The sequence below is a fragment of the Drosophila guanche genome, unplaced genomic scaffold, assembly GCF_900245975.1.
Source record: "Drosophila guanche unplaced genomic scaffold, DGUA_6, whole genome shotgun sequence".
NCBI classification, from domain to species: Eukaryota; Metazoa; Arthropoda; class Insecta; order Diptera; family Drosophilidae; genus Drosophila; species Drosophila guanche.
In genome coordinates, this window is record NW_022995744.1 from 175,840 (window position 1) to 247,928 (window position 72,089).

The 72,089-nt window shown below is 41.6% G+C and overlaps 3 protein-coding genes across 7 annotated transcripts; 2 read left to right on the forward strand and 1 right to left on the reverse strand.

The window, feature by feature from the left end:
- Positions 1–20,261: 20,261 nt before the first annotated feature.
- On the reverse strand, positions 20,262–28,545 carry LOC117579521 (cationic amino acid transporter 2). Of its 3 annotated transcripts, none has more exons than XM_034265431.1 (7): positions 26,955–27,145; positions 25,529–25,817; positions 25,185–25,469; positions 25,024–25,128; positions 24,147–24,962; positions 23,816–24,091; positions 20,262–20,381 (listed from the first exon to the last, which is right to left on the reverse strand). In XM_034265431.1, the coding sequence occupies exons 2-7, from the start codon at positions 25,767–25,769 to the stop codon at positions 20,281–20,283; spliced, it is 1,824 nt and encodes a 607-aa protein (XP_034121322.1). In that variant the 5' UTR covers positions 25,770–25,817; positions 26,955–27,145; the 3' UTR covers positions 20,262–20,280. The 3 variants fall into 3 exon arrangements, with proteins under 3 accessions (XP_034121322.1, XP_034121321.1, XP_034121320.1); XM_034265430.1 differs by lacking the exons at positions 20,262–20,381; positions 26,955–27,145 and adding exons at positions 22,162–23,710; positions 28,492–28,545; XM_034265429.1 differs by lacking the exon at positions 20,262–20,381 and adding an exon at positions 22,162–23,710 and having other exon boundaries at positions 26,955–27,171.
- Positions 28,546–30,491: 1,946 nt separating this feature from the next.
- On the forward strand, positions 30,492–32,354 carry LOC117579238 (bestrophin-2). The gene is made up of 3 exons (XM_034265020.1): positions 30,492–30,705; positions 30,767–30,877; positions 30,934–32,354. Exons 1-3 carry the CDS (start codon positions 30,635–30,637, stop codon positions 32,324–32,326), a joined length of 1,575 nt encoding a protein of 524 aa, XP_034120911.1. The 5' UTR covers positions 30,492–30,634; the 3' UTR covers positions 32,327–32,354.
- Positions 32,355–32,637: 283 nt separating this feature from the next.
- On the forward strand, positions 32,638–34,747 carry LOC117579285 (bestrophin-2). Of its 3 annotated transcripts, none has more exons than XM_034265084.1 (6): positions 32,638–32,766; positions 32,826–32,936; positions 32,995–33,745; positions 33,805–34,014; positions 34,217–34,454; positions 34,509–34,747. In XM_034265084.1, exons 1-6 carry the CDS (start codon positions 32,696–32,698, stop codon positions 34,679–34,681), a joined length of 1,554 nt encoding a protein of 517 aa, XP_034120975.1. In that variant the 5' UTR covers positions 32,638–32,695; the 3' UTR covers positions 34,682–34,747. The 3 variants fall into 3 exon arrangements, with proteins under 3 accessions (XP_034120975.1, XP_034120976.1, XP_034120977.1); XM_034265085.1 differs by having other exon boundaries at positions 34,223–34,454; XM_034265086.1 differs by lacking the exon at positions 34,509–34,747 and having other exon boundaries at positions 34,261–34,371.
- The last annotated feature ends 37,342 nt before the right edge of the window (positions 34,748–72,089 follow it).

A 72,089-nucleotide genomic window follows, 5' to 3' on the forward strand; every position in this document is an offset into this window, starting at 1 on the left:
ATTGGCAGCAGTGAGACAAAAACCAAATTCAATTGGTATGGACTATCAAATTTTGATGTCCACAAAACGAGATGAGAAGGCAAAACCATAACCGAGCACAAAAAAACGCAAGGTTCTGTTATTTTTCCAATGGAAATTTGTGAAGCGAAAAGTTTTGAAATGTTTGATATGTGCTAAACGGATGTTTAAATAATGAGATGGATTGGGGAAGATCTGGACTCTACTTATCTTCTGAAAAATTAATACAGAAGCCAAACGAAATAATTTATGACATATTTTTAAATAATACATCCTTAAAAGTAATTTCTTACCAACTAAAATGATCTCATTATACCCGGTACTCGAAGAGTAAATAGGGTGTTTTGTATTTGTGAACAAAGTGAATGTATGTAACGCACAGAAGGAAACGTTTCGTACCCCATAAGGTATATATATTCTTGATCAGCATCAATAGCCAAGTCGATTTAGCCACGTTATGGGGTCGGAAACGATTCATTCTGTGCGTTACATGTGTATGTACATCAACTGCCCAAAGACAATATTCCCTATTTATTCTTCGAGTACCGGGTATAAAAAGTATGGATCGAAGCGCCAAAATCGTGTCGTGTAGTGTTTCTTGTTGTGTCAGCAACTGCCGGCCTGCAAAGGCCAACCTATGTATGAATTCAAGGGCCGCCCTTCCTCGAAAAGGTCACAGATCCTATTACATCATTTCATGCTTAAGGTTGCCTACTACCCCCTAAGAAATTGAAAAGAACGGAAATGATGCTGCTACATAATTGGCTTTGCATTAATAACCAACGCTGTCAACAAGTCTTCAGAGCGGCCAGCTAAAAATATTTTGAAGCAAGAATTTGTATCAACCATATTATTTCATAAAAGTCAACCTAAACTTTTCGATAAAATATGTAGATAGATGTGCTTAGCACGTAGAATACATTCTTAACATTCTAACAATTATCTTAGCTATCTTATCTTTTTAGGGTAGTCATTCGTGGATCGAACTAACAAGTTCTGGTCATTTAATTTCATGCGTAACCCATAAGTAAACCACCAGAAACCGATTTATCAATCTGGATGGCCAGCACAAAAAAGATCATGATAGATCCCAGAGTTAGTCAGCTGACGGAGTGACGTCTCAAGGATATGACTTGATATATATGTACATATGTACTCATACCGAAGAAAATACGAAGATTTATTTTTGCCTGCTGTTACTCTGAGAATTGGTTGTGTGACGGGACCTCTACTAGGCCATATGGCATTTCATGTTCAGATCTTCGGCACCGCCTCTGCCTGCAAGAACTCTGAGTTCCATCGCCCACCATATGTTTTTTTAGTATTTATCCTTTGCCTAAGGTTGTTGTTACGCCTGTTGTTGTCTCTTTCTCTCGAACGCTCTCTCTCTTTTGTTTCCAAATTAGGTATACCTTTTCGGGCTTGTATCGACTAAAGACTAAAATCGCCGCAGCACGGCGCTCTCGGTTTTGGGTGTCTCTGTATCTCATGGATGAGACCGCAGCTAATGTGTTTATGTACGCTCAATAAGATGCTGACAGCCTTGTGGGCTCTCCAAGTTGAAGCGCGTTCAAAGGTCTTCTGTGCTTCTGTGGTTACTATTGGGGAAAAAGGTTTTTCTTGTACTCGAAACCATCAGCAGATCCCCTACCCTTCCTCTACGACTGTTTAATCTTTGGAATGATCTGCATATGTATCAGAGCTCAGACACTAAATCTAACGCCCCCAAACGTTGAGCACTTATCGGCAGCTGATGTCACTTGAGAGTATATTTATTTTCCTCTTCGTTAGAGTAGTTCCCATTGTATTTTAATACTTTTGGTGTCATTTATCATGACCTTTACTAAAAATAGACCTTCTTTTATTGAAATAAAGAAACGAGGTTAAAGGGAAGGAGAGACACCCCAAGAGATAATGCGATCAGTGAAGACGTACATGAAGTACATATTTCGGAGAGTAATGTGTCACAGAAACAAGTAGCTGACAATTTCATGATACGTTTCTTATTTAAAACGCTAGTCTGATAGCTGCAACTTAAATTAATAATTAATAACAGACAAAAGTTAGTAATCCGAAATAGTAATAGGAGTATAAAATGTAAGTCTGAGTTGATGTTTATGTAGCTATGTATCTAGCCATACATTAACGTACATTATCCGTATTCAAAATATCTGTGCAAAATTCTCACGCCAAATTTAAATGTTTTATTGAAATTTCAATTTGTGTTCATTATTAGCTTAATTTCTTCCAATACATCACCACTCCCTCTCCTCTTATTAATTGTTATTCCAAAATCAACAAACTAATTTTGTTGTTTCACTCCCAAAAAAAGATAAAATATAGGATCTGAGAAATATTTGCACAGCACCAATCACCCGCTGCATTACTAACTTAACCAACAGAATTCCAGCTCCTCTCCCTTCTTAGAGCCACACAGCTTACTCCGCTCCCTTCCTCCATACTGCTCTGGACCAGCCCCTTACATTCCAAATTGGGCCAGACTTTTTACGTGCAAGTGAATTTTAATTTATTTTCCCTATAACTAGACTGTGAGCTAGACGTTAGAAAAGAACCCCTGTGGCCCCTATTCCTGACCCCCAACCACACCGAACTCGTCACCCTACCACCCACCGACCTATATAGGATAGACATACGTACATACATGGCTTCACTCTACTGTTGAGGCTTGCTAGATCCTGGGCGGTTTAATTGTGTATGGCATGACAACGCACAAAATGGCGTCGAGAGTTGCATGTCACCAGGCCGGGGCTGACACTTGCCATTGACACACTACGTACCGTATACCACCGACCGACCCGAACACCTAATTAACGCCCTCTCTGTTGTACTGTGTTTTGTATGCGATTTTCGTATTTAGTTAAACAAAATTAAAACGTGATTTGTTTTTTTGTTTTCGCCCGACACTTACCCCGCCCCGTCGACCGGCTCATCCACCTTACCACTCTACCTTCTTCTTATTCACTCACAGAAAGTGACATTCGGAAAATTTTTGAATTTTTTAAGTGAAGAACCCATTTTTTGGGGAGTTAACTTTATGAGATTTCAGGTTCTGGACTTAAAGTTGTTATACCCGGTACTCGAAGAGAAAATAGGGTATATTGTATTTGTGCACAAAGTGAATGTATATGATTTGCCTCGTCCTGTTGCGCCCCCATAAAGAGCCAAAATCTCCCAAAGCCACAAGATAAAAGAAAACGCCATTCCGTAGAGAAGGACAATATCTATCAGATCACCGAATTGGGATCAGATTGGATTCGGCGTGAGAATTTATGTAGATGTACATAAATGACAGATGTAGAAAAAATGTAAAATGTCAAAATAAAATTCGACTGAGTACCGGGTATAAATGTTATGACGCTTAATAAGCGTCTCACTCGTCCCTTCTCGTTTTAAATTCAATTCCTTTCCCTCTCTTCTGACAGAGAGGGCGACTCAATGGGAAATTTATTGCATTTACAAGCCGTTTTATTATGCAGCGTGTCTGAGTAGCAAAGACGATGGAAGGTCACGCCCACTGCTTCTCATCAAAACTGCCTGTCTCTGAGGCCTTGATTCTGGAGGAGCTGCTGTTACCGGTATTTTCCAATTTCCACTATCATATCAATGCTGCTGACAATTTCCAATTGGCGACTCATTCATATGCTTTTTCCTCTCCCTCTCTTACAGCGTCTAACCAACGGACAGTATGGATTTGATTAGAAATATTTAAATTACCAACATTATAAGTCTACATTCTAACTAGATCCCCTTTGTGTCTCGTATACTCGTATGTTATCTGTAATCTATGGATTTTAGCTTTGATGATTAGTTTTCACAATGATATCTAAACCAGTAAATAACTAACCTTTTCCTAACTTCAAGAAACATAGCAATTTTCCAGGAAAACTTTTAAGCCTAAGTCAAGTCGATATATTTCCCAAATCTCTTAACCGGGTGATTAATTAATTATAATGTATCAGATTCGTCGTGTACTTCATTCAGAACTTCATTAAAAGTCTACCCTGCCTTATGGCCGCCCTCTTTTCTAACCACCATCTACCAGGGAGTGCGGGCGTGGTTATGCTTAGCAATGGCCTTTCCATGGCCTAACTAACTAACCATGGCCTCTCCCATTCCTGTTCCCAATTATATTGCCAATGACAAACCACATGTTGAGTGCCGAAAAATTGCAGCTAATGAGCAATCAGGAATTTTAGACTTCACTCGTTCACGTCCTAGTTCCTATTCTTAAATAGCCCCCATCAACAGCTCTTGGCAACTTGTTAACAAACTGGAACCCGTAACAAGGAAAGGAGTGCCGCTGCCGCTGCTCCTACTTCGGGCTATGTGTTGACAATTAAACCAGTTAATATGATTGCCACTTGATGTGCTGAATGATGGCTTCTGGCTGATGATAACTCCTGCTGCGGATGATGATGATGATGAAGCTACTAATGCCGCTGGCACATAAGCGAGCGCAATGCGGACCTAAAATTAAAGCCCAATTTCTCCACGTTAAGGGTAGGAGTCGGTGGATTGTTTTTTAACAGTATCAAAACGCATACAAGGAAAAGTGGGAATAAAAATTAAGATTAAGGTGCATAGCCATATTTATGAAATAAAAGATACTCGTAATTTTATGATATATACATATGTATGTAAGTCTAGTTCCAGTAATGGAGTTCCATTATCAAAATAAGTAAGAATATATTTCAGCCTCCGATTAAATAGTCAAGTGGACTTTATAGAACTTAAACTAATATAGTTCGATAATACTGAAAATAATACATATTTAAAAATTAATTACTGATCTTTAAATGTACATATGTACTCTAAGTAACCCATAATTCTCCCATATTTTATGAAATTTGTAAGGCCATTCCTCACTAATTAAAAATTTCATTCAGCCGATTCTTGCACTTACTTACAACTGCACATCCTGTGGGCTATCCCTCAGCACCCAGCCCTCGCCCTGTTTTCTAATGCGAACTTTTATGCTCAATTTGTTGCCGCTGACGCTGACATCTGTGAGAAGGGAGAATTTTTTCCTGTTTCTATAACTGTTGGGCTGTTTGTATTCAGGACAGGCCTGACCAGGATGTCAACGGCAAATGCAACTGAAAATGCGAACATTCCCATTTTTCTGGAGAACTGGAAAGAAGAGTTGAGAATCCGATAGAGAGAGAAAAAGAGAAAAGATAGAGAGAGACAGAACGATAAATGTAACTGGAGAGTGAGTGCGTCAGAAAATGGTAACGACATTTTGTTATTTACTTATTGCATTCATTTAGCTTTAAGAGTGGTTTCGCCATCCTCCTATGTATCCTCCACGGGTGTCTTTTGCACATTTTTTAATCTGGCCGTCTATTGTATTGCACTTAGCTTGGCTTGCACTCTTGGCCTGGCTCTCTTTGAATGCCACTCAGCCCCGAAGAATTTAGCCAGGAACAATGGGCCTCACATAATAGGGCAAATTGAATTTGAATTGCTTGGTTGGCTTGGTTAACATTCTAAGCGCACTCACACTCAAAAGGTGGGTGGGGAAGATATCAGTGGTGGGACTCTGAGACTGTTTGTTTGCATCGGCCACATTTCAGATTCTCAATAATGCTTGTTGTCGGGGAATGGAATTCGAAAACAATACCCTAACCTAGAATCCTACTCTGTTCCGTCCTATTCTACTATGAGCGGCTATTGTGCGTGGCTTTGTAAATATTATTATTCTTTAAAAATGTTCGAATGCCCGAGGATTCAATGAACAAGGAAGGGACACATTTTAAGAAATTTATTTTCAGATGAAGAAGGCGGAGTAGGAAAGGCAATATCAAGCACTCACCCTTTGTCCCATACCAGATAAATGGGATAAAAACAGAAGAGACCTCGTTAAAATAATTAAAGTCGATTAGAAATCAACAGCGAACGCGTATTTTTATACCAGATACTTGAAAAGCAAATAGGTGGATATTGTATTTGTGTTTGGAAAATGTAACACACGAAAGGAAGCGTTTCCGACCCCACAAAGTATATACATATATATAGCGATAGTCGATAGCGCCACGTCTGTCCGTCCTTATGAGCTCCTAGGCTAAAGGAGCGTGTTGGTGTGAGAAGTGTTGTAGATGTAGATGACAGATGAAGAAAAAATTTAAAATTTGACAAAAAACCGCTAAAGTACAGATGTAGGTCTGAGTACCGGGTATACAAGTTGTGATGCGTAAGAACCGTCTCACACGTCCCTTTCTCATTTAAGTCTACATTTTGCTAAAAATACGAAACATTATTATTTCGCAGTCGAAACGGTAAATTCACAGTGTTATGATCCACTTGTTAGCTGCATCAATCAGATTTTCAGATAAATAGTTGAAGTTCTGTGAAAAAACAAACCGCTACCTCTGAACAACCGTTACAAAAAATAAACCAAATTTTAAAAATTCTTAAAAAAAAAAATCTGCCATAATAAAATTGTTATCAGACCATTTTAAAGCCCCATATCATTCATAAAAAGTTTGTATCGTTCCTTGAGGAAAAATCGTTTCGGGTAGTGTAATTTAGATATGTACAATTTGATACAATTATCTGATCTTACCTGACAATAATGCATTATATGTACATATGTTCATATATTGTCATATTGTCGGCAAACCCAAATTATGTTAGGCACCATGGGGAATCGAAAAAAAAACTAAGAAAAAATAGTTTGGTTGACTTCGTATTCTGCTCAGCTGCCGCAGCGGCAGAAAACAAAAATTCTAACTTACGCTAGTTGACATGTCATCGCTGTTTTCTGGTACTTCAGAGCGGCTCTGGTGACGACCATAAAGGGCAGGGCGTGTTGGTGTGAGAAGTGATGCAGATGAAGATGGAGATGACAGATGTATAACAAATTTAATATGTAAAATTCGAAAGAATCTAAAGGTTGCATATTTATTTATTTCAATTAACAATTATCTGCATATTATGGAATAGGAATAAACATAAACTAATTATATACATATGTACAAGAGAGAAAGGAAAGATACAATTTACACATTTTCTAAACTAAGGTAATGATAAATGTTATATACAATTTTTTTTTTTTGGTCTGGTCGTTAATATGCGTTAATATAAAATGACTTCACCCTCAAGTGGCCCATGCGACACCAAGCCAAAACCTGTTACGCGCGGAACACAGCAGAACGCAGCCCTCCTCCCGCCCAACCGACCGAGGGGCCATTAACCGAACCGGTCGCGAGCATGCAGGAAAGATAGAAGCTAGGCTAATATTCGAGGAAAATAAGAGCTAAACACAACTAGACTAGAGCTACTATAGCTAAGCAAGCAAAAATTACCAAAATCAGAAACAAGACAAAACTAAAATGAAACTAACTACGGGAGAGGTAGGCTAGTATAAGAGATTTAAGAAGAGGAAGGGAGTTTGTTGAGGATATAATGTGGTAGAGGGAATTATAATCCGAGCATAAAACCCTAAAGGGTTCGTGTGAGGCATAATTCTATCTACATAGTGGAAGGAACAAAGGAATAAAGTTTCTAGTGGGTCTAATGGGTATCGTAAAGTATATGCGGCTCAGCAAGTCAGGGCTGTCTACATCCCCCTTGATTAAGTTGTGCATAAAAATTAGCAAGCGAGATATAGAGAGTCTTCGTTATATAGGGGTCATAAAATTCCTTTGACCACCTCTTTATAAACCCAAGCACACCCATGGCTTTATTTACCATGGTATAAATGTGTTCAGAAAACTTTAACTTTGGGTCTAGTTTAACACCTAGATCGTCAACCAATGTAATTCTCTCAAGAGGAGTGTACGGAGAGGGTGTAAGGAGCCATGAAGGGGCTGGAGCGATGAAAAGTCATTACACTGCACTTCGAGGCATTCCGAGTTGTAACATATTTGCACAGCACCATGACTGAAAGCTATTGAGATCAGATTGCAAGCGAGAGTGAAATAATACAGAAGACAGGTCATTAATAAAGAGTGTGAAAAGTAAGGGGCCTAAAGGGCTACCCTGTGGTACTCCAGAAGTAACCATAACAGGTAAAGATAAGGAGGACCATAAGGACCCTTTGAGACCTAGAACACAGGTAGCTAGAAATCCATCTCAACAGATTGGGTAGCAACCCTAGACGGTCGAGCTTTTGTGCAAGAAGATAATGGTTTACAAAATAGAATGCCTTACTAAAGTCTGTGTAAATAACATCCGTCTGCAAGTTACCTTGGAATCCTTTAATTACAAAGGAGGTGAACTCTAAAAGATTAGTGGTTTTGATCGTCGCCGTATAAATCCGTGCTGAGCTGGAGATATAAGTGATTTGCAGAGATGCTGCAAGTTTCTCGAACATTTTAGGAATAGCGGATAACTTAGATATACCTCTATAGTTTTTAGCGTCAGACTTGCTACCTTTCTTATGGAGAGGAATTATAAAGGATTCCTTCCAGATGGGGGGAAAGCTAGAAGAATGGGTGGATAGAGTGAATAGTTTAAGCAAATGTCCGCACAGAGACTCGGCACAGTACCTGAGTACACAGCCGGGAACTCCGTCAGAGCCCGGTTTTGTGAAAAAAGTATCCTGCATCGAAGGAGGTAGTTCCTATAGCATTGAGCATTAAGAACAGTGAAATTTGATCGAGCTATTAAGTAATTAGAAAGAGAAGAGGGAAAACCAACTTCTTGAGATTTTTTAAATAGTCTTGATTTTAGGTTCTTTAGACTGGATAACTCTTTGGTGAACCAAGGAGGTTTTGCAGATCTAGTCGGACATGAATGTTTGTGCCTTCAATGACGTCAGTGCACGAGTACAGAGTGGACCAATCAAAATTTCTAATTAAGTTATTGAGCTTTGTAAACTCGGCTTTACGAAAGTAGCGGACTCGTTCAGATAGCCTACCCGCACGATCCGATACAGTAGGTCCAATATCTATTGACCCTTCGAAAGTAGGATCTATCGTCAGAAGTCCATATCACTCGCCCTCACGAGCACAATTGTTGCGATGCCAGCCTAGGCTCTGTTTCGTGTCTAGTTCGTTAGCTGGGTTCCTCAAAAAATGTACCAACTGAACTCTGTCCCTGTCCAGATTATTCGGTAGTTATTTGAGTACAGCACTGTACCCGTGTTCCAACAAACTCTCGTTAACCGAAGATCAGGCAGTTGGACCGTCCAACTTTAGGGGTTCTTGATAATTTACCAGAAATAGACTATCGCTCCTTCTTTGTCAAAAATTCCGTCTGTTTACGACGAGCATATAATCATGTAGGCTTCTGCCACCTTATATGCTCGTTCACTGTATTTATCTGACCGGCCCTTCTTAGTCTGATTGTGTCTCCTTAAGGTCCAGAACACTCTGCTGGACTATGAAAAGTTCCGACGTAAAGTTAGAGTTTACTGCCATCAGAACCCCTCCTCCACGTCGAGACGAACGATCATTTCTATAAGTTGTGTACCGATCTGCCAAAACTTCGGAACTAAGAATGTCCGGCTTTAACCAGGTTTCGATAAACACAATAACATGGGATGAAAATGTGAAACTATCCATAAAAAGAGTGCTCAGTTTACTACGTAAGCCGCGAGCATTTTGAAAGGCTACAAAGAGGGATGTTAGTTTTTTGACTGAAAGGAATTGCAGTGGGAAGAGGGGGATGGAGCAGAGGAGGAAGGACCACTGGCCTCACTACTAGGAAGAGTTACGGGGGCATATTTTTCTTCTTGGCCTTAAACTCTTTCCAACCAGGTGCTCTGGCCCAAATTTGGAAGAGCAAATGGAGAGCTTTACTCAACCTCTGTGCGATTAGAACTTTCTCCTATAGAGGGACCGTATTCTCTTTAATTTGAAGAGGTGGAAATTCGGTTGCCGAAAATAAAACGAAACATATTTTCGTCAATGTAGTAATCTACACTCCAGTCCCCGTTCGGCTCTCTGTTTTTGAACGGCGAAACCACCCACTCCCACCAGAGGTTTTGGGCTTTGGAACGGACTCGACAGACACGGGCGCTACAGTGCTAACTGGCTGCATGTTCTCCGAGATGATCCATTCGGTAGCCGAAACTTGATCACCAGCAGTTGTCGTTGCCCTTGGAGTAGCTAACGAAATTAGCTGCTGCACTATCGGAGTGAACGGAGACAGTTGATCAGCAGCGAGCGGTCGAGGGACAGGCACTTGCAGATCACGAGGAATGACTTTTTTGCGCCTAGGAGACTTATTCAGCACTTTAAAACTGCTGACGGGTTTGGGAGTCCACAATGGCAAGAATGAGCTTATGCATGAATACCCCATTGCAAATTCTGCGTTGGTGTGAATAGGGTAGGTCCAGGAATTGTAGCCTAGATAGGTATGGTGGAAGGAGTCTGTTAGAGTATGGATTCAATAATAATTTGTTGTATTGTGGACTCCACACACAAAAACAATACTCCAATATCGGGCGAACCAACGAGACGTACAGTATTTTAGTTTTATACGGATCGTCAAACTCTTTTTACCAACGCTTAATAAACGCAAGAACTCCCTTAGCTTTGTTAAGAGTTGAAGCAATAAGGCTAATAAAACATAGCTTGTGATCGAAAATTACTCCTAAGTCATTTGATGTGGAGATTCGATCCAGAACATGGTGTCCTAGAGAATAGGAGACAAAATGTGGTGCACGGCGGTGAAAAGTCATAAGTTTGCACTTGGAATGGTTCAAGAAAAGTAAGTTATTCGAACACCAAATGCTTAATTCATCAAGGTCAAGTTGTAGGAGAGTATGCAAGTACCAGTCGGAAAAGGAAAAACAAATTTTAACGTAATCAGCATACATTAAAGTAACTGAGTGCAAAATAACTTAAGGCAGGTCGTTCACAAACAAATTGAAAAGGAGCCGACTTAAATGACTTTCTTGGCGAACTCCAGACGGTACTTTCACAACATTCGACAAGACATTGTTAAACAAACCACTTTACATATCCAATTTAAAAGATTGGTGGAAAAACGTAATAAAGAGAGTTTATGGATCAGCAAATTATGGTTAACAGAGTCAAAAGCTTTGCTGAAGTCTGTAATAATGACGTCAGTCTGCAAGCCACTTTGAAATCGTCGGTTGATTAGAGACGAGAATTCTAAAAGGTCAGTAGATGTTGATCGATGTCTAAAAAAACCAAGTTGCGACGGGGATATAATATAGCGGATATATATAGCGTGTTGCAATTGACGAGTAACAAGGGATTCGAGCAACTTCGGAATGGCAGATAGTTTAGCAATACCGCGATAGTTTTCGATATTAGATCTAGACCCTTTCTTGTGAAGAGAAGTAAGGAAGGATTCATTACAGATCAAATGATGACATAGGGCTTGAGCGCCATATTTTAAAATACAGCTCGGAACTTTATCTGAACCCGCAGAGAAACAGATGTCAATTGATGACAACCCTTTGAAGACTGTACTTTCTTCAAGGAAGGGAAGAAACAAGTTATTAACATGAGGTAGAAGGTATGGATTAGGGGTGAAGGAGTCATAAGCATCCGAGGAGTACATCGATTGAAAGAATGTGGCAAATAAATTTGCAATTCCTTGATCTGAAGTTTCTGTTTTAGACTGTAACTGAAGGGAAGAAGGGATCGCGTTAGACTTGCGTTTTGAGTTGACGAACGAAACAATTTTTTTTGGAAATTGGGAAAGATATAGGTTATAACATTTCTTAGACAAAGACAGACAAGGAACCAGTTATCTGGTACTTTTTGTGGAGCCGGGATTTTTTATTTTTTAGGTAAGACATAAAACCACTAAGGCTTAGAGGAAACATATGCGGTGACTTCAGGGACGAAGGTATCGAGGGCAGAGTATAATGTTTCGTACAACAAATTGACAGTAGGCTCTATATGTGATGAGGTCTGAACAAAGGACCAATCAACTTGCGAGAGATGTAGACAAAGATCGATCAAATTAGTTTTGCAAAAATAATAGAGACCTCGAAAAATATAGATATAGTAGGGTGATGCGGATCTTCAGGAAAATATAACGGATTTCCTCTTAAAACCGTTGCACGAGAAGAATCGCTGACAAAGATGAAATCTAACAGTCTATCTCTATTATTTCTGACAGAGTTAATTTGGGCAAGCGAGACGTCAGTTACCGCTTCGACAAAATCAAGTTGACTTCCAGGTAGCTACATATTTGAATCATCCTGTTGCCAAGGTAGAGATGGGATGTTGAAGTCACCCATGACTAGTCTCTGATCAGCACAGCCTAAAGCAGAAACTACAGATCAAATTGCAGAAAGGTGGTTCAAATAAACAACGGCATCAGATCTGGGTGGGATATAAGAACAGGTGTTGTGGAATGGAAACAGCTCGGACGCAAATGCCGTGTTCACTGCAATAAGAACCCCACCAGCGAATGATGGACGATCCATTAAATAAGTGGAATTTCGTGATCGCAGACAAAGGATTTAAGCCAGGCTTCAGTTATGGCGATAGCGTCGAATTCAAAAGAGGAACTGTCCGTATATATTTTAGACAATTTACCTAAAAGACTGCGTACGTTCTGATATCGGATGGATAAATGGTTCCTTAGTTTTTTTAAATCTTAAGGAGGGTGACTCGAGGATTCTGGGTAGAGTCTCTAGGCAGAAATTCATGCATAATAGTGTGCTCAGGCCATGCAGACGGTTCCAAAGCTTAGGATACAATAGAATCGGGAAGAAGAATTTTGAAATATGAGATCTTACGCTTATATGTAAAATAAAATTTAATTACAATAAAGTCATCAGGCGGCGATTGGAGATAAGAGCTTTGATGTAGTTTGACATCATCCGGTGTGGCTTCTGGTATAAGACGCAAGACCAAGATTGCTTTACGGGGGACCGCCGCCCTGAGTGGAATTCCAGATAAGCGAGCTGGTGGAGATACTCCTAAAAGTCTCAGAGCGGTAGCTGAATAGCTAGAAGAGGCTGCCGATCCATCACCATTCAATGTAACAGAGACCGGAAAATCATTCGCAACTGGAAGCTGGTTGCTGTTGTGGATGCCATCACTGGCAACTGAGTCCGAAGTTAAATTGACAGGGGTATGGATTTTTGAGTCAACTACTATGTTGTTAGGCGTGAGAAAGGCTGGATCCTTCCATGGCAGATGGATATCCATCGGTGAAGGCGTTCCACTAGTTAAGACCAGCAGTAATTTGTTGTTCGGTATTTTCCTCCTTGGTGACTCGCTCAAGAGTTTGAGGCCCAGAAATTGCGATTCCAAAGTAAGGAACTTCTCATTGAGAGCATTGAATTGCTTCCGAACATCTTGGAAACCATTCCTCTTTTGTCTCATAAGGGTGCGCATTTCCGCCTCAATCTCCCTGCAGGCCAAACATGACCAAGCTTTCTTGGTCACGCGTTTCGATATTAAGTCATTTAGATGTCCAAAGATGCCACCTTCAGCACATTTTATATGAGCGTAATGATCGCAAAGCCAGCAGCTGAGGTAGGAATCACCGTTAATGGTGCCACCAAATTCGCATTTCTTTGCACTGCAGATAATAGCCATTTTCAACAACCGTAGGGTCACGGTGCACAGTGAGAAAAAAGACACACTGAGAGCACAAGCTAGATAAGAGACAAGGCAGCAGCAGCAGCAGAACGAGCGCGATGATCAGCGCGTACATGTACAGAGTACATATATACAGGGCAGACCATGGTGAAATTACTAATAAGTGACGGATTCACCACATCCTTCTCATTCAAAGAACAACAGCTCATGGTGAAATCATGGTGAAATTACTAATAAACGTTTGCTATTTCTCTCTAGCGCTTGCCTCTCTGAGAGCTGAGAGAGAGTGGTGAATAAGCTGGTGCTCCTTCACTCAGCTGACGGCGCAGCGAAGTGACAAAAGCTAACGGCGAACTCCAATAAAGCAAAACAGAGACGCCGAGATATTAGTCCATACATGGTGAAATTACTAATTACTAATTAGTAATTCTACAATGAGTCCATAAACGAAGAATGCAGGCGGCTTATGGTGAGAGTGAGAGCAAGAGTGCAGCTCTTGCGAAATCCAGAGAGTGAGTAGGCAGTGCCATGGTGAAATTAGTAATATATGGATGTAGAATATATGTATTATATGCACATACAAATGTATACCAGGGAACGCAAATAAGAGTTATGTAGGCTAAATTCAAGTAAATATATCAATGTGAAGAAACTATGTTACAGCAACATAAAATCAGACAAAAATGTATATTTGCAATATATCATTTATAAAAAAGTTTTAATTATTATTTTTAAATTTTTTAAACATAAATAAGATGTAAGATTTGATGTTTTTCCGACACTTTTATTTTAAAAGTTGAAAATAGAATTTAAATTGATTATCGTTTGAATTAAGTTGTGAGTTATACGGAATGTATGCATATTCCTGATCCTTGAGCGAAAACCTTTCATGTGATAGATTGCATGTCCTTCAAAGACAAATATTAAGGATTTTACTATTTTCCTTTATATTTAATTTTATATTTTCTTATTTCTATCAAACAAAATTTAAAATCAGTGTTATTCGTAACATTTATATAAGAAAGTTTAAAATAATTCACAGATTGTAGTTTTAAATAACAGATCATTTTCTGTTTAATGGTAAGGGAAAGTAGTTTAGAGTGCCCACAGAAAGAGTTAAAACATCAAGCGACATACCACCAATCCAATAATGTTGATTAACAATTTGCAAAGTGAAAGAGTTTAATGAAGGGACTTTTGTTTAAGAAGGTGTATACTGTCCATAACATTTACATATGTATGTATGTACATCAGTTCAATTGGAACAGGTAAGTCCTATTCATGATTGGAAAATAAAGAATAAGAACCTTAATTCGTACTTATGAAAGGTACGTAGAGATGTTTGGAAACGCGTTGTAAAGAAAATGGCAAATTGTAGGTATTAATGCATTCAGATGATGTAAGGGCTTTATTTTATATTAATTATCTTCAACCACTCAGAATTAGTGAATTCATTATTCAATCTGTTAGCTATTTAATATATAAATCTACTTAATAGATTAATTCCGGTCTACTTAAAGGAAAGGAAATTGGAAAAGGTACATACATATGTACATTTATCCGCGTATATAGTATGTTCATGTGTACATAATTAACATCTACATAAATATATAATTAAGAATAATATGTAACTGTACAAGACAAGTTAGAAGGAAGAAGCTTCCACAAACCCCAAAGAAAAAATTATTATTTGTACCAACCTTAGCGATAGTCTCCGTTAGTTTAATGGTTTTCTACTTGATTTAGTTGTTTAAGCTTCAGCCAAGTTTTCCAACCAAACCAGATCCACTCAGGGAAAGTATCAATGGGTTAATCTCCTGCGAACTCAATAGCAACCTTGTGTAGCATGTGTACATACTACATATGTATGCACAGAACTCAGGGACTCCACTTAAACCCCAAACCTTGACACAGACGATATACGTCTTTGGACCTGTTTTTGCTAATCCTTTTTTTTAAGGACTTCCGCTTTTGTTCTGCCTGCATCTGTTGGCTATTGTTGTTGTAACTTCTGACTATATCTGAATTGTTTCCGGACAAATCAATTGATCCACTTTGCATACAGTAGCAGCAGCGTCCTTGTTTTGACAAAATGTTTTTGTAGAGTGCCATTGTCTTTGGTCAGAGGCAGGCGAAGGGAAGCGAGCAGGAGCTGCAACTTCAGCACAGCATATTGAAGTATTTTTTCTACCTACCCTCCACAAAATTATGGTGACCACTCCGTTTTTGTCTAAGCCCAGTCCCTCTGTCCCATATTTTAATTTTCGAAACAATTCAGCAAAGAAAAATACATACATATGTACATACATACGTACGAGAAAATCAGGGAGATTGGACGAACATGGTCGAACGAATACGATGAGAGTTGTCCTGCAACGCTAAGAGGATTACTTGTTGTTGCAGGATGAATTTATGTGGACGAAGAATGAGAACGAGTCAAGGAATATATGTTTGAGGAAATGGTAAAACTCCCAATTTTTATGAATATGGGCTAAGCTGCTTTAGTTAGCAAAAAGAAAAATGAATGATGGAAAACTAACCAGCTTGAACCTTAAACATGTATTCCGTACTCCCTGTAAAACATGTACAAAACATACACACTTAAAGAGAGTATTTGATAGTCAAAGGGAGTAATTATGCTAGAATTATAAATGCTGACTTAAATATCTTCATTAAAAAGCATTTTGAAACCACAAAAACGCTTCGAACACAACTTTTATAACCGGTACTGCGTCAGTATATCTGTACCATTTTTTCTACATCTACATCTACATCACTTCTCCCGCCAACACGTGCTTTTAGCTTGCACAATGCATGAGGAAAAATTTTGAAACAATCTTGATTCAGTGTGACATCCATGAGGCTTTATACAAACTTTAGTGGCTCTAGCTCTAGTATCTAGTCTCTGAGAACGAGGCGTCAAACAAGACGGACAAACAGACAGACAGACGTACAGACGGACAGACAGACAAACATATCGACTCGGAAATTAGTCCTGATCAAGAATATATATACACTTTATGGGGTCGGAAACGTTTCCTTTTATGCGTTACATACATCAGCTTTCCACCGCAAATACAATACACACTATTTACTCTTCGAGTACCGGGTATATTATCATTTTTGTCATATTTTTGAAACGAAAATAATCCATATCTTAACTGTTCTATAGGTATCCATTCCATTTTCACTATTAAAGTGAAACTGGTATTTTGATTGCATACTCGAAATATAATGGTATATTATTTGCGGTCTCTTCTTCCCTGTCTTTCCCTTTATAATAATTATTTTCCCCGTTTTACCGAATTTTCGTTGAGTCCGATGTCAATACTTTTTGGGCCCATCCTTACCCTCACCGTCGCCTACAGCCTGAGCCCAAAACCAGCAAACTGACTGCCTTCAGTCTTAAAGTCTTAGCCAAAGAAAATTTAAGTTTTGGCGCCCATAAATATGCCATAAAACTATTTGAACGGTTGGCTAGATAAAGAGGGCGGACAGCCAGGGTGCAAGTGTAACAAACAACAAAAACAACCACCGGGTGACTTCTGAGGCAGCTTCTTCAACTCCTATGTCTCCCATAACAAAGTTAATAATAATAAAGCAAATCGTGGTGGAGCAGGGAACACGGAGGGGAAACGTACTAAGAACATGGAGATGGGGTCTCCCCCGGACTCTGAGGAACGCCCCAGACAAAGTCCCCGCCAAATACGATAACAATTTGTTACACTTACGCATCAGAAACGACGTCATCCACCCTAGAAGAATACCATACTACAACAGAAAGATCCAGTTCTGGTAAGGGGATGCGTCGCCAGATAGTCGCCAGTTTTTTCGGCTTGTGGTTAGACAAATCTCTAGACTGGCATCTACCACTCGAATCAGGACACAAGGGGGTTTTTCTAACTTATCAAAATCTAAGCAAAAGAGAATCATAACATTTTGGAAGGGGTCTTTTCGTGGGAGGGAAACACTAAACACTCTTAAAGAGAGGATCAAATAAATTAATTAATCAAAGTCAGCCATTCCACGACCCATGGGAGATACGGCCAGTTGAGCCAAGAGCATTGAGAATTAAACGGCAATGAACGACCTTAATTCATAAGCTTATTAATGGTACAACACGCTTTCAGAATGATCATCCGGGGATCGATTCCGGAAGCGACTTCAGTTGCTTCTTATATTTATTAACTTCCATTTCTTCGCTTTCTCGCTCGATCAGGTCAAACATTTGACTTTCATTAATTACGACTGGTTTCATTTATTTATAGCAAACTAATTTTTCACAATTTAACTTGTCATCTTAGCGATAATTTTACATATTGGTGATCATAAAGACATGCATATATGTACATCGATTTATAGATCTATAATTTTTGTGTGTTCGGAAGGAAATATAATCTTTGGATTTTTCTCCTCAAGGAATCAATCCAACCTTTTCTGAAAGATGTGGGGCATTCAAACTTTCTAATGCACTATGTTTTTTTTTTTGGGAAACTATTTTTCGAGTCCTTTTAAGAACTTGTTTTGATGCTAGTTTTTTTTTTCAGAAGTAGCGGTTCGTTTTTTCACACAACTTAAGTATCTTAGATCTGATTGTAAGCAACATTGACATTCTGAAAAGCTTATTAATGCAGCTGAAAGCTACTGCAAATGAATTTCTTCATTCTGGCTATAATAATGATCAATTACATTCTCTATTCGGTGATCTGATAGATATGGCCACTCACTAAGGAACTGCGCTTTTGTTTCTTCTTGTTTTAAAATTGTGGATATGAGAGATTTTCGGGGCAGAAGGGGCCCGGGCCGAAATTTTGAAATACACTTGTTACAGATATCACACTGTTGCCAAGGCATCTGGATGCAAAATTTGGTAGCTACAGCTTTAATATTCTCTGATATCCAGGCGCTCATCAAGACGGATGGACACAATTCCATCTGTGCGTTATAACAAACACTTTTCACCACAAAGACAATATACCCTATTTACTCTTCGAATACCAGATATAAAAATGACATTTTTGGGTGGTATTTTAAACGAATTTTGACTTTAAAACCTCAGGAAAAGTCGATAATAAATTATCTCCTGGGTTCTATTTTGTATAGGTTCAGCCATTCGGCGTCGTTTAAGTTACTGTTCATCCAAATCTATGGAGAGACGGCTGAGCAAAAATTGGTGAACCAGCCCTACAAAACCCTACCCTAATACAAACGAAAAGGGACGTGTGAGACCCTTTTTATGCGTCACAACTTTTAAACCTGGCACTCAATACTACATCTGCACCTTGGCGGTAGTTTGTCAAATTTTACATTTTTTCTTCATCTGTCATCTACATCTATAACACTTCTCACACCAACACGCTCCGTTAGCTCGCCGCCCTTCCCTAGACCAACACACTGCAGACTCGCGGCAGAGGCAGCGCCCGCACACAAAAAAAAAGAAAACAAAAAATATAAGCTGTGGGACGGGGTGGGTTAAAAGTCGGAAGAGCCATCGGCAGGGGGAGGGAAGAGGCGGGGGCCGAGGGAAGCAGAAGCAGAGTGTGAATGAGAGAATGTAAAAAAAACAACAAAGGCTGCGGGACAGGGTTGGTTTAGCCACTGGAAATTAATTTCTTCATTCTTACTATAATAATGACCCAATCAGATCCCAATTTGGTGATCAGATAGATATGGTCACTCCCTACGGAATGGTGTTTTCTTCTTTAGTTTTCTTTTATCTTCAAAATTGTAGATTTGGGAGGTTTTCCCCCTTTTGCGTGGGCGGCAGGGGGCGGGCTCATTTTTGAAATACACTGGTTTCAGTGTGAGCATAGAGCAGTGTGGCTATAGCTCTTATAGTCTCTGAGATCTAGCCGACAAACAAGACGGACGGACGGACAGACGGACAGACAGACATGGCTCTATCGACTCGGCAATTGATGCTGATCAAATATATATACACTTTATGGGGTCGGAAACGCTTCCTTCTCTGCGTTACATACAACCGATATTCACACAAATACAATATACACTATTTACTCTTCGAGTACCGGGTATAAAAAAGGACATAAGGTATATAATTAAACCCGGTACTCGAAGAGTAAATAGGGTATATTGTATTTGTGCACAAAGTGAATGTATGTAACGCACAGAAGGAAACGTTTCCGACCCTATAAAGAATCAATCTCTCAAACCTACAGTTTTAAAGATAAAAGAAAACTAAAAACGCCATCTATCTATCAGATCACCAAATTGGGATCGGATTGGATCAATATTATAGCCAGAATAAAGAAATTAATTTCCAGTGGCTAAACCCACCCGTCCCGCAGCTATTGTTGTTTTTTGCACATTCTCTCAGTCTCTGTCTCTGCAGTCCCTCTGCAGTGTGTGGCTCTAGGGAAGGGGGGCCAGAATGTAGACGTAGATATTGATGAATGATGTAGAAAAAAGTAAAATTTAAAATTTGATAAAAGCCGTTAAGGTACAGATGTTCTATTGAGTACCGTGTATAAAATTTGTGCCCGTAAGAAGCATCTCACACGTTCCTTCTCATTTTTTTTTTACTTTTACTAAGATCACAAGTTTTTACACTTGAAAGTTTAATATTTCCCAGACGGTAAGCTAAACCACAAAATGTTTGGGTACTGTTCATACATAGATGCATTTATAAGCTTTTTTATAATAAAAAAGAGCATTTCTAATTCCCATATCTTTACAAAAAAATATTGGTTTGGTTCCTTAAGGAAATATCGTGTGGAGTATTGTTATTGAGTATTGTTTAAAGACGTTCACTATATTTGAGCTTCTGCCAGCCAGCTCTTTGTCGTCGCAACTCCCTATAGCTGTTGGGCAGGCCATAGGCAAAGTATATGGATAGACCTATATGAACATATATATATAGAGAACTAATTAGTTAAATGTGTGGATAAAATAGTTTAGGCATGCATTTGGCTGACTGCTTTCACCTTTTAAAGCCCAAATTTATTTTACTTAATTTATTTTATAGTCTACGTATTGTATATTGTGTATAATTAATCGTATTACAGTACATATGTACATTTATACAAGTAAAAATGTTCTATCATCTCAGACCAAGAGGTCTTTTGTAATACAACATTAGTCCATGCGTGAATAATTGTATAGTTAGAATAATCTGATTTTTGGCGATTTTTAAAGAGGCTCCAGTTATAAGTATAAGAACTAAGAATTCAACTATTAATACCAGGGACCATATTCATTATAAGGCACATTTTAAAAATCATACAATACAATTTTTGTTTAAGTTTATAGCATACCGATTACACTATCCGTAATGATTTTCCTCAAGGAACAAAACCAACTTTTTCTGAAGGATATGGGGCTTAGAAATGGTAGGATGATTTTTTTTCGTTCTATGGAAGAACTAGTTTTTAAAGGCTTTTTTTTACATAAATTAGGTATGCTACATCTGTTTTTAATAAAATTTGCCAAACACTTTGTAGTTTTGGCTTACCGTCTGGGAAACGTCTGGGAAGCTTACCAAACACTTTGTAGTTTTGGCTTACCGTCTGGGAATTATTAGGCTTTAAAATGCGAAAATGATGATTGGCGATATTTTTTACAAAGTTTTGACTTTAAAAACAACAAAAACTTAGACAAAATAAGCCTTACAAAAAATAAGAGTTTTTGAAAATTATTAAAAACGAAAAGGGACGTGTGAGACGCTTCTTACGCGTCAGAACTTTTATACCCGGCACTCAGTACTACATCTACACCTTAGTGGTGTTTTGTCAAATTTTACATTTTTTCTTCGTCTGTCATATACATCTACAACACACTTCTCACACCACCACGCTCCCTTAGCTCGCCCCCTTCCCTAGACCCACACACTGCAGACTCGCGCCAGAGGCTGTGGCCGCACACAGCAGAAGCAGAGTGTGGAATGAGAAAATGTGCAAAAAACTAAAAAGAGCTGCTGGGCGGGGTGTGGTTAGCCACTGCAAATTAATTTCTTCATTCTGGCTATAATAATAATCCATTCTAAGCTCAATTCGGTGATCTGATAGATATGATCATTCCTTACGGAATGACATTTTTAGTTTTCTTTTATATTTAAAATTGTGGATACAGCAGATGTTCGATCTTTGCGGGGGCTGAAGTGGACGGGGCAAAATTTGAAATATGAATTACACTTGCAATAGTGAGAGCATACAGCCATCTGGTTGCATAAATTGGTGGCTCCAGCTTTTATAGTCTCTGAGAACCAGGCGCTCAACAAGACGGACGGATAGACGGACGGATAGACGGACAGACAGACATGGCTATATAGACTCGGCTATTGATGCTGATCAAGAATATATACATTTTATGGGGTCGGAAACGTTTCCTTCTGTGCATTAGAATTTTGTGCACAAACCCCCCTTCGAGTACCGGGTGTAAAAATTGGCTTTGGTTCCTTGAGGAAAAATAGTGTCGGGTAGTGTAACTAATATAAATAGTTATTATCAATAAATATTATACCAAAAATTGTAAATATAAAAATGTTGGTGCATTTGCATAGTTTATCCTTGCTCTATTTATTATTATTTATTTATTTATTATTATTTATTTTATTTATTATATATATTATTTTTTTATATTATATTATTATTATTTATTATATATATATATTTATTATTTATTTATTGATATACAACTCTTTACAACCTACATTTCTTGGATTCCACATGAACGTTTAACTACTTTTAGCTGGGTAAATTGCACACTCTTTGGTTTCACTACGCACAACAGCCTCATTTAGCGTTCCGACTCCTCTGTCTCAGCCCCAACCCGGGTCGACTGCGGGCGCTGACGACGCACAGGGTCCGTACGCTGTTGAGTGCGGTGCGAGGGTCCGCGTTTCAATATGGCCTCCAATATCGATTTGAATGGAACCAACTGCGGGTCCTGCCCCTGCGCTGGCTCCAGCTCTGGCTCTAGTTCCGTTGAGGAAACTAAAGTTGCTGCTACCTCTAGGTTCTTGGCATCCACAACCTGCTGTTGGCTCAAACTGGGACGATGTTTGCGCAAATTAATGCTTTTGATGGTCTTGTGGAGATTTGGATCGAATTTCGGTGGCCGAGGAATATGCCCAGCCGGTTTGACGATGCTGCTGTTCGGATCCTGTTTCGCTGAGTAGGTGTGGGTGGCATATGAATTACAGGAGACATTAAAAACATTACCATCCTCACTATGGTCGATTTTAAGCCCGTTGATGGCCTTAAGCATTAGCCGGCGCACATCGGTTTCACTTTTTGATTGATTTAGCAGCGGCCGTTTTGGCCTTACCGCTGGTTCTACCTCAGCTTCACTCTCCTCGGGCTCGGGCTCCCCTTTCCTCTTCATTGATGTAATCACTTTGAGTGGACTGGCATTCATAATAATTTGGCTCAAGCGCTCTTTAAACTTGTCTGAATGCATGGGATACTCGATAGCCGATGCCTGAGACCGGACGGACGTATCGGATTCTAGACATCGATGTTTTGACTTATCTCTTAAAATATCCTTTGAATCGTTTTTCTCCTGAGGTTCAGCCGCCCCTTGGGACACTAAGGCCGCTTTCAGCTGCTCAGCAAATACAACGCTATTGAACATTTCATCGAGCATTTGCTGAGCAAACATTCTGCATTCCTTGTATTTTCGCAACTGCAAAGACTGATGACTTACAACCTCGTCATCCTCACTGCTACTATGCACAGTGGCCACGATGACGGTCTCTATCACACTCGGATACATCTCCGAGTCCAGACTAAAGTGACGCTCAAAGATGTGATTCTGCTGATCCAGTTCCATTTGTTGATGCTGTATGCCTTCCGCGTCTAGGACATCATCCAGCATTGCTATAACGGACTGTTCATCCTCCCGCGATGGCGATTCAGTCCCACCCAAGGTCACAGTGGAGTTCTCGCTCTTGGTGTCTTCCACGTAGAAGATCTTTCCATTGGCATTCTTCACTTCGATGAGATCTTCTCCCACCTCACTGAGTTTCTGTATTCGATCCAAGCTATTGAAGGAACTGCTCTTCAGTTGAGTGTCCTGGGTTATTATGCTTTCCTTGGACAGACCATTGTCTGCAGTCGTCGAAGGTCCTTTCAGGGCAGTAAAGTAGGCAAAGCGATTTCGCTTTTGATTTCGATTCTGTGGATTCTTACAGTCGTGAAGATACCGGCATGCAAGGAATATGGGTATACCTATGTTAGTACAGACATTGTGTTAAACGCAAAGTTAGTTTAAGAAGTGACATGCACTAGTCTACCTTATGCTCAGTACTTGAATGAGTCAAATCGCAAGCTTACCAACAATCATCCACACCCCAAAACGCACCCATGTCCAGCTGTCTAGCTGCAGCATCAGGTATAGATTAATGAATATGCTGATGGCCGGTACAACCGGAACAAAGGGCACTCTGAACAGCCGACTACGAGCTTCCCTGGGCTGCAGACATATCAGCAGGAGGATCAGGCAGATTAGCCCGACTAACACCACCAGCAAAGTAAGTGCCCACGCCTTTTGGGATATGATTGAGGAATATGCGTGCATAATCAGCAGCCCGAGACTTAAGGCAAGAATGCCTGAAATATATGGATTTTGTATATTTAATTGTGGTTCTGTAATGTTTATACTCACAGAAAAGTGCAGTCAGCATTCCTACAACTCTCGTTGATATCGTATTGGGCTCGGACACTCGATGAACGTTGAAGAGTTGCGTGCATACCGATCCGCAAGTTAAACGGTCCACCCTGGAGGTCAATGAAGTCATTTCCGAAGCTCTACTATCAATTTGCGGATAGATTTCATCCGGCTCATAGTACTCCATGTACCTGAGCAGCATTATGGAAATGGCTACCACGCTGTACGCCAATAAAGTGCCAATGGACAGGAGGCTGACCAACTGGGCAAGGTCGAACAGTCCAGCAATAACGGCCGTAAAGAGAGCAGCCACAATCGAACCGGTCACAGGTACTTGGAATCGCGGGCTCACCTTGCCCAGGAACCGAAACAGCATACCATCTTGTGCCATCGAATACATAACACGGGGCAGGGGAAACAAGGCCCCAAAGAGACTGGCCAGGAGTCCGATCAGGCCACCAACCGTGACGATCCACATGGCCACCGGCCAACCCACGTACTCAAAGGCATAGGGTAGCGGGGCATTGGCGTCCTGCAGATAGTAGGGCAGCATCAGGGTCAGTACGGTGGAGACGCCAAAGTAGCACAGGAAGATTATAAGAAGGGAGAGAAGGATCGATTGTGGGATATTCTTGCGGGGATTGCGAACCTCCTCCCCAGTTGTGGCGATACAGTCGAAACCCACAAATCCAAAGAAACAGGTGGCAGCGCCCTGGAGAGTCCCCTCGAAGCCAAAGGGAAAGTAACCTCCAGAGCCAATAGTGGCATTAGCACTCACAGTGGATGGGTCCACAGTCCAGTTGGTAAAGTTAGCTGGGATGGAAATGTGATGAACTTAGTGATTGCGAAACACGCACATAATAAAATATTTTACCTTTGATGGCGCCAGCTATGATGACGAACCCCAGTATGAAGATGTTCAGACAAGTGATGCAATTATTTGCCATTGTCGAGGTCTCCACGCCAAAAGCCAACGCCACTAAGGGAGTCAGAAATTAGGCAATCTATGTGAACAGAATCTTTTCCGAAACGTACCACCAAACACGAGCACCAATCCAAACGCAAAAAAATCAAAATAACTGCCAAGAAACTTGACATTCATTGGGGCCACCTCCGCAAAGGTTTCTTTCAACGTATCATTCAAGAGTGAGTCCAGATACAAGCTTATCCCTCGACAGACACTGGCAGTGCCTATGATATATTCCAAAATGAGATTCCAGCCAATCACAAATGCAGCAAGTTCCCCAATGCAGACGTAGCTGTACACATAGGCCGAACCCGCCTTGGGGACGCGCGCTCCAAACTCTGCATAGCAAATACCTTAAAATTGGAGAACTGATGGTAATATTCGAATAACAGAGATCGCCATGGATCCTTACCTGCTAGCAAGGAGGCCAGAGCAGCTATGGTAAAGGAGATCATAACCGAGGGACCCGCCTGATCTTTAGCTATCTGTCCGGCCAGCACATAGACCCCCGCTCCCAAGGTGGAACCGACTCCCAACGCCGTTAGATCCCATAGTCCCAGCACCCGGTTCAGCTTAGTCTCGCCTTCACTGCCTTCGGCCTGGATCTGTTTCCGTCGCGTCAAAACCTTCCAGGGAGATAGCTGTTGAACCATCGCTCTTTCTTTATCTTCCACTGCGCAAAAAGTTCATTAAACCCGAAGCTGGAAAGAGAACAAAATCCAATTTAGCTAAGGTACGAGAATATACCCAATCGATGTACCAAGATCATGTGTGGTTCGATCTATGTACATATTTACATACAAGTATGTGTTGGTCCAATGTCTTATCTTGCCGAAGCTTTCGATTATACGAACACTATGCAAATAATCGAGCTCAAATTGTAATCGCAATAATAGCCCCAACCGGGGCTAGGCGAGGCTATTGTTGCCATCGAATTCGAACTCGATTGCTTTACTTAGAACTGGGTATAGGTTTTGTAATACCACGTGCGAAAAGACTCGAAGAGTAACTAGGATATATTGTACTTGTGCTCGAAAGTGCATACATCAACATATGTAACGCAACGTAACCCGTAAAGTATACATATGTACATATTCTTGTTCAGCATCAATAGCCCAGCCGATATAGCTATGTCTGTCTGTCCGTCCTCTTCCGACGCTTCGTTCTTAGAGACCATAAGAGCTAGAGTCGCAAAATTGTGTGTGATGACTTGTATGATATCACACTGCCTCAAGTTTATTTCCAAATTTCGACCCCTTCCGCGCCGACAAAAAGGCTAAAGGCAAAAAGGCTGACAAAATCAGTTACATCCACAGTTTTGAAGATAAGAGAAAAGATCGGCTCTTTAAGTTCATTAAGATAATTATTAAGCCTAGAATGGAGAAAATCATCAGCTTTGCTTGTACCCGTTTGTCGTTTCTTCTCGGACGCACACTCTGCCTCGAGTAGTGTGCGGATCTGTGGGAGGGAGGGTGCCCAAAGAGCTTGTTGTTGTGAGAAGTGATGACATCTAGATGCCAGATGTAGAAAACATGTAAAGTGTAGAATTCGAAAAAATCCGAATGTTAATGTCATCCAACAGGTGACTAGGCATAGAACTCAGCCTCCCACGCACTTGGTGAAACGATCTGATGCTTAAGATATCTTCCCCAACTTTGTTTGTGTTTCTGTTAGATACATACATACGTACATACATATTTACATACATACATATATTCTACTTTTTTTCTCCTTGCAAATCTTTTCAAAGTGGGTTTAGTGAATTAAAAAAAAAAAGGAGATTACAACTTATTCTAAACCTAAATATTTTTAACGGAACTTTCCACGAAAACACTTACCAGGGTTTTAAAATGTATGTATGTAAGTGCAAGGTTGTGTCCAGCGTTTGTAGTTGTTTATTATCGGAATGAACAGTGTGCCTCGTGCCTTTGTTTTTACACAAGAAATTAAATAAATGGGTAGTAACGTGTGACTGACACACTTGGCGATCTGTGTCTGTTTTTGTCTCTATCTTGGACTGTTCTGACCAGGCCCCACGGGTGTCGTACCACTTGGTATTACGGACGCGAGTTCGTCTTCGTATTATTCTGAAGATAAGACAAAGCCGAACCTCAGCCGGATGAGCATGAGCATTGCCCATGAAGCAATTATATAAGGAGGTCTCGTCGGCTGCGCATCTTCGTTCGTTTTATTTCTTTAGAGTTCAGTGCTTGTTTGCTTGTCGAAGAAAACTTCAACTCCTTTTCTTGCAATGTGCAATTTTAAACCTCATGATATCAAAGTGTTATTCAGCACACTCCATTGACGTTTCACTCACATTTACAGCGCAGAGCCGTTTCACTCGCATTTATTGACAGCATTGCTAGGGAAGATTTTGCCGACGAGACCTCCTTATATAATTGCTTCATGGCCAAGATTAGGATGGAGAGAGCCGGAGAGCTGAAAACTGCTGGTGTGTTCCCGAACCGAACTGATACGACCACGACGACTACGACTCCCTCTCCGTGAACACCTTAAGAAGGTGTATGCACATACATTCATATGTATGTATGTACATACATATGTACATAGGTACGTGTGATAAATACGCACATATTTACATATGTAAGTAAATTATGGTTTTTTCGAATTTTAAATATTACATTTTTTCTACATATGTATGTTATCAACATCTACGTCACCACGCTCGCCACCCTCCCCCCCCCCCCCCCCCCCCCCCCCAAGACGATCACTGCATGAGGCAGTGTGTGGGAGCGGGAAAATAGCAAACAAGCCCTAGAAAATATGCTGAAGGGTGTGGGGTAAGCCACCGCAAATGAATTTCTTCGTTATTGCTATAATAATGACCTATGTTCTTTGGTGATCTGAGAGATATACATACATGCATATGTATGTACATAGACATTCTCTACAGAACTGCGCTCTCAGTTTTTCATGAAACAACTTTGATTCCGTGTGAAATCACATTAGTCCTCACATAAAATTTGGCTAGCTCATAGGGTCTCTGAGAACGAGGCGTCATTTTTCGAGCGCAAATACAATATACCCCATTTAGTCCCAGAGTACCGGGTATAATTAGCAGATATGGTGGGAGAGAGGGAGACTGAAAGAATCACGCCGAGTGACGTCGAATGCCGTTGTTTTTTCTTGTTGTTTCCCTTTGCGTTCTATGATCTTTGCGATAGCAAAAATAACAGATTTTACCGCGCTCACTCCCTTTTGCTCGTCACGACGCACCTACACACCGCAAACTGTTATATCAGATAAGATTATTGTTTTATGTTTTCATTTACTTTATTTCCGATCTACCGTTTTGGATACAAATTCGACCGTACCGTATCTTGTTCCCACTCTCACTCACGCCTTTATATGTACCTGTTGCACGCTGCAAATCTTTCTCCTCACTTTTGTGATTCTGTTTTTGACGTTTTCAGCGCATAACGTTACCTGAAAGTGTAAGATAATATTATGTCTGATATATACATACATATGTACATAAGTACAGAGAGTACAGAGTACGAACATATGTATGTAAATACATATGGATGTAGATGCGCTTTAGAATTGTTTAATTGGATGTTGAGTTTCAATTTATACACTTTGCTCGTCTGAAGTGGTTGATTCGGTTAATAAGCTTGGATGCGCTCTATAAAGAATGAGAGAATGAAATTATAAGTAAGCATTTGGGTAAATACTAATACGTGACATAGTCGTTAAGCCAACAAATGTTGTCTAAGGCATTTTTAGTTAATCTTAAGAAGTACGTAGCCTTCAATAAAATAATATACAATTTAGTTGAACTACTTTTAGATTGTTTTGTCCTCTTTTTCCATAACAGAAAAAATATATCAGTTCTTTTAAAACAATATGTAACTGTCAAATGTTATATTCTAAAAGCAGAGTTTTTGTATACCCTGCAGTACTAGAAAATGACAAAGGTCAACTAGCGTAAGTTAGTATTTTTATACCTGGTACTCGAAGAGTAAACAGGGTATAGTGTATTTGTGGGGAATAACGGATGTACAAATGTAACGCACAGAATGAAACTTTTCCGATCAGCATCAATAGCCGAGCCAATTTAGCCATGTCTGTTTGTTCGTCCGTCTTGTTGAGCGCCTGGATCTTAGCGACTATAAAAGCTACAGCCACCAAGTCCGTTCAGATGGATGTATTCTGACACTGTTATAAGTGTATTTAAAAACTGAGCCCAGCCCCCTTCCACACCACAATGGGCGGAAATTTCCCACAGCCACAATTTTGAAAATAAAAGAAAACGCAATTCCGTAGGAAAAAACTACATGCATATACATACATATGTATCTATCAGATCGCCAAATTGAGATCAGATTTGATTATTATTATATCCAGAATGGCTCTCATTCCACACTTTGCTTCGTGCAGTGAAGAGTAAATAGGGTATGTTGTATTTGTGGGGAATAACGGTTGTATGTAACGCACAGAAGGAAGCGTTTCCGACCCCATAAAGTATATATATTCTTGATCAGCATCAATAGCCGAGTCGATAGAGCCATGTCTGTCTGTCCGTCTTGTTTGTCGGCTAGTTCTCAGAGGCTATAAGAGCTAGAGCCACCAAATTTCGGCTCCGGACTGCTGTATGCTCACACTGAAACCAGTGTATTTCAAAAATGAGCCACGCCCCCTTCCGCCCCCGCAAACGACCGAAAACCCCGCAAATCTACAGTTTTGAAGATACAAAAAAACTAAAAACGCCATTCCGTAGGATGCCATATCTATCAGATCACCAAATTGGGATCCGGTCGGATCATTATTATAGCCACAATGGAGAAATTAATTTCCAGTGGCTAAACCCACCCTGTCCCGCAGCTTTTGTTGCTCTTTTTACATTCTCTCATTCACACTCTGCTTCTGTTTCACTCGGCCTCTGCCTCTTCCTTCCCCCTGCCGATGGCTCTTCCGACTTTTAACCCACCTCGTCCCACAGCTTATATTTGTTTTTTTTTTGTTTGTGTGCGGGCGCTGCCTCTGCCGCGAGTCTGCAGTGTGTTGGTCTAGGGAAGGGCGGCTAGCTAAAGGAGCGTGGTGGTGTGAGAAGTGTGTTGTAGATGTATATGACAGATGAAGAAAAAATGTACAATTTGACAAATAACCGCTAAGGTGCAGATGTAGTCCTGAGTGCCGGGTATAAAAGTTGTGACGCGTAATAAGCGTCTCACACGTCCCTTCTCGTATGTATGTACATTTATGTATTTGAAAGTAGGAAGATTTCGATGGTAAACTTTATCGCAAATTGGATATGTGCTGTCTACCGTCTTTTGGCAAATATAAATGATCCAATTTAAATAATTACGCCCACAAATGTGTCGCGCCTACCGACTATCTTAGCTTAATGCTCGAGGAAGGATATTGCCTTTAAGCAAACTAATTTCAAAGTTGGCTGTGCTTATGGCCTCACAAAGTGTTTTTGTATCGCCATAGTCAAGGCTCAGTTTGTGTCTTAGGGATATTATACTAAAGTTCTTAATTTGGTAAAAAGAAAATGACTGTTTCGTACACAGCTGAGGTGGCCTCATGCCGCCACTTTGGCTGCTTCTGGAAACTCTTGGCTAGGTAAGATGACTTTGATTTTTCGAAAAAGGGCTGTGTATCGAATGAACTACGTAATCGGCAGATGGCGCGCCAGTATCTACAAGATTATATGGGTGGATTTATTGGCGTTTCTAGCCAGTTTCTATTGTATGGCCCTGCTGTACCGCTACGTTCTCAGGGGTAGTGACAAAGAGTAAGTTTGCGTTTGTTCCACCTCACCCATAAGAAGCTCTGAAATATGATTTTTAGGATCTTCGAGGATATTGTCGTTTACTGCCACAGCTATGGCAGCCTGATCCCTCTCTCGTTTGTGCTGGGCTTCTACGTATCCATTATCGTAGACCGCTGGTGGAATCAGTATATCACAGTGCCCTGGCCGGATCCCCTGGCGGTGTATGTGAGTGCGCTGGTACGCGGTCAGGACGAGCACGGACGCCTCATGCGGCGCACCATTATGAGATATGTGTGCCTTTCACTGACAATGGTCCTGACCATGATATCGCCGGTGATCAAGCGTCGGTTCCCCAGCTATGACTACCTCATTGAGGCGGGCATGCTCAACGCGAACGAGGCAAATATCATCAAGGCCATGGACACCAAGTTTCCCAAGCATCCTAAGTACTGGATGCCCATCATGTGGGCCAGCAGCATTGTGACGCGTGCCAGAAAGGAAGGACGCATCTGGGACGATTTCTCCCTAAAGTCTATGATTGATGAGCTGAACAAGTTTCGGGCAGGCTGCAACATGCTTATTCACTACGACACTATTAGCGTTCCTTTAGTCTATACACAGGTGGTGACCCTGGCGGTTTATACGTACTTTATGGCTGCCATATTTGGGCATCAGTGGATCGACAGGGAGTTTGCCTCCGGGAGCCGATATACGAACGTCATCAATTATTACTTTCCCCTATTCAGCACCCTAGAGTTCTTCTTTTTCATGGGATGGCTGAAGGTGGCAGAGACTCTGATCTGTCCCTTTGGGGATGACGACGATGATTTTGAGCTCAACTGGCTGATAGATCGGAATCTTCAAGTGAGCTATCTAATTGTGGACGAGATGCATAACGATCATCCGCAGTTGGTTCGGGATCAGTACTGGGACGAGGTTTTCCCGAATGAGTTGCCCTATGCAGCGGAGGGACAACGGGCCGAACATCCTGAGGCTTCTACAGCTAGAATGGACCTGTCTAAGATCAACACGGTGACTTCGGTTCCGAACAAGGCTCACAGCCTCGATCTGGAGCAGGATTGGACAGATTTCGATGAGGAGGACGAGGGCGAGAACGAGAACGAACTCCGCATTCGATTCGCCCCGCGGGACTTCCGCTCCATCAGGAGCTCTGTTTCTATCTCATTTTCCACGGATGGCCGCTTTTCACAGGTCGATGAGGAGTTTGGCGAGGAGGAGAACCTAAGTCGAGAGACAAGTAAAGACGACTTCGATCGTCTTAAGGAGGAGCGTGAGCGAGAACGCATCACTCGCCAAATCCATCAGGCTGCCATGACCCTGGAGCTGATGAAAGGTGAAATTGCAGCAAGAACCAGCTCGGAGTTGGGCTCGGAAGAAGACCATGGCAGGCGGAAGGACTCAGAAATCCAGACAGACAAGAGTCACATAAGCAAAAAAAAGGGCAAGTGACTTTGTGTTGATCGAAACGCACATAAATGCATATGATAAATGAGAACGTATCCAACGGGTTTTTCTTTTAATTCTGTGTGGTTACACTGATCAATAAGCTGTTTTGTTTACGTTATTCAGGGAGGGCGAGGAGGACAACATAAGAAACAGTTGTCAGCATATCATATACTCCCCAGTAGGAAACTGTCAAAGTAAATACATACATCATGTATGTGGCACTCACAAGTACAAGGACAAGCATCTAGTCTTGTCAGAATTGAAGTTAAGAAGCATTCTTTTCAGGTTATAGTTCTCTGCTTTCACTGTCAAACGTAAAACTTTCTGTTCGATTCCATCAAAAATATAAAAATTTTGACCTTTCCTTTAATTATGACTGTGACCTATACGGCTAACGTAAACACCTCGAAGGTTATAAGCAACTTTCTGAAATTGCTGTTCAGGTTTGTATAGACAACATATGAGATTAAACGCGTCCAAAATCCCTGTCACCGCTTTTTAGATGGCGTGGCAGCATTTACAAGCTGGTTTGGATAGATCTGGTAATCTTCTTTGGACTATATTGCTTAGTGGCCCTCTCCTATCGAGCGCTTATGACTGAAAATGCCCAAAAGTTGGTCTCTCTTTAATCTCAGATCCTCCCCTAACTAAGAACCAACCTCAACTGCTAGGGTCTTCGAAGGCATTGTGTACTATTGCAGTACTCATGGAAACCTCTTGCCGCTGTCCTTTGTGCTCGGCTTCTATGTCTCCATTGTGATGGGTCGCTGGTGGCAGCAGTATACGACCATACCATGGCCCGACTCTATAGCCATCTTGGTCAGCTCCAGCATACAGGGATTCGACGATCGGGCTCGGGCTATGCGTCGAACCATACTGCGATATGTGTGCCTGTGCCAGGTGATTGTGTTCACGATGATATCGCCGAATGTCAAGAAGCGGTTCCCAACCTACAGTCAGATCATCGAGTCCGGGCTGTTGTTGGAGAACGAAAAAGCCATCATCGAGAACTTGGACGTCGCCTTCCCCCATTATCCCAAGCACTGGATGCCCATTGTTTGGGCCGCTAGCATTGTGATGAGAGCCCGAAAGGAGAACAAGATACGAGATGATTATGCCGTCAAAACAATCATTGATGAACTAAACAAGTTTCGCGGCTACTGTGGATTCCTTTTGTACTATGATTGGGTCAGCGTTCCGCTGGTGTACACCCAAGTGGTTACCCTGGCCACCTATACCTTCTTTCTGTTTAGTGTGATCGGCCAGCAGTGGACACAAGTCAGTGAGACTGGAAGCGAGCCCAATCGAGTCGTTCAGTGGTTTCCTTTCCTGACCATTCTGCAATTCTTCTTCTACATGGGATGGCTGAAGGTGGCAGAGTCGCTGATCAACCCCTTTGGCGAGGATGACGATGACTTTGAGGTTTTTCGGATTGTGTATAGTTACCCCTACACTATTCCACAGCTCTCTGATCTTCGCAGCTCAATTGGATGATAGATCGTAACCTGACAGTCTCCTATCTGATAGTAGACGAGATGCATCAGGAGCATCCGGAACTGGTAAAGGATCAGTATTGGGACGAAGTCTTCCCCAACGAGCTACCTTATGCCGAGGATGCGAAGCGGACCGGCCCGCCCGAGGCCTCTACGGCCAAACTGGACTACAATAAAGTAAATAGCTCGGATCAAAAGGTATTTCTATTAGTTCGTCCTTACGTCTGTGCTTTTGGCCCACTATATATACATATATACATACATATATACAAATGTATACGAGTATGTACACGCATAGTTTCTTATAAAGGATTTGTTAGGCTTCGGACCGTCGAAAATTTCCATTGGTGTCTCCTCTTTGTGTTTAGTCTACCTCTGATTTGATACCCTTGATTTTCAGGTGCAGAGATTCTATATGTCCCGAGACTCTACTACAACCAACAGGAGTGGGCGCGACAACTTTCTCAGTCATATTTTGGATAGGCAGTCCACCAGCGCCAGTTTCGCGGACTACCAGCATCAGATGCCGAGCCGTCGGAACACCAGGGAGAGCAATTCACGACTGACCTTCAATGAGCCAACTCTGGCCGACTCGGAGACATGCCAGCGCAGACCGTCCAGATCAGGATCAGCTAGCCGTAAGCTCTCTAGTTCCATCTCCTCACAACCATACCTACAAAAGCATCCACCAGTGAATTTTGATGAGCTAATCGAGCAGCGCCATCAGGAGCGAAGGGAACGTATGCGTCATCGCTTCCTCAATATGCGGAGCACTCACACCCGTACAGGGCCATCGGGGGGTTATACGGTGACAGTGCTGCGTGCACCCTCAGAAGATGCGCTGGGTGAGGAAGAGAATCCTTAGGCCAGATACGGCCTGGTAATCAGTGAAGTGGCGTTGCAAAGAAATCGAAATGTCTTCCTTTCGAAATTTAGTTTTATTTGCCATACGTATTTAATTCGTGGCCCTACTTTTGGGAAACCCCATTTTCGATTTCCTAATTTTTAATTGTTTTTATTGTAGTCGTCTGCTTTTTTAGCCTCCCGTTCAGAGCTTTTCACTTGAATTAAATGACAACGATTGTCTCTGATGCGTTAAGACAATGTACGCAGTATTTTCTGAATCATGTTGAAACGGCGGTACCCATTTACTCGTGTCAGCTGCCAGAACAAGCCCCAGGACCAGCAGCATCGAAAAAGGAATATATGTAATTGCTCCGTGTCAAATTCATTGTCATAACCAAACATCAATAATCTGACGCCATGCGTTTTGTTAAAAGTGTTAAAGCTTCAGCTTTGAACATGAATCATAAAATGAAATTTAAATAAATATATACTCGTATTTATTTAATTAATGGTGGTTAATAGGGCCTAAATCATTCCGATTCTGTTCGAAACTTAACGTGTTAACGGGTATTATAGGCTTCGTTTTTTCTCCTCTGCTTTCTGGGCTTTGAATTGACAGTTTCAGATCTATGTATATATTCGTATCCGTTTGCTTTTAATTTGGTTGAATAAGACATGAGAAAGTGTGAAGGTTTTGAAAAACTAATTGCTTAATGTTGGTTACTCTATAAGAGATTGGAAAAACGTCAAATAATCTAGATATGAATGAAGTAGGTAATGGTAAAAATATATTCATTTCGATTAAAATCAATTCCACATATTGTGTCCAGCCTCCAGATCTCTGAGAGCCTCTGAGTCAAATTCAGCAGAAACGAGAAGGGATTGGATGTATGTACACATGTAACGCACAGAAGGAAACGTTTCCGACCCCATAAAGTATATATGTACATATATTCTAGTCCGTCTGTAGTACGTAAAATACGTACGTATACGTATACATACGTAACATACGTGTGTATATAAGTACATCCATTTCGAGCACAAATCCAATAAACCCTTTACTTCTACGAGTTCTGGGCTTAAATACACCCCTTAACTCTGCGACTAACATGTAAAATATGCAAATATATTGAATTTAATAGACAAATTTATTCAGGAAGATTTTTCTACTTTATGCTAGAAATTTGTTTTTCCCTTCGTTAAGTGGCACGAAACCACCCTTCAATCAATTCGAAAGTGCCGCGTGTCCGTTCCGTAACAGTTCAGTGAAATGTGGGCACAAATATTTCATATTCGCCCAACGCGTAGTTTGTGTTTTGTCGCCTCATTTGTCCTGCTGTTGCTGCTTGCTTCACTGGTTGCTGGTGCTGATTGATGACGCGGTTTAGGATTCCAGATGTGGATTTTTGTGTGCTCGGCTTGGGAGGATATCAGGCAGGGATCAGCACAAAAAGGGGTTAATTTAATTTAATACTCATTTGTGCATGTGCATACATGCATGTACCAACATAGTACATGTGCAGGAGCCATAGCAAACATCAGTGCAATGGTCATTATGGTCATCTCTTATGGTCAACTTACAACATGGCCAGAACAAAGGCACAGACAGAGAACAGAGTTTGGGTTGCTTCACAATATTTGCTCCTTCTATCTCTGCTTGTGTTCCATGTTTTTAAAAAAATTTTGAAAAAAAAGGAGAAGATACTTTTGAGACGCTTCTTACGCGTCACAACTATAATACCCGGTACTCAGTCAGTATATGTACTTATGTACCCTAATGGTTTTTTTAATCGAATTTTACATTTTAAATTTCTTCTACGTCTATCACTTCTCACACCAACACGCTCTTTTACCTCGCTCCCTTTCGTTTGAGCATTTTTAGTTTTCTCGTGTCTTCAAAATTGTGGAATTGAGAGATTTTCGCCATTTGTTGAGTGGAAGGGGTCTTTGCGAATATTAGAAACAAACTTGATTCAGTGTGATATCCGAAGGGTCTTCACACAAAATTTGTTGACTCTACCTCTAGTGGTCTCTGAGAACGAGGCGTCAAACAAGACGGACGAACAGAAGGACAAACAGACATGGCTAAATCGACTCGGCTATTGATGTTGATTAAGAATAAAAACACTGTATGGGGTCGGAAACGCTTCCTTCTTTGTGTTACATTTTTTTACCAAAAACACATTTTCAGAATTTTTGAGGCGTTGAAACAATAATTATAAAATTTTTTGTTTACTTACGTATGTGCATATGTGCATAGATATTTACATACATATATCAGAAATATTTATGCTCATGTATGTTCATATGTTGCTTGATTGCAGCTGCACTGCTTCGTTAATTGCCACACAGTCAAGCAACTTTTTTATGCAGCCCCTGGCTTGAGGTATTTGGGGTGAGACTTTCTGGTTGGTCAGGCCATTTCCCACATTCCCTCTGGTTTCTGGCTAATGCGACCTCTGGAAAGGCTCAGGACATTTTGAATTCAAAAAGGAGGTCGTCTCCATCAGTTTATTAGGAAGGAAATGGGTTGTCAGGGATGCGAAAGAAGGAAACAGCGAACAAAAAGGCATCCAACAAGCAGAAACTGATTCACGGCCATAGGACGGTAGCCCATCCAAGGAACATTTACATTGCCTAATCTTTAAATGGTAGTTAAAGGATTTATTATTTTTAATTTGCGTATTCATAAGAAAAACCTGTTTGTTGCACATACATATGTACGTACATATGTACATATGCACACGGGCTAAATATTAACTCCAACTCACTTCCTTCGCTAACGCCCAGAACCCCGCAGCATCAGCCCTATCAGAAAAAAAGCCAGAATCCTGAATCTTTCGTAAGATTCGTTAGAACATCTTTGGACCTTATCGTTTGGTCATCTTCGACTTCCATCAAAGCCAATGTTAATGTCAGTATCCTTTTTATTCTAACTAATTTCATTTCCTTCTTTTTTTATTTTTAGGTCTGTTGTTTGAGGGCTAATTATGTGACAGCCTATTAGCAACTCGGTAAATATGTGCCGAGCGGAGAAAGGCGAAAACCTAATACCCATTCCACCCATTCCATTCATGAACATTTACTCCATGGACCCTGGTCCAGCACCTCCTCTGTAGCTTGCCTGCACGTCTCAGCCTTCTTTTGATTCATTAGATATGCGAACCTTGCTCCCGGGCTGATTATGATAAAGCACTTTTACCCAATTGGGTAAATTAGGTGGAAACTGAAAACTAAATGAAACGCCCTATCTTCCGTTGCTTTAATTACTGTTAAGCTAAACTGTAGCCAGAAGAAGGGAGGGGGCACAGAACATTATTTTACGCTTTGACGTTTTTTTATCTGCTCGTTATTTTGCATATTTTTTCTGAGGCACTCTGGTGAACTCGAACCACGAGCCATAGCAATTATTTTGCATTACCGAAAGGGTTTACATTTGCGTTTTTACAGCAGCTAGCCGCTTATACATAACGACCGGCTTTGGAATGGTGCGGTAGGTGGAGCATATCAAAGCTGGACAATTGTCCAGTAGGTTGTTCGTCTTGTAACTGCTTTCGTTTGTGTACCCTTTATAAAGTTTTAAACGACCATAGGGCTAAAGAAGAGGTAGATCGTCTTAATTCGTTGAAACTCTATTGCGCTGGTACAATAAAACTACTTCGTACCAATTTGCACTCCAAAAAATATATGCTTACGATAACACTGCTCGAGAAAATCGAACATTTTTTATTTTTTTTTTCTATGTCCAAAGTTTTCTTTTTAAGAATTTGTAAAAAGTTGTTTTTTGTTGTTAATTCTGTGTTTTTACAGGTAACGGTTTGATTATGTACCTAACTTAGCTTTTATTGTAAAGAACATTGACCATTCTGAAATTCCATCTGATGCAGCTAAAAGTTGACTTAGCTATTTTAATTTACCGTCAGGGTAAAGTTTTGGTTTTTAGAGTCAAAATTTCGTAAAAATTACCGCCCAAAAATCATATTTTGTGCATTTCAAAGCCTACTATTTCCCAGACGGTAAGTTAACACCACAAATTGTTTGGGTACACTTTAAAGATGTATTTATCAGCTTCCTAGAGCTTTACAAAAAAAAAAATAAAAACAAAAATCAAAAAATATGTTCTGCCATAGGAAAAAAAATAAATTATCAGGCCTAATATCTTTCAAGAAAAGTTGGTTTGGTTGCTTGAGGGAAAATCGTTTCGGGTAGTATAATTTACCTCTGAGATACGCTCTGATTCTGCACTTCCCTCTTAGAGCCCACGGATGTTTTAGATACTGGTGATGCCACAGGAGTCTCCACATAATGTTCGACTGCTGTAGCTCTTACAGTTTTATCCTCTTATATGGCCTATAGTTTTTATAAAATGTATATGTGTTAGCTATACGGAAAGTATGAAACTGCGCCCCGCGTTATAGAGTAATCTACCTGTCGATACCTCTCCAAGCCAATATTACCAAACATGTTTTGAGACTATTGCGACGACGATGATAAATTGTTGTAATTAATTTTTATTTGACTGTGGAAATGGAAACTATTTTTTTTGTGTTGCCATTTTCAAATTGGCTCAAAATGTCAGTTAGTATTGTGGCCAGGATTGTGCTTCATCATGTCAAACTTGGGGCACGGAAAATATATGGGTACCCATACTCACCACTGAGAGGTGCAGCACTTTATGATGTCTATTAATTAAGCACCATGATGGTGAGGGAAGTTGAACGAGAGAAAGGATGTGTGGTTACGGATGGTTACGGGTAGGATGCTCGACTAGATGTTGTGAGTGATAATTACAAGTTGCAAAATCAGTCCGCACTCTCAATTGTCGAAGCGTAAAAACAAAGAGACAGATAGAGACGAATACCAAACATAGAAATTAAAGCGGGAAGGGACGTGTGAGACGCTTCTTACGCATCACAACTCTTATACCCGGTACTCGGTAGTACATCTGTACCTTAGTGGTTTTTTTCAAATTTAAAATTTTACGTTTTTTTCTACATATGTTAACTACATTTACATCACTTCTCACGCACAATCGCTCTTTTAGCTCGCCCCTCGCCCCTAGAGCCACACACTGCATCAACCAGAGTGTAGAATGAGAGAATGAGCCAAAAAAAAAGTTGCTGGACGGTGTGGGGGTAGCCATTGCAAATTCATTTCTTCATTCTGGCTTATCGGTGATCGGTGATCCAATGGATATGGTCATGTAATGATATGTTTAAAGTTTCCTTTATATTCAAAATTGATTTTTGAAATACACTTGTAACAGTGTGAGCATACAGAAGTCTGGATGCAAAACTTGGTTGCCGTATCTCTTATGGTCTCTGAGTATAAGGCGGTCATAGGGACGGGTAGGCTATATAGGGTTTATCGGCTATTGATGCTGAATATATATATTTATGGCGTCAGAACCGTTTCCTTCTCTGCGTTACATACATCAACTTTTCCTCAAAATTACAATATACCCCATTTACTCATCGAATATCGGGTTTAATAAGGTCGACGAGCCTTTGGAATCTGTTTTATTGGTTTATTCCTTTCACGAATCCACTGACACAAAAAGTTTCTCTCTTTCCATCAAATTAAAAAAAAGAAATCCCAAGCCAAACTCAAACAGTGTACGCATTGAATCCTTTCATTTAAAGATCCCGGACTCTCTCTCTCTCTCTCTCTCTTCCTCTTTGTTCATCTTTTATCTAACTGTCCCTATGTGTGTAATGTGTATAAACTTTTGTCTAAGTATTACCATTAAAATTGATAGAGAAATAGTCTAAAACTATTTGGCTGCAGATAAAAAACTTTTCCACATTGGGCAGGGGTAGAAAACTCAACAAGAAACTCTCAAAATACTGTAAAAGAAGCAGAGACAGCTTAGCTTTATATGAAAATTCTCAACCCAAACGATACCCACCACTACCCCAACCCTACCACAAAGGGAGAGACAGGGGAAGCGTAACGGTAGTATACTTTTGTAAGTAAGGATTTGAGCGTCTCCACCTCTCATTCTACCCTTTACCTCGCTTTCATTTGTATCTCCAAACTCTATGTCATTCAAGTTTTAAAGCAATGAGCTGGGCTGTTAATAAACAAGGTTGAATGAATCAGCATTGTATTGGAATGGTTTTGGGGAGCTTAAAACTTGATTTTCGAGAATCTACGGAAGGACTTGGGTCCCAAAACAATGAATTATTGATTAAACCACGAGAAACCCGAAAATGTGGCATTGATATTGACCAGATGAGTGCAAAGTATTTATCGAAAAACTTAAAAAGGAAACGTATAGTATTTGATATTGGGCAGAATGAAGAGACTAAATCGGCGGCCTTCTTCCCGTCTATCTTTTTCTGGAAAAACAACTTCTTATTTTTTATGCTGTCTAAAACTTAGCATAGGTAATTATTTGTCCTGTATTCTAATCGCTTTCGGAAAATTATTGACATACCTAAGCGAAAATACAAACATACATATGTATGTATGCATGTACATACGCAGAGCAGGTTTCTGCATCTGTTAAATCATTTAAAACCCAATCAACGTTTATTTTGGCAGGTGTTGCTTTCCTCTCTGTTTCGCACTCCCTCCTATTTTTCTCCCTTCCTTCTCCCGACACAGATCCAATCTCCTTTTGGACAATTGAAGCGCACAACTTTCAGCTACTTGTAATTAGCTTTTCATGTCCGATTAGAAGCCAAAAGGTGATAGTCCCTCCCCCGCCATATGCTTGTTTACTCTCCCTCTTCCCCAATCCTCCCACCATTCTAGACCCTCACCACCAAAGCTGCTGCCTTTTCCAAACTTTACTTACAAAACCTCTCCCTTAACCGCTACGAAAGACTTAACTTTTTGATTGAGAAAACATCATTAACGCACGTAAAAGGTGAACTAACTATTTACGGTTATGATTGTGTATTTTGTGTGTGTTTTTCAGATTTCTCCGATGGTAAAAATCAAACAGGGGAGTCTGCGAGAATAGCGGTGTAGCATATGTACATACATATATGTATGAGTGGGGAGAACCACCAAAAACTTTATTATCTCATTTACCGCAATCACTAACGAAGGTTTTTGTTGCCTTTTGACCGACATAATCAGAGGTTGGCGGGGTAAACTTCAAAAATATGTGTCTATTCCAAAGGAAATTAAATAATTGAATTAATTTTGAAATTAAGGTTAGCAAAAACCAAGCGGACGCAGTGGCGCGGAGCCCAATCAAGAGGGCATTAAACGTAATTTGATTTGGAGATGTGAATTTTGTCTGAAATTTGTTAAAAACGTAAGAGTCGTTTATAATATTCAAAGAAATTAAGGAAAGTATGAAGTATTGAGGAAAGTAGCGTGTGAGCCTGGTACTCAGTCAGTATAGCTGTGGCTTAGTGGGTTTTTGTTTCATTTTACATTTTCTATATATCTGTGATCTATATCTACATCACTTCTCACGCCAGCGCGATCTGTTAGCTTGCCCCCCTCCCCTAGAGCCACACACTGCACGAAGCAGAGCGTAGAATGATAGAATGCGCAAAAAATAAAAATAATAAGCCGGACGGGGGTGTGTTAAGTAACTAAAAATACATTTTTTTCATTCTGACTATAAATCCCAATTCGGTGATCTGATTTACTACGGAATTGAATTTTTAAATTTCTCTTGTCTTCAAAATTGTGGATTTGAGAGATTTTCGTCATGTGTTGGGTGGAAGGGGTCTGTGCGGATATTCGAAACAAACTTGATTAGGTGCGATATCACAAGGGGCTTCACACAAAATTTGTTGACTCTAGCTCTTGTGGTCTTTGAGAACGAGACGTCAAACAATACGGACGGACAGAAGGACATACAGTCATGGCTATATCGACACGGCCATTGCTGCTGATCAAGTATACATTTGTAATGTACATATGTACACTTTATGGGGTCGGAATCGCTTCCTTCTTCACATGCAGTGTGTGGCTCTGGGGGAGGGTGGTGGGCTAGAGGGCGTTTTGGCGTACGAAGTTACATATGTACATATGCTGAGTACCGGGTATAAAAGTTGTGACACTTAGGAATCACCTTTTCCTCGTTCTATTTGAAAACATTGTTTTGTTGCTTCGTTTTCATTATGTCCACCACGTTATGTGGCACCGACCTTGGTGAAATTACTAACTTAGTAATTCTACCATGGCACCGACCTTAGATAGAGCCGCACCAGAATGAGGTGGGTTTGGTGAGTTTGTACTCTGTCTCGGGGACCAACAAAAGTCGGTTAGATTAATGTAACCTGAATTCATTCAAGTGTGTTTTCTTAAATCATCTAATTTCAAATCTATTAATTCTAAGAGGTGTACATATGTATGTATTCATATTCATAAGTATTTATACCCCACTCGTTTATAGACTTAGATCAATTAATCTTCCGTTGGCCGCATAGAACACAACATTAGGTTTTGGTTTTGCAGTCATTTTTCTAGAATCAAAGGCCTGGCGAAAAACCCTAACATAAGACTTCCTCAAAATCGACTTGCAGGTATACAGTTACAAAATACATACCGCTTGAATTACAAATTGCAGCATCAAAAGTTTGACATTTTCTTTCTGTCGTTGCGCACCCACAACACTACACAGGGAAAAACGCTCAAGAACATAAAGGTTATGAAAATGTAACAGTTCCAATTCTAAAATATAATATACATACATAGGTATTTATCGCCATCGCTGGGTAGCCTAGGCCGTGATTAGATCGTTTTTGGGATCATCACAAAAAGTATCCATTGCTTTTATAAGTGTATCGCTTCACAGACTGTTCTTGATCCACCCTTCATTTTCGACTTACTTTCCCGCTGCTGTTCTCTTGCTCCTGTTGTTGCTATTGTTGGTTAACAATGCTTTTCGGCTCCTTCAAGCTGCTGCTTGCTGAATACCGAACGCCGAAAGGAAAGCAATTTTCCAGCAATATGTTAAACGTATTAGAATTTTGTTTACACTCGAAATGAAAAACACGTTGTGCAATGCAAGTTTGAGAAGGGCAAGGGAGGGACCGTTAAAAATAAAAGAGAGACAAAGAGAGAGTGAGAGTGAGGAAAGGAAGCTTTCCATGTGTACAAATATTTTTCGCTAATTTGTTTACTCTGAAATGAAGTTGTCGGGATTTTGGTGAGCGTGGGAGTGGTTGTTGATTTGAATTTTCGGAAGCATGTTCGTCGACAACTATGTATGTACATACATACATACATATGTATATAGACCATTATTTTATAGAAACACCAGTAACTCTAGCAGCTGTGGTAATAACTCGGCCATAAACTGCTCCATATATACACTAAAAACGTTAAGGGACGTGTGAGACGCTTCTTACGCGTCACATCTTTTATACCCGGCACTCAGGACTACATCTGCACCTTAGCGGTGTTTTGTCTAATTTTACATTTTTTCTTTATCTGTCATCTACATCTACAACACTTCTCACACCAACACACTCCTTTAGCTCGCCCCCCTTCCCTAGACCCACACACTCCAGACTCGCGGCAGAGGCAGAGGTCGCACACTGCGCGAAGCAGAGTGTAAATGAGAGAATGTGCAAAAAACAAATCTAAGCTGCGGGACGGGGTGGGTTTAGCCACTGCAAATAAATTTCTTCATTGTGGCTGTAAAAATGATCCAATTGGATCCCAATTTGGTGATCAGATAGATATGGCTACTCCCTACGGAATGGCGTTTTCATTTATCTTAAAAATTGTAGATTTGGGAGGTTTTCGCCACCCTTGCGGGGCGGGGCTCATTTTTGAGCAAAATAATTGTTTCATCATTTAATTTTTAATAGTTTGCTACATAATAGCAGTCGGTGTTTTGAAAAAATAAACATTTTGAAAAAATGTGAAAAAAATGTTGTCCGCAACCAACCTTCCGCGTCGACAAGCAAATGAGCACTGAGAATTGGGAAAAGCAGCGAGTAACTCTGCCACCGACGAGGCCTCCTTATATAGTTTCTTTATGCTCAAGTCAGCGAAAGATCACGCGATTGTACCGTTAAAGCTCCCAAACATCATCAGATCTCCGATCGTTATGCTCGTTACAGCCTAGCTTCACTGGGATGAGTTTTGCTAGAGTTATTAGCAAAGAGTCTATCAACAAAAGCAGACGTGATTGTGGCAAGCCATATAAATGTATGTAGATATAACCTACACATAACATACATAATCCCTCGTGCCGAAGTTGTCTTGCAAGCCATAAATTCAAAGGATCTGTGTTAATCTGTGCTAGTGCCTTGTGAAAATAATAACCAACCAAGGTATGTCTTCCGTGAGCTAGGAAAGTAACCAGTGCAATTTTTGCGAATTAAGTTTATAGGACAGAGACCTATCTTTCGTAGCAGCCTAAGTGCGTATAAGTGCATATACGGGGTGCCCCACGAGAGGCGTATCACCGAATTCCTGTATAGGTTAAGAAATATCGAAGATGTTGAATTATAATATAAGGAAGTCATGGAAATATATGTATCTAAAAGCCTTTGTTTTGAAACACAGATTTAATATGTTCTAAATTCTAACGTCCGTCCTCAGACAAGCAAGGTCGAAGTGGTAGAATGAAAACTGCCTGATTGTTCTAGGGTCTATACGGTTCGATTTACCAGTATAGCATAGGTTGGGAGGGTAGAGAAGAGGCATTCTTGACGACACCTAAGTCTCCCGTGGTTTGAATAGAGTATCATCCCCCTTTTTCCTCAACAACAAATAAGTAATCCACTTTCCAGACACTGAGTCCAGTTTAACCTGTGTTCTGCCTTTGATTTTTGATTCTTTTTAAATGTGCACCTAAAACATTATGCGACTGTGTGTCAGTACATAATATAGTAGAGAGTAGAAAGAACCTCGACAATCTGGCAGCTTAGCTAGAGCATAGCTAGAGGTGCAAACGAAATCTCTTTGTACTAGTTTGGGTAAAAATACATCTATCCCAAACCTGCACCCCACAAACTTGAAACAAATTGAAAGAAAATGTGCAGATTGGCTTAATTCGTATATAATCGTACAATTATAATAACGTTGAGACTTTTCCAGTATCTCTGCACTGACGGGAAGTGCAATTATGTCCAAAATTCAACAACTCAAATAAAAGAAGCTGCTTGCACTGCTTGATTATCTTCTACTTTTCCATTTTTTAAAATCCAGGCACAACTTTTTTAGGATAATATGGCATTGCTTTACATATTCCCATCATTTTTTGTTTGATTCAATTTAAAAATAAAATAAAAATTCGATTTTTTCAAAAAACCTTCCTTTCACTCATATCAGAAAACTAAATAAAAAAATATTGTTTCGTTTGGAAGTTATTAATTAATGCCACAAAAAGTGGTCAAATGCCCCATAGTGCACTGTACCAACATACACACATACGCACATATACATAATCCGCACAAGTTATTTTAAATAATAGACAATAATAGAAATTCATAAAAGAAAATAAAGTTATAGTGCATGTACATAGTACCACTTTTAAAGGTGTATTTTATGTTTTGTTCCTTTTCTCGGCAAAAACTAACTCCATACACCCAATCCACCTTATATTATTTAAGTGCATGCTGCATTCATATAATATTTCAGCAAATGTAAACTCAAATCCGCAGCCTGCAATAAAATAAAATATACACAGCGTTTTTCTTCCATTAAAACAAATCATACCACATATATAAAACACCTTACATACATACGTACATACATACATGCATGCATTTCCCCACTGTGCGGGATCCGCTCCAAGCTCTTACATACGTACATACATACATACCGCGAGCATAGCTTAAAGCATATGCTCCTTTCATCTTTGTGCTTATAGTGATACCCCGTACGACGCGGGTATATAGTTTTAATGAAAGGGTACGGCACTTTGGATATTTTCACATATTAATTTATTTTTTTTTTTTGGCCTCCTCAATAATTTTTTGTTGCCAATAGTTGCCAAAACCTCTTTGAATGTTCCATTCCACTGTTCCGGGAGGAATAATAGTACAGAAATCAAAGAGGGCTTTTAAAAAAACCTTTGTGCCAAGGACTTTTGGGGGCACTCCGTAAACCTTTCACTAAACCGGTACGTTCCATTCCACTGTTCCGGGTGGAGAAAATAATACTAAATCAAAGAGGGCTCAAACAAAAAAAATCCTTTGTGCCAATTACTGTTGGTTGACACTCCTAAATCTTTCACTTTACCGGTACATGTTCCATTCCATCGTTGCAGATTTTTTGGTACATATACAAAATAAATAAAGAATATAATTGTTCAGAAGGCAAGCTAACCTCTCGTTTTTCCAAATTATCGCTCTCATACCATCTCCGTTTTGTTTCCACCGTTTCACAGAGTATGCGCAGCGACTATCGAATAATACAGGTATCTAGGAAGCGCGGGACCGTGTTTCTGAACGCCTCCAGTTCTCTTACCGTAATCGCTTAAAATGCCATGCCGATCTTACGCTCGCAACGTGGTTCCGAGAGTAACTTTGATTTGGGATGTCCTCGTTTAACTCTCGCGAAGCCGGGGAGGGGACAATAAGTAGAGTAGCTCTCATCAAGGAGGCTACAGTCGTCTGCCCCCAATTGAAATCGAGGTCTTCCACGGCGATTATTTAAAGTGGCCCACTTTCTGAGATGTATTTTCCGCAATCTACATAAGCAATCCAAGGCTGACTCAAGTGGAGATGTTATATCACCTCTGCCACAAAACACCGCAACTTCGGTTTCAGTATCACCTTTTTCGAGGCGACTGCTTCCGTCCTAAGTCAAGGCGTACCTGGCGGGATTTTCTTGCAAAGCTCTTGTACTCTTGAGAACAGTTGTCGGTGGATTCTTAGGATAAATCCAAGTTTTAATTAGGCCCCGGCGAAATTTCCTCGAAGTTTCACGGTAGGTCCCTACGGAGTGCCCCTTAGACAATCCGGTTCCCATTGACAATCGTTTCGCGGACGGCGTTCTGGTGTTCCTGGTTTCCTCGAAGTTGGGAACAGTCACTTCCGAGCAAGAGCGATATACCGTCGTGGAGCGCCATGAACAAATTCCTGAGTGAGCGATATTTATCTCTCGAAGCAATGGAGAACGCGAATGCCTCCATGCAAGCGCTTTCCAGGCCCGAAAAAAGGGAAAAGGGCGAAAAAAAAGGACAATTCTTTTGAGGCAAAAGTAAGCTCCGACCTCCGCCAAAGCTCCGTCAAGATTCGCACCTGCAGTCTTTGTTCCAAAGAAAACCACCCGGTACGCCAATGTCCACGTTTTCTCCAAATGACAGCTCATGATCGAGCCAACTACATCAAACAGCAAAAGCTATGCATGAACTGTTTTGCAAGAAGGCACCAAATAAAGGAGTGCACAAGCAGCATAATTGCTTCACGTGCAAACGTCATCACCACACGCTTCTCCACCGTGGCAGCCCTCCTTCAGATCCCTCTACAGCAGTTCCTCCCAAATCAAACCCAATTTAAGACACTTCATCCTCCAAAGTCCAAAGTTATTACACAGCAAACACACAAAGTGTTCTGCTAGGCACGGCTATAATAAACGTGTGCCACTTGGGCACTAATTATAAAGCTTCAACTTCCGTTTCAACCAGTTCAAGTTCAAGTTGCGGGCTTGAACCAAGCAATCGCCGCCAGGCCTCAAAAGATATGCCACTTCCAAATCGGCTCTCCCTCCAAACCGAGAGTTTATGTAGAAACCTCGGCGTTCGTACTTCCAAATGTGGCAGGCACCTTACCTTCGCATCCAATTCCGCAAGGTTTCATAAAGGACCTGCCAAATCTTCCGTTGGCTGACCCTTCTTTCCACAAAAGTTCGCAGATAGATGTGCTCCTAGGTGCAGATATCCTTCCATCCATTTTACTTGGCTGCTCTCAACACAACATTTGCGGATCACTACTCGGTCAAGAGACCATTTTTGGATGGATCATTACAGGACCAGTCCTTTACTACAAGGATAAATGTCAGCGCAGAACAGCGTTTAGAAAACCTTCTAACGAAGTTTTGGGAGGTGGAGGATCTTCCAGCCAGTCGGGTTGAAGACTCTTCGAAGTTCCTCTGCGAGAACAATTTTGATCGAACCACCCGTAGAGAAGCAAGTGGGATTTATACGGTGTCATTGCCCTTTCGGAATCCTGAATACATAAACTTAGGGCATTCAAGATCAATCGCGCTAGCTCAGTTCCTGAAAAACGAAAGTTGGTTGAAACGAAACGTTCCGTTGAACGAGCAGTACGATCGAGTCATCCCGGAGTACCTAGACTTAGGTCATATGCGCCAAGTGCCACCAAGCAACGATTCCGATAGCTTATATCTGCCCCATCACGCTATCCAAAAGCCGGACAGCAACACGAAAAAATTTCGGGTAGTCTGTACCGCCTCCAGTAAGTCCTCGAACGGCAACAGCTTAAACGACATTCTCCATCCAGGACCTGTTCTCCAATCCGATCTAACCATTCAGATACTGAAATGGCGATTCTTCCGATATGTCTTTGCTGCTGACATCAAAAAAATGTATCGGCAAATTACCCTCGACCCTTCGCATACAAGATTCTAACGAATTCTGTCTAGGAATATACATGGCGAGCTCTGTGATTATGAGCTGTTAAGTTCGGGGTAAACTGCTCTCTATTCTTGGCCATTCCTGTGCTGAAGGAACTTGTGCAGGAAGTTCTAAAGCGATTCCCACTGGTTAGCGACATCATATCCAATACGATGTCCTTGCTTGCCCACACAATACAAGGTGCAATCGCATCTATAAAGGAGCTTCGCGCTGCACTCGACAGTGCGGGTTTTCCGCTGAAGAAGTGGACTTCGAATGCAAAGCCAGGACATTCCTACGGACCATTTACTGTGTGCCGATTTCCTTGAGATGGAGGACTCTAGTTCCGCGAAGACCTTAGGTATACGGTGGCAAGCGGATAGTGATGAATTCTTTTTTCGGCCATCTGGGGTAGCCTTTAGCTCCTCTTACACAAAAAGATAAGTTGTATCCCAAATATCCTTTCATTGTCCGAGCAAAGATCTTTATGCAGGAAATCTGGCTTTAAGAGCTCGGGTGGGATGACTCTCTGCCAAAAGACCTCCTCACAAGATGGCAGGACTTCCTCCTTAGCTATCCTGCTCTTCAACAAATTCGCATACCGAAATGGGTGCAGTATCACCCTCGCACGAAACTACAATGGCGCTGCCATTTATGTTCGTGTAGAGATGGACAACCAGGTCTCCGTTCATCTACTAACAGCAAAGACGAGAGTTGCTCCTGTGAAGACCGTGTCTTTACCACGCTTGGAGTTGTGTGGAGCCGTTCTTCTCGCTGAGCTGTCCTCGTCTCTTCTTCTTCAACTGTCCCTTGATAGCTACGAATACTTTTATTGGACAGACTCCACAATTGTGCTAGCCTGGCTAAACAAAGCTCCATGTAGATGGAAAACCTTTGTGGCCAACAGGGTGACTAGAATCACCCAGTCCGTCATCCAGGGAACGTGGTCTCACGTAAGATCGGAGCACAACCCAGCGGATCTAGCTAGCAGAGGGGTTTCATCCCGAGATTTGGCGATCAGCAATCTAAGGTGGCACGGGCAAGAATGGTTGCAACTCAACCAAGACCAATGGCCCATCCCAGCTGAACCTCCGCACGAGACGGAACTGGAGCGCGGTGAAGTGCAACTTGTGCAAGCCGTCCCCGGAACCCAATGTCATCGACCGCTTCTTAGAATTCGGAAAGGCCATGAGGGTCCTATAATTTGTCTTCCGTTTTATAAAGCTCTCCGAGACTCAAGAGCGTATGGTCATCTGTGTTCAACGTGCCGAGTATGCAAAAGAATTCCATCGCTTGCTAGACAAGCAATCACTTCCAGCGTCCAGCACCAGCGTCAAATAACCTTAACCCCTTTATCGACCAAAACGGTGTCCTTTGGGCATGCGGTCGGGTGCGAACCTCCGAGTCATTGAGTTATGATGAGAAACACCCGATCATTCTTCCTTATTCCTGCGTAAACACGCGTCTCCTAGTTCGGTTTACTCATCGCATCTCCTTGCACAGTGGGAACCAACTTGTGATGCGACTTGTCCGATCCAAATACTGGGTCCCGAAACTGCGGACCTTAGTGAAGCCGAGTTTGTGCGATTTATCGATACAAATTGCAAACCCAGATTATGGGGGACCTGCCCAAGAATAGGACTTCCTTCTCTCATCCATTTATACGAACGGGTGTCGATTTTGCGGGACCGTTCGAAATCAAGACATACACTGGTCGAGCCTGCCGTATAACCAAGGGATATGTTTGTGTCTTTGTGTGCTTCAGCACGAAGGCGATCCATTTAGAAGCAACCTCAGATCTCACAACCGAAAGGTTCCTTGCCGCCGTCCTCAGCAAATATACTCCGACATGGGAAAAACAATCGTAGGAGCCTCAAAAGCCCTGTCCCAGCACTTTCTAGTAGCCACAAGTTAGTGTTTTATTTCCGCATATCCTCAACAGAACCTCACGTGGAGCTTCAATCCTCCAAGCGCACCTCACATGGGTGGCTTGTGGGAAGCGGGAGAGAAAACTTTCAAGACGCTTTTCTAAAAGTCCACGTCGACATCGAAGTTCACTTTTGAAGAGTTGTCGACCCTCCTCTCCAAGATTGAAGCGGGCTTGAATTCGCGGCCGATTTTTCCCATGTCAGAAGATCCGACTGACCTCCTAGCCCTCAGTCCAGGCCACTTTCTGGTTGAAGAGCCAGAAAGAAAAGAGGAAGAAGTGTCAATAATCAATAGATGGCAGCGTGTGAAGGCTCAAAACCAGCAGTTTTGTCTCCGTTGGAAACACGAATACCTCAAAGAGTTACACAAAAGGAATAAGTGGCAACTCCCAACAAGAACTCTTTAGGCAGGCGACATGGTTGTCATCAAGGAAGACAACCTAATCCTCAATGAATGGCGCCTAGGAAGAATTGAGCGAACGTATCCAGGGGTCGATGGCATGGTCCGCGTGGTCGACGTTTTAACGGTCCGCGGCACCATTAAGCGGCCAGTAGCAAAACTCATTCTTCTTCCGGTAGACAGTGCTGTCCACGTCCCAGTATCCAACTAACCAATATGTTTGATTTTGTTTGTCGAAAATGATCCATCCGCTAATATTCCATGATCTCTCTTTTTCAAGCATGACACCTCGCCAACGTCCAGTACAGCGCAACCAGCCGAGGGGATCCAACAGCTTCCGCTGTCGGGTCTGCCGAGGAGTCCACGCGCTAAGGAAGTGCCAACGTTTCCTGAAGCTGACCGTGGAGAAACGTCGTCGGGCAGTGCTGATTAACAACTACTGCCACAATTGCCTGGCTTACCAGTACTCCGGGCGCTCATGCCGAAGCGGCGAGAGATGCCGGGTGTGCGGAAAAGGCCACCACACACTTCTCCACCTGGGCGGATCGCGCCAGACTTCAAGTCCGAAGTCACGCTCTCTTCCATCAAGGGAAGACTCGCCACCAGCGAGATCGACCTCCAGATCCGCTCCTCCTCCGACGACACTGGCTTCGCTCCTTCAATCCAGGAGCACCAGCATCCTTCCGAGGGCATGATGCGTGCAGCCCAATCAGTTGCATCAACGCATCATTGGCAACGGCCTTTGGGCTTTCCGTCACTCCCGTTGGTTCCGAATGTGCTTGTACCGCTTTCATCCAATCAAGGACAAGGAGCGATGTTAGGCTGGAGGTTGTGCTGTCTGTGCGACCTCAACTCCTGATAAGGACTCCGGAGAGACCCTTGGGCGACCACGTCAAGGACCACTTCGCTAACATGCATTTGGCGGATGGGAACTTTCATCGGACGAGCACCGTTTCATTGGTACTGGGAGCAGATGTCTACCCCAAGATTATTCTGCCGGGAGTGATCCCAAGAACAGAAGGCCTCCCTGTGGCCCAGAACACGGTGTTCGGTTGGACCCTTTCCGGAACATGCAGCATGACATAACGAAGTGACGAATGTCCTCCCCCGTTCCTGGGCGTCTCCTTCTTGTTGAAATTGTATTGCAAGGGGGGGAGGATGTTCATGCCGAAAAGCATGCACCATGCGCCCTAACATTTCAACAAACACAACAAAAACAAAACTCACCTACAACTCGAAAGCTCTAAGCTCTAAGCAGCGGCCTGCACGCCCAACTAGAGTAAGAAGTAAGCTAAGAATAGAAGAAATAGTGTCACGAATAAACTGAACATATACGCACGCGCGCTGTTTTACTTGGCCGAAAATCCCGCGAATTTTCCCCCGCCAACCAGAAGCAAGTCAAAGGAAGACTAAAACACGAAACTTACTGGCAGGAACCTCCCCCCACAAACAGTGTTAAATGTGGATATACTTTTGTCTAGGTATTACTAATATAATGTAAGAATAAATGGTCAAAAACCCCTCCTTTATTAATTGAAGACAGACCAAAGACAACTCGCTTGCAGAATTCTAGAACGAGAGGTTAAACTAGTGGTCTGTTTCTGTCTCAGGGCGAAAATAAAATGAAACTAAAAACGCCATTCCGTGGGGAATGGCCATATCTATCAGATCACGAAATTGGGATCAGATTGGATCATTATTATAGCCAGAATGAAGAAAGTGGTTACCCCACCCCGTCCAGCTGTTTTAAGCAGTTATGCTGCCTAACGTCATTCTCTCTCGCTCGCACACTCTGCCTCATGCAGTGTGATTCACTAGTGGATCGTGGAGAGCTAAAAGGCGTGTGTGCGGAAGAAGTGATGTAGATGTAGATTACATATGTAAAAAAAATGAAAAATGTAAAATTCGAAAAAAGCACTAAGGTACAGATATTCTAACTGAGTAAAGGGTATAAGAGATGTGAGGCTTAAGAAGCGTCTCACACGTCCCTCCTCGTTTCGATTTGTTAGGGCAGAATTAGAAAACCTCACTGAATAGGAGAATGGGAAATACCAGTGGAGTGTTTGACTGAAGTGGATTCGAAGTGTTATGAATAGAAATGCTACAGGGAATGAAAATATCGGTCTTTATGTTGGATATGAACAAGCTATTTAAGGTATGAAATATGGAACAATTTCTTGTTATTTTGGTTCTATCTTTTCAAACTTGAAGAGATTCTATTAGAAATTGTACATATGTATATACGTATGCAATTACAGTGGTGGTTCTAAGATCCACCTAAGCCAAGCATTGGAATGGTCTTATTCATGAGTACATTAATTAAACCTCGCCTCAGGAACATCTGTCCCAATCTCATTGTTTTGACAAAAGGGCTTAGATGATGTTTTGAGTGTTATATGTATATAATTCAGCAAGGACTTTATCAAATACTTTCCCTTTTTCTCACTCCTCTACACCGCTGAGTCTGCTCATTAGCGTTTCATAAATTTGATTAAAAGAATTCCGAGGGGAATCTGTTGTTTGCTTGTTTGTCTAAGGAGGGGGAGACTATTTGAAGCATTACATTGACAGCTAATCTCTATTCCCCCTTAGCATTTCGTAAATTAACAGGCCTAGCCACCACCAAAGTGGTGCACCTATTGCATACGGCTTGCCTAGAACTTATGTATATATGTACATACATACGTATGGGGTGGATAATAAACCTCTCATACATATACATATGTATATATGTACATATGTTGAATTGTATGCAGATATAGGAGTATGATGGAAGTCGTTTAGAATTTGGACGTCACTTAATTGGTTTAATTTGCATTAATATTTATCAGGGGTTAATGCAGACATAACAGTAAATGGAGAACAGAACCTGTGGCTATTCGAGAAGCGAAGAGCAGCTAATTCACATTGAATAAAAATGTCTTTCTGCTGCCGCTCTTCTTCCTCCCAAATTGATGGTCATTGCTGAGTCGGTGATAGAAGAACGTGGCTAAAATGTGGACTTGGAACCTGGAATTGTCAAAGCAAATATGTCAAACAAGGCAAAGTTTGTCGTTGGCTATCCTTGGCTACATCAGAAGCATATTTTTTGCCTATTTGCTTTACTTTCCAGCGATGTTTGCCTTCTTATTCGAGTGTGTATGGGTATGTGGATATGTTTGTGTATGTCCTGGCTGATGGTGAAGCTGTCGCTGTTTCGTCTTCTACTCCTGCTGCTCTGTTACTGCTTCGGATTCTGTTCCTGCATGTGTTTGTTAGCAAACATGTAAGTTGCCTTTGGCCAGAGCCACAGGAGCCCCATAGTAGTGAGGGAGGAGAGATTCAGTGCGAAGGCAAATAGCAGACAGGCAACGCTTACTTCAATCATCTGGCACTTGGCGCGCACTCAGTCTCTGTCTCTTTCCCTCTTTCTTAGTTTATTTTTCTTTATGTCTGGCTACGCTTCTGGCCCCTCCCTTTATACAAAACTTAAATTTATTTTACAATGCATGAACATCCGTAGTTTCTCCTTGGTGAATCATTTTCTTGGGATTCTGGTAGTTCCGCGTACACGTCTACCCTTTTTAGAGCTTGGTGCCCATTTTATATTTTTGCCAATACTTCATGCGTTAGTCCGCAACCCTATGAATGTATATCTCCAATCCACCCATGACTAAACCATTGGGCCACAACCCCAGCGCCAAGGCTCATAATGCATTTGATTTCGCAAAGAGCGCGCTGAAAATTTGATTTCGACAGCTGCAGTCATAAAAGCATGAGGAGGAGCCATGTCTGCTATGTGCCACACACACACACACACACACACATACACACACACACATACACTCACATACGTTATATGTCTCTCTCCACAATCTTATCCTTGGCCTCCTGTCCTTTCCTGCTGTTGCTGATGCACATTGTCACATGTTCAATATCTGGATACAGATTTGGGGACAAATAGCTTTTATTTGAGACAGTCCCAGATTCCCTATAAGAAGGTAGTGTACGTCACGATTTTCCCACAAGCAACCAAACCAACTTTTCTGAAAGATATAATTCCTAGAAATGGTCTGATGAAACTTTTGTTTGTTATACCCGGTACTCGAAGAGTAAATAGGGTACATACATTGTATTTGTTCGAATAACGGTTGTATGTAACGCACAGAAGGAAACGTTTCCGACCCCATTAAGTATATGTACGTGTCTCACACGTCGCATTCAATTGATATCCCAAGACTACAATATTCGGATATATTCGACATTAACTAGGTCTATGTTCGGAACTTGTTTACTCCTTTGATTGATTATTATTACATTTGAATATCCACTACAATATTTTTCATTTCTATTTACCTCTTGTTACCATCCAATCTCTCAGGATTAATTACACTTCTCGACACGATTTTTCCGCTTCGATCCAGATCAACTTTTTATACCCGGTACTCGAAGAGTAAATAGGGAATATTGTATTTGTGCGAATATCGGTTTTATGTAACGTATATATATTCTTGATCAGCATCAATAGCCGAGTCGATAGAGCCATGTCTGTCTCTCCGTCTGTCCGTACGTCCGTCCGTCCGTCTTGTTTGTCGGTTAGTTCTCAGAGACTATAAGAGCTAGAGCAACCAAATGCTTTCTCCAGACTGCTGTATGCTCACACTGAAATCAGTGTATTTCCAAAATTAGCCCCGCCCCCTTCCGCTCCCTCAAAAGGGGCGAAAACCTCCCAAATCTACAATTTTGAAGATAAAAGAATCTAAAAACGACATTCTGTAGGGCATGACCATATCTATCGGATCACCAAATTGGGACCCAATTTAATAGCCACAATGAAGAAATTAATTTGCAGTTGCTAAACCCACCCCGGCCCGCAGCTTATATTTGTTTTTCTCACATTCTCTCATTTACGCTCTGCTTCTGAAGTGTGCGGCCTCCGCCTCTCGCGTTCCTCTGCCTCAGCCTCTGCTGGGACTCTGCAGTGTGTGGCTCTGAATAAAGGGGGGCGAGCTAAAGGAGCGTGTTGGCGTAAGAAATGTTGTAGATGTAGATGACAGATGGGGGAAAAAAATTAGTATTTGACAAAAAACCGCTATGGTACAGATGTAGTACTGAGTACCGGGTATAAAAGTTGTGACGCGTCCCTTCTCGTTTTATAAATATTTTCCAGCTGGTGTTTTTAAAGTAGCGCTTCTTCTTCTTCTTCTTCCCCAGCTGCAAGGCCTTTCGGAGTTGATCCTCTGCCGACCCAGTTACAGTACAAATGTATATATATATTTATGTGCGAATATACATACAATAACTCGAAGCTGTACAAAAATACAAAAATGCATATACATACTAAATGTATTTACATGTGTAAGTAAATAATTGTTACGTGTTACACAAGATTCATACATAAATATGTATGTGATTCGGTATATTTTATGTCCTTGGATAAATTGAATTTCACAAAATTGTTGAAGCATAAAACCAGCTTCAAGTGAAATTTGAGCGTGCTCATTCTCATATAAAATAATGTTTTCTGTCTGTCATTCCACTGAAATAAGCAGGAGAAAAATTCTATCGAAGACAATAAATGCCGCGTCACAGAACATGCAACAGCAAAAACAACAAAGAGAAGAAGCTGCGGCTAATTTACAAGGATGGACAATATTTAAGTCAGTTCTTAGCGAGAAAGAGATGGTGAGATGATAAGAATAAACATGTATGTACATATGTATAGTGAAAGGGAGATGTGGATAGAGGCTCTGCAAAACTCTGGACTGCTGTTTTGTTAAGCATATCCTCCACATTCACGAACTCTCGCACATCCTGCAACCATCCACCTCTTTCAAAGGGGGCTCAAACGGCTCACCACTTCCGCATCAATGCTCCAATTCGATATGAAGCCAAAAATCATGAAGACAGGATGTCGGTGCTTTGGCTGTTCCCAACCAAGTACTCTGGGTTATAGAAGTGTGAGATAAAAGAGCCACACCAAAATGTCTGCGGAAAACAAATGCTTTATGGCAATTAAAAAGATTTTATTATGGAGATAATTAAATTAATACCTTAATTTTAGGGTTAAGAAACCATGTACTCTAGGAGATATAAGTGTGAGATAAATGTCCACCAAAATTTCTGCAGAAAACAAATGCTTTATGGCTACTACATATGTATTATTATGAAGTTATCCGCTATTCCTAAAATGTTCGAGAAACTTTTAACTCCGCACTTGCAGCATCTCTGCAAATCACTTATATCTCCAGCTCCGCACAGATTTATACGGCGGTGATCAACAACCACTAATCTTTTAGAGTTCACCTCCTTTGTCATTAAAGGATTCCAAGGTAACTTGCAGACGGAAGCTATTTACACTGACTTCAGTAAGGCATTCAATTCTGTAAACCATTCTCTTACACAAAGCTCGACCTTCTAGGGTTTCCGCCCAATCTTTTAAGATGGATTTGTAGCTACCTGTGTTCTATGTTTCAAAGATTCCTTTTCAAAACCTTCTTATCTTTACCTGTTATGGTTACTTTTGGAGTACCACAGGGTAAGCATCTAGGCTTACTAGGCTTACTTTTCACACTCTTTCTTAATTACCTGCCTTCTGTATTAACAAATTCTTGAGTACTTATGTATGCGGATGATGTTAAACTCTGTGTCCAGTATAAGGGCATTTCATTTCACTCTTGCTTGTTATCTGATCTCAATAGCTTTCAGTCATGGTGGGATGCAAATATGTTACAACTTAATGCCTCGAAGTGCAATGTAATGACTTGTTATCGCTCCAGCCCCTTCCTGGCTCCTTACACCCAATGCGGTAGATCTCTTGAGAGAATTACATTGGTTGATAATCTTGGTGTTAAATTAGACCCCAAGTTAAAGTTTCCTGAACACATTTCTGCCATGGTAAGGAAATGCTTGATTGGGTTTATAAAGAGGTGGTCTAAGGAATATTAGATGACCTCTATATAACGAAGACTCTCTCCGGATCATTATTATAGCCACAATGATCAAATTAATATTCAGTAGGTTTAGCCACGGCAGAGACAAAAGCAGTGGAACGGCAGAGGCAGAGGCCGCACACTGCGCGAAGAAAAGTGTAAATGAGAGAATGTGGAAAAAAACAAATATAAGCTGCGGGACGGGGTGGGCTTAGCCACTGGAAATTAATTTCTTCATTGTGGCTATACTAATGATCCAATCGGATCCCAATTTGTCGACCTGCTAGATATGGTCATTCCCTACGGAATTAGTTTTATCTTCAAAATTGTAGATTTGGGAGGTTTTTGCCTTTTTGCGGGGGCGGAAGGGGGCGGGCTAATTTTTTAAATACACTGGTTCATTGTGAGCATACAGCAGTCTGGGGCCAAAATTTGGTGGCTTTAGCTCTTATAGTCTCTGAGAACTAGCCGACAAACAAGACGGACGGACGGACAGACGGAGAGACGGACAGACAGACATGGCCATTTCGACTCGGCTGTTGATGCTGATCAAGACTATATACATATACCTTATAGGGTCGGCACAGTTTCCTTCTATGCGTTACATATAGATATTGCCTCGACCACAAATCGAATATTCTAACTTATATACTCTTCGAGTATATAAAATAAATATATAATATATATATATATAAAGGTACAGTCGCAGCAAGGGCCTCTTCCTTCATTTTGCATAAAAATTAAATATATTTCCCAAATCAAGCCGCACTTTTATATGCAATTATTTACACATTTTAGTGTTACGAAATTGTTTTCAAATTGTGCCTGTTGTCGCTGCTCCTTTAAAATTTACACGAGTACCTACATACCTATATAGATATGTGCTGTGCGTGCTGTTGCCCGTCAAATGGCAGTTTAAGAGCTTTAAGTGTTTTACTGGCTCTCTCGCATGCACGTCCCTCGTTTGTTGCGGCTTCTACCCCCCTTTTGGATATTATAATGGTAAAAGGAAATACAAATATTTTGAATAGCATTTGTATGTGAAGTAGCTTGGAAGCTGTTTAACATTCATTTGGTCAACCAACAGGCACGCCCTTACTATGCTCCATTCTCCTCTAACTCTATGATTTTTTCTATTACTGTCTCGAGCACCCTTACCCCAGCCTGCCCCTGACTAGAGGTACTGCCACTCTCATTTTTATACCCGGTACTCGAAGAGTAAATAGGGTACATTGTATTTGTGCACAAATTGAATGTATGTGACGCACAGAAGGAAACGTTTCCGACCCCATAAAGTATATATATTCTTGATCAGCATCAATAGCCGAGTCGATTGAGCCATGTCTGTCTGTACGTCCGTCTGTCCGTCAGTCTGTTCGTCCGTCCGTCCGTCTTGTTGAGCGCCTGTATCTCAGAGACCATAAAAGCTAGACCCACCAAATTTTGCATCCAGACTTCTGTATGCTCACACTGCTACAAGTATATTTCAATAATGAGCCCGGCCCCTTCCGCCCCCGCAAAAAGGCGGAAACCCACCAAACAATTTTGAAGATAAAAAACTAAAAACGCCATTCCGTTGGGAATGACCATACCTATCAGATCACCAGATTGGGATCTGATTGGATCATTATTAGCCACAATGAAGAAATTAATTTCCAGTGGCTAAACCCACCCCGTACCGCAGCTTATATTTGTTTTTTCACATTCTCTCATTCACACTCTGCCTCTGCCGCGAGTCTGCAGTGTGTGGGTCTAGGGAAGGGGAGCGAGGGCGTGTTGGTGTGAGAAGTTTTGTACATATACAACAGATAAAGATAAAGATAAAGTGATAAAAAAAATGTAAAATTAGACAAAACACCGCTAAGGTGCAGATTTAGTACTGAGTGCCGGGTAAAAAAGTTGTGACGCGTAAGAAGCGTCTTACACGTCCCTTCGACGCTTTTTAAGTAGCCGCAAATTCGTTAAAAAAAGTTTTGCGATTATCAGGAGCGGAGGGGAGCTATTTATCTATTGTGGGCCACTCATTCCATCTCATCTCTGTTTAGCATCCATATGACACTTTCTTGTTAATGGGTGTGGTATAGGGGATGGACTCAGAGGGATTGAGCAGAGTACAATGAGGTGCTTGTGGGTCTCTCAAAAATGGTTTCACCTGCGCTCCTAGCAGGCGTACACATTCTCCTAGGTGTTACTCCCTTACCTTTACTCAATGGGTGTATTTGGGTTCGTGTATTTTGCCATTTATTTTAACGGCTCACTTGGCTCTTGGACCCTGCCAACTGCCAGGCCCCAAACGCGTCGAGATAATTTTGTGTCGTTTTTATGCCACCCCCTCACCACTCCTACTTTACCCACAAGATGTTTCCCAGCTGTGCGATAATATTTATTTTCTTTTGGACGATATTTCGCGGTAATTAGATTCTAAAATATCCCATAACATTTAGTTTGTGTGGTAGCTCGCTGCCTCTTTGAAACCATTTTCAGAACATACATATGTACTGCATTCCTCTTTCTCCCTCACCTCTCGTTTTGGTAAATTTAATAGCAGCAAAGGAATTTAAAACCTTAACATTTCACGATGGCATAAATGAGAGCGCGAAAGAGCAGCCATTTACCAATTAAGCAAATTCAAATCAGACAGAGGTTTGGCCTGGTGAAAAGAATATGTACATATGTACATACATGCATATGTACATATGTATGCTGTGGGTTGTGGTGGCAGCGCTAAAAGCGCGGCTACTGAATATGTAATCCGGATTTGGTTGGTCGATTAAAAACGATAGAAGAACGTCTTATCTCAAAATTGTTTTCGAATTCGAAGCAACGTGTTGGATACTCCTTAGTCGAAGAGAATGACTTTTGCAGTGCTAGCCATTCCAGACAAAAAAAAACTAGAAGGAATGTGTGAGATGCTTCTTACGCGACCCAACTCTTATACCCGGAATTCAGTACTATATCTGTACCTTAGCGGTTTTTTGTCAAATTTTACATTTGTTCTTCATCTGTCATCTACATCACTTCTCACGCCAAAACACTCTTTTAGCTCGCCTCCCTCCCCTAGAGCTGCACACTTCAGAAGCAGAGTGTGAATGAGAGAATGTGAAAAAACAACAAAAGCTGCTGGACAGGGTGGGTTTAGCCACTGTGACTATAATAATGATCCAATCGGATCACAATTTGGTGATCTGATAGATATGGCCATTTCCTACGGAATGGCGTTTTATTTTATCTTCACAATTGTAGATTTGGGAGGTTTTCGCCCTTTTGTAGGGGCGGAAGAAGGCGGGCTAATTTTTGAAATACACTGGTTTCAGTGTGTTTGCTCACTGACTCAACAACAGCAACACTGCAACACTGACGACAAACAAGACGGACAGACGGACGGCGTCTGAAGGTCCATTTGGTGAAGGACTACTTTGCTCTTGCTCTGGCCCTGGCATCTGGTTTTTCTCTCCAGTTGCTGGACCAACTCGGGCAGCAGAAGCACTAGAACGCATTTAATATGGTTATATTCATAACATATGAAGTCTCTGCTCCACCCTGGGTGACAACTACCAAAGACTTTCCATCAACATCAGAATCCCTACTCTGCTTACTAGCTTTGTGTCTTGTGGCGCATAGTTGCGTGCTAACAAAAAGCTAGTTAGGGGACTGGGGAGGGACCACGGAGTGGAGCCACATAAGTGTTTGTGTGTGCCGCAAATTATATTTGTACATTAAATTTTCGCAGCGGCAGTGGCAACAGCCAAAGGCGAGCCATCTAGTGTACGGCAGTTGACTTTGTTCCTTTAGCGCTAGCAGCATCCTTGTGGTTGTCTTGTGCAACTACTCAGCCTGCTTCTCGTCGTCTTCGCTGTCGCTGTATGCCACAAAAATTCCTAAGAGCTCATTAATTATTGAGATACTATAAACAAGCTGAAGCTGTGCTCGCTCTTCTCCCTCTCTCGCTGAAACAAAAGGAAGTGAAGCTCATTTGTGGCAGCCTATAGTCCCAGACACATTTGCAACGGGCCTCGACCCTAGAACCCCATGCGAACGAAAGTGGACTGTTATGTATGTATGTACATATGTATGTATGCACCCCTATTTGAGGGAAAAGTATATCGGGCTCGTCATGAAATATTAGGACATTTTTAATTATATGTACATACGCTAAAAAGGAATATTGTAAAGGAAACGAAACCTAAAGTTTAAACTGATTCAATGGTGAAATTTTATCAGCTCAACAACTTTTATTAATTAACATGAATTCAATGATGCAAAAGTATGCCATGCGTAAGGGTGATTAAGAAATGTATACATTTATTTAAATAAATTGATTTGCTTACTATGTGCACTTACTCTTCGGATTGACGTGGACAGCTGTCGATTTGCAATGCGCTCCACATTTCCCTTTGCTTTCGTCCCCCTAATGCACTTGCTTTCATTTTACTCTATCCTTTTACTTCATTTTATTCACCACAAGTACTCTAACTCCTACACGCACTCACATAGCATTCCTCCTCAAACATAATTTTTCCCTTTATTCATAATTTATGCCAAAAGCACATTGGGCTCAGCGCGCTAGCGAACACCGGAAATGCCGTCAAATTTGTGTTCGTTGGAACTCCTTTGGGCATTCAGGGTGGTGTAGTAGTGTTAGTTGTAGGGGAGACTGGGGCTGATTCGCACTGGGACTTGGGGAAAACGACAATGCGTGACAATAGGAGGCCACGGCTGACACTTGTACTGCGCTCCTATTTTCATTATTTTGGTTGCTGTTGTTTCTGGAGGAATCCCAACCCCAATTTGTACGCTCTTTTCCATATCTGTGAATGCAGAAAGCTTGCCCCCAACCCACAACACAGACCAACATTCAGCCCCACCCGCTGCGCAAGGTTTTTTTTTTTTTTTGGGGGTTTGTGGGTGCTGTTGCCTATAATCCTTAAATGGCTTAAGTGGCATTTTACCACAGAGTGCTATATTTCAACCACTCGCACATATGTTTTCCCCTTGCGAGACGAGTAGGCAAAAAAAGCAGGAGAATGCGTAGAATTAGTAATATCAAGTATTTGACCAATGTATCACAATTAACTTCATTTGTATGTATATTTGAATATATACATACAACCATGTACAAATTCATGTGTATTTGTATTCAGATATATGTATGATGGGAAGAATTTTGGTACAAGAAAAGTTGTGGGGCTTATGTGGGGTAAGCAATTGTAATATTTACCAGACAATAATTCAAAGCCATACCAGAGTCATTATCATTCACACAAGAGATCCAGAATGCGTTCATTGTGTACTCTCAGTGATTACAGTTCCCCTTGATCTACACCTTTGAACTGTGTGTAAAAGTCTTCTTGTTTCTGTTTTTCGATAATTCTTCATTGGAAAGTCTCGAGTTTTTCTCGCTTACCCTTACCCTTACCAGAAGTGTTTAATTCGTACTGTTCACTTTCCAAAAAATTAGTATATCCGGTGCGCGAAGGGTAAATAGGGTATATTTTATTTGTGCACGAAAGTGGATCTATGTATGTAACGCATAAAATTGTTTGATAATATTATTTATAATCAGTCCGCTCCAGCTCAAGTCTACAACTCTGCTCCTGCTCCAGAGCTTTCGCGCTCATCGTCTGCTCGTAAGCAGACTACCGCCAAACAACTAGATGGGCCCAGTACTAGTCCTGCAGTGAGGGCAGCGCTTGGCAACAACAGATGTGCGGCTCTGCCCAATGAGGAGGACTCCTCCGAAGAAGACCAACCTGCTCAAAAGCCGAAGCAGGGACCTACACAGAATATTCAAGCCCCCTCCAATCTTCATCCCTGATGTGACAAACATTAAAATGTTCACCAGTGCCCAGGTTATCGGAGCGGGTAAGGAGTTCACGTATAGGGCAACCAGGGACAACATCATTAGGGTGTTGACAAATGAGAAGGCTACACGGCGCTGAAGAAGTTCCTGGATGAATCAGGGAAAAGGGAACCAGAGATGAGGGGCCATATCGTGTCGTCACGTGTCGTGATTACACACTCTACAGAAATCGAAGATATTAAGGCAGCTCTACGCAGCCAAGGCCACGTCGCTAGGGATGTCCATAACCTGGTCAAAAAGTCGAAGAAACAGCGGTACTGCATCTTCTTTTGTAATTCTTGAGCCGGCCAGGAACAACAAAGAGGCCTTTAACATCAAAGTTCGTTCATTAGTCAGTTCGAAGCTATGCAAATAGAGTTAAAAGTTACCATATGGAATGCGAACGGCCTCTGCAGTAGCAGGCCAGAGGTCGAGCACTACTGCAAGACCAATCAAGTCCAGATATTGCTCAACTCCGAGACGCATTTCGTCAAGGTCGTATTTCACCATAAGAGGTTATGATCTCATTTACTCTAACCTTCCCAACGGAAGAGCCCGAGGCGGAGCGGCCATCCTGGTCAGAAGCGATTTACAGTACACAGAGCTACCACCTATTCAGGAGAGTCAACACCGCGCTAGGAGAGCTTGCCGCCTTTTGTCCGCCAAGGCGAGAGAGGAGAAGTATGCAAAACTAATAAACCTACTTGGTAGTAGATTTTTCATCGTTCTGGACTTTGCAATTTCCCGTGGCATGGACCCAGGAATAATACAAACTGTGGCAGACGAGGACCTCTTATCTGATCACAGCGCGGTTTAACTGCTCATAAACGACACTAGAACTATAGACACTATAGAACTACTGATGCTACTAAGTACCAAAGCTGGCTAATCAAAAACACCAACCTTAATACAATCTTAGACAGTGGCCAGGATGTTGAGGCTGCTATTGACGCGCTTACCAACAACATTCACCAAGCAGCTGCATATGCGGCCCCGACAATTACTCATCGGCACCGACCTAGGATCCTTGACAGGGAAATCCACCTATGGAGCCCCCAGATCGCCGAGTCTGGTTCCTAACAAGGAACCCACGTGACAAGGCATCCTTGAACAGAGCCGCCAAGGCGTTAAAGGAATTACTCATCAGTCTGAGGATGAAGTCCTTTGACAATTTCCTGGATGGGCTTGAACCCAATAAACCACACCACAATTTGTGGCAAGTCACCGAAAACATAAAAAGGCCAACAAAAAGGGAAGTCAGAAGGGTCAGAGGCAGATAGGGCCAACGCGTTTGCACAACATCTAGAGAGCGTCTTCACTCCCCGTATTGGATGCACACCCTATGAAATCTCCAAAACAGAGCAGGAACCAACTACTACTCAAGAAGGCATCAGTCAAATACCCACAGTACAAGAAGAGGAGACCAGGCGCCAGGGGATGATGGCATCAATGCATTCGCTCTGAAGCTGCTACCCCCAGTCTGCATTGAACTTATCACTAAGCTCTTTAACAGATCTCTGCAGATTGGGCACTTTCCAGCAAAATGGGAACGAGCCGAGGTAGTAATGATACCAAAGCCTGGGAAACCTGAGGCCAATCTTGCCTTTTATCATCCGATCAGTCTTCTGGCGACGCTCTCCAAAATACTCGAAAGAGTATTCTAGCGTTCAGTGTTGCCAGTATTGGACGAGGCTGGTTTGATCCCCGATCACCAGTTCGGCTTCAGGCGTGGTCATGTAACCACAGAGCAATGCCACAGAATCGTCCAACGTATCCTGGACGCTTTTGAGTCCAAGAAATTGTAATGATTGATGTTAAACAGGCATTTGACCGAGTATGGCAGCCCGGGTTACTCTTGCCTCATACTTGGCTGACAGGCAATTCTTGGTGAAATGCGGAAATGCGAGCTCAACACTGAAGAGCATCAGAGCTGTCGTCCACCAAGGCAGTGTGCTCGGCCCACTGCTTTACAATCTTTACACTGCAGACCTGGCAGTGATTGAGAGCCCCGACCTACTCATCGCCACCTACGCTGATGACACAGCATTCGTAGCCACTGCTGATACACCGGACGAGTCCTTTCAAATAATGCAAGCAGATCTGGATTTAGTCTACAACTGGCAGAGGAGGTGGAACATCGCGGTCAACAACGATAAGTCCACAGCCACCACCTGCTCACCTGCTTAAGAAAATAAAGCAGGCGGATGACAAGGTGAAAAAACTCTATTGGCTAATTGACCGCAAAAGCAAACTCAACCTGCGGTCGAAGCAGCTTGTCTACACTGATCGCCGTAAACCAATATGGGCATACGGCATACAACTGTGGGGAACTGCCAAACCAAGTAACCGACGGATCATACAAATTTTCCAAAAAAAAAGCCCGAATAGTTGGTAATGCACATATTTACCACGACAATGCCACAATCCAGAGCGTCCTCAACATACCGTGGGTCACGGAAGTTATCACTGAGAGTATCACCAACTGGTGATATCACCTCACACGCCTGCACCAGCACGATAACAACCTAGCTATTGGTCTGCTTGACAACAGCACAGCCACAAGAAGACTTAAAAGAGATCACCCGCTGGACCTCCCCTGGAACTAAGCAGCTAGACATATACAAATTATTCATAATAACTTAATAATAACATAATTGTAAGATAACTAAAATAAGATGGCCAAGTACCCAAAGAGGAAATTTAATAATTGTCTGCGAAAGACAGATATTAAATAAAGTTGAAACACAGATTAAAAAAAAAAAAAAGAGAGGGGACGTGTGAGACGCTTCTTACGCGTCACAACGTTTATACCCGGCACTTAGTACTACATCTGGACCTTAGCGATTATTTTTTCAAATTTTACATCTTTTCATCATCTACATCAACAACACTACTTACACCAACACGCTCCTTTAGCTCGCCGCCCTTCCCTAGACCCGCACACTGCCGACTCGCAGCAGAGGCAGAGGCAGCGCCCGCACACAAAAAAAAAAAACAAATATAAGCTGCGGGACGGGGTGGGTTAAAAGTCGGCAGTGGCAAGGGCAGAGGGACGGCAGAGGCAGATGCCGAGTGAAGCAGAAGCAGAGTGTGAATGAGAGAATGTGAAAAGAACAACAAAAGCTGCGGGACAGGGTGGGCGTAGCCACTGCAAATTAATGTCTTCATTGTGGCCATAATGATCCAATCGGATCCCAATTTGGTGATCTGATAGAAATGGTCATTCCCTACGGAATGGCGTTTTTAGTTTTCTTTTATCTTCAAAACTGTAGGCTTAAGAGGTTTTCGCCCTTTTGCGTGGGCGGGGCTAATTTTTAAAATACACTGGTTTCAGTGTGTTTGCTCACTGACTCCAGCAGTCTGGAGGCAAAATTTGGTGGCTCTAGCTCTTATAGTCTCTGAGAACTAGCCGACAAACAAGACAATAAGAGCTATAGCTCTTATAGTCTCTGAGAACTAGCCGACAAACAAGACGGACGGACGGACAGACGGACAGACAGACATGTCTCTATCGACTCGGCTATTGATGCTGATCAAGAATATATATACTTTATGGGGTCGGGAAACGTTTCCTTCTGTGCGTTACATACAACCGTTATTCACACAAATACAATACAGCCTATTTACTCTTCGAGTACCGGGTATAAAAAAAAATGTATGTAACGCACAGAGGAAACAATTTCCGACCCTATAAAGTATATATATATCCTTCATCAGCATCAATAGCCGAGTCTATGTCTGTCCGTCCATATTGTCTGTCTTCTTGTTCTCAGAGACTATAAGAGCTAGAGCCACCGAATTTTGCCTACAGACTGCTGTGATATCCAAGTGTATTTCTAACGAGAAGGGATGTGTGAGACGCTTCATACGCGTCAAAATTTGTATACCCGGTACTCAGTGGTAAATCGGCACCTTAGTGGTTTTTTCAAATTTTTTTCTACATGTGTATGTCATCGACATCTACATCACTTCTCACGCCAACACTCTCTTTTAGCTTGCCCCCCCCCCACCACAAGAGCCGCATACTGCACGAAGCCACTGGCGGTAACCACTACAAATTAATTTCTTCATTCTGGCTATAATAATGATCCAATCTGATCCAAATTGCTTATTCTTTCTCGCTCGCACATTCTATCTGCCTTTCATCCATCTTTGTCGTACAGCACTTCCTCTATCTTCTACCCACTCCGCCCTCTGTATTATTCTGCACCCGGCCGTATCATTTTCTTTTTCAATGCAATTTAGTAGGTCAATAGGGCTTCTCTTGTTAATTTTTCCATGTTTGTGCATTTTTGTTCTTTACACACACGTGATTGTGACAGTAGGCGTGGCAGTCAGCTACGCCTACCCACAGTTGTCATACCAAATAAAGTGCAATCTCTACTTCCCCGTGGCCCATTCTTCATTTCCTATGACCCCTTTTGACTGACCGTTCCTGCACTGCTTCTCTCTATGCTGCATGCAAACTCATGCACTCTCTCCGCTAGCTCTACTTCCCCCTCTTGGGTTCCCATCCCCTTCCCGTATTTTGACCCTGATTGTGGCCTTCCTGTCGCCTGTCTGCCACCACAGGACATAGTGCATATTTGATTTTATCTGCTAACTGTGTTAGCCACAAATCTACACAACTGCCCCAATGCAACCAGAAATTCGTTTTGCTGGTTTTGGTTTTACCAAACGTATAACACCCTTACTGGTCCCCTCCTAGAGATCAGAACATGGTTGTGACAGGCGAGCTAGGCCTGCTCTTTGGTTCCTGTTTCTCATCTAATGAAGTCAATGTCCAGCGAACGTTTTTGCCATAAATGGCACCAGTCCGTAGCTCTATCCAAACCATTCATATATGAATTGGGCAGCCATGTACGTGCTTGAATATGCTAGTTTTCCCCACACAATTTGTTTTATGACACACAGAATTCAGCTCTCATTGTTATGCCCAAGAGTTAGGTCAACGGAGGGACGATATTGTTGATTTCTAGGGGTATAATTGGTATGTGATGATGTTTGCAAGCAGGCTGTGCACCAGGGAAGTTCCTAAGAAAATAATACCAATTTTAATTTGTATTCCCGGAACTCGAAGAGTAAATAGGATATATACAATATATTTGTGGGGTAAATTGGATGTACATATTTAACGCAACGTTTTCGACCCCATAAAGTACATACATATATATATATATATATATTTTTTTTTTTTCTTCTGGACGTTGATATGCAATGACTGGTGGTAGTTCACCGGGTACGCTGTGGTTCGGTTTCGGACAATGCGCGCCTTGGATCGTCTTGCGTCGGGAGGAGGGCGGGTTGGCTGGCTCCCCGTGACGGCGTACTGCGCGCCGCGCTAATTGGCTTGGCCAGCGCTCGTACGTCCTTTCTATCTACAATCCGATTATAAGCAGGAAAATTAGATCTAATCATAACTATACTAAGCTAAGCTATAGCTAAGCAAGCAGAAATTACCAAAATCAGAAACAAGACAAAACTAAAATGAAACTAACTACGGGTAGGCTAGTATAAGAGATTTAAGAAGAGGAAGGGAGTTAGTTGAGGATATAATGTGGTAGAGGGAATTATAATCCGAGCATAAAACCCTAAAGGGTTCGTGTGGGGCATAATTCGATCTACATAGTGGAAGGAACAAAGGAATAAAGTTTCTAGTGGGTCTAATGGGAATCGTAAAGTTTATGCGGCTCAGCAAGTCAGGGCTGTCTACATTCCCCTTGATCAAGTTGTGCATAAAAATTACACCAAGCATTTTTCTACGACTAACTAAGGATGGAAGATTTATTAAAAGAAGTCTACTACGGTAGGATGGCAGTCTCACAGTTGCATCCCAGTTGAGGCCCCGTAGGGCAAATAATGAAAAGTTGTTTTGTACTGATTCAATACGGTCCTGATGTATGTTGTACTGAGGGCACCATACACATGAGCCGTATTCTAAAATCGGACGAACAAGCGAGATATAGAGAGTCTTCGTTATATAGGGGTCCTCAAATTCCTTTGACCATCTCTTTATAAACCTAAGCACACCCATGGCTTTATTTACCATGGTAGAAATGTGTTCAGAAAACTTTAACTTGGGGTCTAGTTTAACACCTAGATCATCAACCAATGTAATTCTCTCAAGAGAACTACCGCAGAGGGTGTAAGGAGCCAGGAAGGGGCTGGAGCGATAAAAAGTCATAACATTGCACTTCGAGGCATTAAGTTGTAACATATTTGCACAGCACCATGACTGAAAGCTATTGAGATCAGATAATAAGCAAGAGTGAAATGAAATGCCCTTATACTGGACACAGAGTTTAACATCATCCGCATACATAAGTACTCAAGAATTTGTTAATACAGAAGGCAGGTAATTAAGAAAGAGTGTGAAAAGTAAGCCTAGTAAGCCTAGATGCTTACCCTGTGGTACTCCAAAAGTAACCATAACAGGTAAAGATAAGAAGGTTTTGAAAAGGAATCTTTGAAACATAGAACACAGGTAGCTACAAATCCATCTTAAAAGATTGGGCGGAAACCCTAGAAGGTTGAGCTTTTGTGCAAGAAGAGAATGGTTTACGGAATCGAATGCCTTACTGAAGTCAGTGTAAATAGCTTCCGTCTGCAAGTTACCTTGGAATCCTTTAATGACAAAGGAGGTGAACTCTAAAAGATTAGTGGTTGTTGATCGTCGCCGTATAAATCCGTGCTGAGCTGGAGATATAAGTGATTTGCAGAGATGCTGCAAGTGCGGAGTTAAAAGTTTCTCGAACATTTTAGGAATAGCGGATAACTTAGATATACCTCTATAGTTTTTAGCGTCAGACTTGCTACCTTTCTTATTGAGAGGAATTATAAAAAATTCCTTCCAGATGGGGGGAAAGCTAGAAGAATGGATAGATAGAGTGAATAGTTTAAGCAAAGGTCCGCAGAGAGACTCGGCACAGTACCTGAGTACACAGCCGGGAACTCCGTCAGGGCCCGGTGAGAATACCGGCTTAACTAATTGAAGTTCATGAAGTAAGGAGCCTTCATTTAACAAAGGGCAGAAACTGCCATTCGACCTTGGTAAACTATATGGATACATATGACCTGGGTAGCTTTCCTGGGAATAGGTGGTTTGAAAAAATTGTGCAAAAAGATCGGCGATTGCCTGATCATTGTTTGCCGACATATTCAAAAATGATAGCGAGGATGGATGTGCGGACGTTCTACGCTTACTGTTTACGAAGCTGTAAAACTGTTTAGGGTCCTTTGAAAAACGTATCCTGCATCGAAGGAGGTAGTTCCTATAGCATTGAGCATTAAGAACAGTGAAATTTGACCGAGCTATTAAGTAATTAGAAAGAGAAGAGGGAGAACCAACTTCTTGAGATTTTTTAAATAGTCTTGATTTTAGATTTTTTAGACTGGATAACTCTTTGGTGAACCGAGGAGGTTTCGCAGATCTAGTCGGACATGAAAGTGGGACACACGTGTCAAAAATTGTGTCAAGTACATTGTAAAAAATGTTTGTGCCTTCAATGACGTCACTGCACAAGTACAGAGCGGACCAATCAAAATTTCGAATTAAGTTATTGAGCTTCGTAAACTCGGCTTTACGAAAGCAGCGGAGGCGTTCAGATAGCCTACCCGCACGATCCGATACAGTAGGTCCAATATCTATCGACACTTCGAAAGTAGGATGATAGCAGTCTTCAGGTATAGTGAGCGGGAGTGATCGTGTTAACAACGCTACGGTCGGATCCGAGACAAAGCACAGATCAAGCAATCGACCCAAGGAGTTTTTTACATGGTTGACTTGAGACAGGGACAGGTCTAATAAGCCATCAATAAACTCATGTCGTGACATGGGCAC

Bases quoted from the DNA above. Each gene is read 5' to 3' on its own strand.
- LOC117579521 (XM_034265430.1), bottom strand. From the start codon at position 25,769: ATGGTTCAACAGCTATCTCCCTGGAAGGTTTTGACGCGACGGAAACAG. The intron at 25,470-25,528 runs GTAAGGATCCAT...TCCAATTTTAAG, and splicing joins TCTGGCCTCCTTGCTAGCAG to GTATTTGCTATGCAGAGTTT. The intron at 24,963-25,023 runs GTAAAATATTTT...TTTCCATCCCAG, and splicing joins CATAGCTGGCGCCATCAAAG to CTAACTTTACCAACTGGACT.
- LOC117579238 (XM_034265020.1), top strand. From the start codon at position 30,635: ATGACTGTTTCGTACACAGCTGAGGTGGCCTCATGCCGCCACTTTGGC. The intron at 30,706-30,766 runs GTAAGATGACTT...CGTAATCGGCAG, and splicing joins TTCTGGAAACTCTTGGCTAG to ATGGCGCGCCAGTATCTACA. The intron at 30,878-30,933 runs GTAAGTTTGCGT...TATGATTTTTAG, and splicing joins CTCAGGGGTAGTGACAAAGA to GATCTTCGAGGATATTGTCG.
- LOC117579285 (XM_034265084.1), top strand. From the start codon at position 32,696: ATGACTGTGACCTATACGGCTAACGTAAACACCTCGAAGGTTATAAGC. The intron at 33,746-33,804 runs GTTTTTCGGATT...TGATCTTCGCAG, and splicing joins AGGATGACGATGACTTTGAG to CTCAATTGGATGATAGATCG. The intron at 34,015-34,216 runs GTATTTCTATTA...CTTGATTTTCAG, and splicing joins TAAATAGCTCGGATCAAAAG to GTGCAGAGATTCTATATGTC.